This window comes from Beta vulgaris, chromosome 1 (genome assembly GCF_026745355.1).
Source record: "Beta vulgaris subsp. vulgaris cultivar EL10 chromosome 1, EL10.2, whole genome shotgun sequence".
Lineage (NCBI taxonomy): Eukaryota > Viridiplantae > Streptophyta > Magnoliopsida > Caryophyllales > Amaranthaceae > Beta > Beta vulgaris.
The window spans coordinates 16394912-16466991 of record NC_079202.1 but is presented as its reverse complement, the minus strand read 5'-3'; the positions used below and the strand labels follow the sequence as shown (position 1 = coordinate 16466991).

The window sequence follows — 72080 nt, the reverse complement described above, 5'->3', positions numbered from 1 at the left end:
AGCCCAAATCGACTATCAAAACTAAGGGGATTAGAGTAAATAATCGATGAATAATGAGCACATCACTTTTGGCAATACCTACAAGTCACTGGCTTCCCTTCACAATCTTTTCCTGGGTGGTTCTTATTACACTTCTTACAATGGAACACCCTTTTGGGCCTCTCTCCGCCTGATTGATTCCTTGAAGTTTGATCATTGGTCCTAGCCCCAACGTTTCTTCCATCTCTTCTTTCGCTTCCTCCCTTAAACTTTTTCTCATTCCCCTGGTTCGGGTAGTTGACATTCCCTTTCCTTTTTTCTCCTGAAGAGTTTCCCTCTAGTTCCTTCCTCTATACAAGTGGGCAGCTCTCCCATAAACCTCATCAAGGGTGCTAAAGGTGGCTCCTCCGAGCTTTCCTTGCAAAGATAGGGTCAAGCCTTGCTCAAATCTTTGAGCCTTAAGAACCTCAGTGGGTACTACTTCAGGTGCAAATCTCATTAACTCTATGAACTTACTGTAGTATTATGAAATGGACATGGCCCGCATCCTAAGGTTAATGAACTCCATACTTTTCTGCTTTCTTAAGTGGGTAGGGCAAAACTTGGTTCTTAAGGCTTCTTTCAACTCGTTCCACCCAAAATTGCGCTCAGTCATCAAATCATTTTTCCTTTGGCTCCACCAAAGATCTGCTTCCTCCTTCAGATAATACACTGTGTTATTCAGCTTAAGCTCTTCCGGGTAGTTGATGGCATCAAAAAGCTTGTCAAATTCCCTAATCTAGTTTTCAAGACTAGCTGGGTCCTCTTTCCCATTGTAGTAAGGGGATTTTGAAGCAGACATCCTCTTAAATACTTCTCCAAATGCATCTAATTCATTGGACTTCGGGGGTGGGGCGTTTGCAGCTTGAGATAAGGCAGCTGCTAATTCAGTCAACTTTTTCAAAGCATAATTCAATTTGGCACTATTTCCACCCCTATGCCTTTGAGACATCTTCCTGAGTGGAAAACAATAGATCTTAACTAAACGAACATATAATGAACAGATAACAGGTAAACCATCTCATTAATAATAATCAAATTGCATACATGGTTTCTTTATTTGAAAGCAACACAAAAATGATAATAGTAATAATAACCCCATAAAGTTACTATATTAACTTGTCAACTACTGACAATTATTTAAGCCTAACATGAAGATCCTATTTATAATAAATCATAGGTAAGACTCCCTCCCTCCAAATTCTCTTTCATAGGCGGCCGACGACATGGGTGAGTATTCAGGACTCGATAGCACTTCTTTAAGAGGGTTGGATCGTGCCTTTGAAGTGTTATCTTTAGGAGTTGTAGGTGTATATTCTGGACTTGTAGAGCGAACAGATGATGGTATAATATGATGAGATGATGAGGCTTCAGACATAAGCGAATCAGTTATCGGAACTTCTATGGTAGCATTAGATGTAGACTCTAAGTTCCTTTCCCATGTCTTCTCTGCATAGTATAAGTCTCCCACAAATGTCAACATATCAGCTATCTATACCCTTCATGCACGTGTTCATGCTTATTCCACTCATTTTCATTCAATAGTACATCCTCATATTTCCTAAAAAAATTTCATACTTTGGAATTCTAGGTAAGTGAATAAGAGTTAGAAAGAATTTTCCAAGGGTCAGTCCTCATTTCTCTTCTTCCTTGTGAAACTAAGAACTTGGCATAAAGATGAATTCCTTGAATAAAGAATGCTATAGTGTGATAATGCCTCTTAAAATAGGCGGCATCATAGTAAGTATCCCTTAAAATTTAACAAGTAAGCATTTAATTTGCAAATAGTTAACCAAATAAAGTTGCATAACGCAATTTCTTTCTCCTTTTTCCACAAAAGAATATTCCTAAAAATAATAATGCAACTTGATAAAAATCGGCCTACTATTTAGGTACTCAAAAAAAAATCAAAGTCTATCATCTTATTCTACTTATGCACATAAAATGCTAAAACTTTTCTTGCCAAAATTATTTTTACAACCTTTTGTTTTTCCAAATATATTTTATAATGAGTACTTGATTCATGACAAAGAATAGTCGGGCCAATGAATTTCCCAGGAAAGGGTTGGTTACACGCAACGTTGGTGAGAGCCCAGCCTTTCCTTGCCAGAAGCATTGACAACCAACTTATCCAAATCAATCGTTTTTCCTCAAATAATAAAATAGATTTTTATGCATAAATAATATAAATATGAAAAGAATGCGAAACTCTCTAACCTATATGCCCATCCTTAAGTCTACCCATTAATTTTAGATTCCAGTTTCATATCCCTAAGCTTTTAAACTGATACCACTTTGTAACACCCCCAAATTTCTCCACTTTAAAAACTTGTACTTTCGTAAAATACTTGGAGAAACTTAAGGGTATTACCGCCAAATATAAATATATTTTGGCAATACTATAACTTGATACAAAGTATGCAGCGGAAACTTCTAACTTTATTTATAAAATAATATTATTATTCAAAAACCACAATACTAATATGAAAAGTCTAAAGACTACTAAAATAGTGATCTAATTCTAATGATCCCAAAAGGTTCCTCCCATGCATCATGAATCATCATTAGACCTGCAAACTACTCCTCGTAAGGAAAGTAGGGCAAAGCCAAAACAAATAGGAAATACGAGTCAGTTGAAATACTGAGTACAATTATGTGCAAGACTTGTAAACTTGTAAATATATAATTCATATACTTTCATAAACATGCTTTATTTCTCAATTCTAGTGATAACAAAAGATAAGATCAATCCATTATTAAATTCACATTAACACCAAAGAATATATCTCCTTTAATAATTCCACTAAAAGTGGAAAATAATAATATAAGAACTTAACTTAAACCCCTTTCCTTGATCCGCGGATCCTAAGTGTGCACACCCCCAAGCTAGTATACCTTTATGAATACAAAGACATTGGAGTAACCTTAATGCCAACTAGTGGACTTGGAAGAACCCTTCTTGAACAAAGCCAAGGGGTAATTGTAATAAGAATAATGTAGGGGTAAACCTTTCCTTTAATTCAAATAAAGAATTATGATAAACAAACTTAATTATAGGGAATAAAAAAAGATAATTTAAACTTTTAAAACTCAAACTCATGCTAATATTTTTGAGTTACTCAAAGCCACTGATTTGCAAAAGTGGATTCCTTCATAAAAAAAATGGATTATACATGCAAACTGATTTTTTTATTTACTTTTCTAAAACAAACAAAACAATATTTGGTTGGTTTAGCATATCTACGAGTCAACAAAGCAAGAGAAAATACAAGCTTTAATTTTATCTAACCTAAATGATAAGAAGGTTTGATTAAACCAATTGCATATACTAATTCATATAATTTATACTAAAACACACATAACTAATGTATACATAATAATTAAAGATCAAGCCACGTAAACGTACCTTGATAATTCACGAAATAAGAAAATCAACTAGTAAGAGAATGTTCACGAACGAAATCCTCCTATTAATTATAAACTAGTTCTAATCAAAACGATGAACAATATATGAAATCTAAAAGAAAATTATGCTAACTAACTAATTATAGACATGATTCATGCTCAAACAATTAAAACATATTTTTATAAAACTCAAAAAGATCAAAAACTAGGAATTAAAACAACTTTTGAAAAATAGAGTACTTACAAAACCTCCCGCTAAAACTCCTCGGTGAAAAACTAAAACTACTCCAAGAGACCACTCACTTTAGGGAAAACTTTATAAGGAACTCTCAATATTTTTTTGTGAAGAGAAAGTGAAGGATTAGAGGGGTATTTATAGTGTAAACTAGGGTAGAAAAGAGGTAAAACTTTCCTAAATTATTAAAATTAGGGCAAAAGAACTTTAAAAATTTTGCAACATACTACAAAGCTGCCGTGCAGCAGCTGTAGAATGCAGCAAAAATATTTTTTTTTTTGTTTTTTTTTTTGTTTTTTATAAAAACTCTTCCCTTTAAAAATTCTTTCCTAAAATCAATTTTGTTTGATTTTAAAGAGATTGTTAAATCTTACCAAATCAATTAAAATCCCATACTTTCTAACTCAATATAAATCTCATAAAAATCTGATTTTATAAGATTTAACAAAATATTTTAAATATTTAAAGTTTTCGGTTTTATTTAAAAGAAATCGATTTTTTTCAAAACAACACTTAAAAAAATCCGAAAATTACATACTAAAATGTATAATCTAATTTTATTACCCAAAAATGAATTTTGGATTTTATAAAATTATTTATAAAATATTTGTTTAAATAACTAATTAAATAAATAAGATAATGACAAGAGCAACTACTATTAAAAATTACTAAAATAACCTTTAAAATTCAAACTATATCTCCCTCCAAATGATTCCCTCCAATGTGATTTTAAAATAGTTTGAAATGAGTTTTGAAGATAATTTTTTTTTAAAATAATCTCAATAAATGCCTAAAAATACGGGGTATTACATCCTCGCCTCAAGGTTTGGCCACCTCCACTTTGGGGAGTGCTATCACACCTTCCTCCACCACCGACCAAGCAAGGTCAAGGGACACCTTCTCAAGAACAATTCGAACCTGCTTGAGGGTCTGTGCATGACCAACCTCAAAAGCTTCAAGGAAGTATCCTTGAGGAAGATCCTACCCTCCTCGGAGACTTTCCAATTCTCAATGATTAGGTCCTTCCACGCGGTTCCCTTCGAGATGGCCTACTCACCCTCTTGTCGACCCTATCCGCTTGAGTCGTATCCTTCCGGCACTTCTTTAAGGCTTACCACGCCTCTTGCTGGACGAGTCTCGCTGATTGGTAAGAACCTTTATGGCGTCCACGAACTCGACCGTCTTTTGGTCGAAGGACAGTTGGTCCTTCTTGATGGCTACCTTAGCCTCAAAGAGCTTCAGCTCCGCGATCCAGATCTAATAGTTGAGCCGGTGGTTCTCATCCTCGTGACGATAGCCCAACTTCCTCAATGCCTCGATAGTTGAGTCTTCACCTTGAGGACGACGGACCATCGCAACCCTGATCGAAAGGTGTGAGAAAAGACAAACGAGGCAGAAAGAATAAGAAAGTACTCAGGTAAAGAATTGGAAGAAAATGTGAAATACCACACCTCAACGAGGGTCACCTTTAGGGACTCGAGCTCTAAGTTTACCGAGGTCAGACGTCTACTCATCGACCAGAGTCATTAATGAGCAGGAGGCCCTATCGAACCTTTCCGACAAGTCTGCCCTCCAAAGGTTACTAAAGGGAGCAAGAGAGGCTGATGAGGAAGGTTCCTCGACTTTTGACCTCTTTCAAGAGGTCTGTGTTTCTCTCGTCGATGGTAGTGGAAGCAACATAGGGTCCCTCTCGTCGCCTAATTTAATTAGTTGGTACTAGAAATGTTAGAAAAAGTAAACGAAAAGAGTAATAAGAAGTGGGAGTGCCTTTGGCACATGTAACTTGGGATATTCGATCCTCTTCCTTTTTTTCATCCATACCTGGGGTACTCTTAAACTGGGTCCTCGCCAGCTTCCTTCTCTCTGAAAAAAATCAGAATACGGGTTATCCCTGAACTTTTTTGATGTCGAGTGACTTCTTAACCTTTGCTAGCAGAATGAAGGCTACGCACTAACGCTCTCTTATCTATATCACCTCAGGCTTTATCTCCTCCTGTTTAATAGCAACAGGGAGAGAGACCTGGGTTGGGGCCTTGGGGGCCAAAGGAAGCAAAGCAATCCTCTTTGAAGTCCTTGTCAGTCAAAGTGGCCGTCGAGGGGTCTAGTACCCCTAAAGAAGGAGGGGCACCGCTCGAGCTGGTGTTAGCCAGCTGCCGACGTTTGGCCGTTCGAAGGGCCTCCGAAGTTATCAACCTGTGAGACATGGTGGTTCGAGTTTGCAGAAAAGGCAAAAATCTCAGAAAGTACAGAAGGAATGAAAGAATTATGATGAAAAGAAACAAATCCTCTCATACTTATAAGAAAATAGGGAGGCGCAAATTTTGAGGTAGCACTAACACCCCTCATGGGCCTCGGCTAGGGATTGGCCCATTTGGAAGAGTGACTCAGGCCAGAATGATGAAGGTTGTGTATGGGACACGCGGACCAACTCATCAGGAGCCCCCACAATCAAGTAAGGCTCCTCAGATAACTCAAAGGCCATGAAAGCAGTTAGATCGAGTAACAAATATATCGAACAAAAATATATCGTTTTTTCACCAAATACCCATGACAAAAAAATTTATTCACTAGATATCCTAAGTTTTTTCTGAATTCACCATATACCCCTGACTTTCTAAAAAATACATCCAAATGCTCTTAATGACTAACGATAGTTAACTCCGTTAGTCATTAACGCTAATTAGTCCATAAAAACTTTCATGTCCGTCCCTCACCTCCTCACTCTGCTCCCCTTCTCCGCCACTGGACTAGGAACACCATCGTGGTCCTGGCGATATCTAGAGGACCCGTGTCCCTATCGAGAAACAGGCTCCTCAATGACTCTCGCTCCTCTTTCTCTCATGATCCTATGGAGCCAAAATGGTGGCAGCATAAGAGGCTCAAGGACGTCTATACTTCGTCGGGTCTTGTACCCAATAGCAAAGTAAAGCAACCCCAGATACAAAAATAATAATAATAATGGCTAAGAAAATTGTGGGCAAACCTTAGGGGAACAAGGGGCCTTGGCGTCTCCGCTCGCGATCTTATGATGAATCTTTTCTTGCATCAATTGGTTAGCCGCCAACCTCTTATGCATAGTCTCATCGAGTTGTTGACGAGCAATAACTGCTCGAGTATAGAATCAAACATTTGAACATAAAAATAAATATAGAGGTTTCAAAAGACTCCATCGATTAATGGCCCTACCCTTGGGGTAAGTTGGCCAGTCCAACGGCTAAGTGGAAGTGTTCGTCACTGAGGGCCTTCGACTTAGGAAGCCAGTAGGAAGCGACCCTCATATTGTCCCCGTTAACAGCCTTGGCAACAGTTTGGCAGTATATCGCCACCAAGACTTCCTCCTCCGTCATTTGTGGCACCGACCTATTCATAGCCATACTTGGGCCCTTGAGTCGAGGGACAACAGAGAAGTTCCATTGCTTGCCTTGATACAGAGAGAAACTTTGTTTGAAAGGTTTGCTGATTTGATGGCATAGTGTCGACTATCTTATATTGAAGGCGAGCCTGGAAACTATACCAACCTTATCCATGGCTCTTAGAGCACATCACCACCAACTTCATCAAGTTTCTCCATAGCCTCATGGATGGGGTCACGTTCATCATATCGCAGATGGCTAGAAACCCACCATTAAACCTACACTATTAAGCATCAACTTAGAGAGAGCAATGCCATAAGTACGACGACGATAATACGAATAGATTGGGAATCATTGCCCAAGCTCGAAGTAGGCTTTATTAATGGCTATACAACTCGTTGGAGGAGTACAAACAAACTTGCTAGGCTCGGGGCAGTATAACATGTAGGGATGAAGAACCTAATGGATTCTCCGCCAGATATTGTTTGAAAGGTCCTCAAACATAATAATGGGTGATTCCCTTGCCCTTGATCGGTCGATCCTCGCTGCTGGTAGTGGCCTTGAGAGATCTATCCTCGTTGTCATTCTCCATGATACTAACAACATGGTTATCGAGAAGATGATCTAAATAACTCTGATGCAAGTCCAAGGTCCAGAAGAAAATCATATGCATTATATGAGGAATTAGAACTATTAATGTTGATACTTATATTTCTAATAGCCATAATTCGGTCAATTTGGCTCATTTCGTGGACTTTAATAGGTCCATCAATAAGTTCACATTCTCAACTTACGGAAAAAATGGTCAAACACTTAATTTGGACACGTTTTAGGTCCGAATCCAAGTGTTGCATTACATGGGATGTCGATTAAAGGCCCAAGGAGCTGCTGCTTGAAGTTGGACGTGTTTAGCTTCTTTTGTGGGTGTTTTACTTGCTTAACTTGGATGGTGGATTGAAAGTGGTGTGCAACATTGAAGGGCCCAAGTTTTTTTTGGCTTTCAAGTATGGTTGTAAAGAAAGCCCAAGTTATGTTTGGGTTTCTATTTACTTTTGTTTTTGGGCTGTAATAAACCATGAGATTACTCATAAAGTAATTTATGATTAGGCATGTGTGTTTGCTAATGATTATGCTTGTGTTAGACATGTAATTAAGAGTTACTTAGGCTCCTTAGTTGCTGATTGTAACCCTTGTAACAGCCCCTTAAATGAGCTTATCAAGAGGCTTGAATCAAGGAGTTTTGTAACTCCTAAAACTTGTCCAAAGGTGGACGATTTTCAAGGGTTTTTAGGCTTCATTTTGCTTCTCCTATATGTTATATAAGGAGTGCTTATGAGGAGAAGTTCATATTTGAGTTTGAATTTAAAAGTGTTTCTTTGTGAAATTCTTTGAGTGTCTCAAAAACCCCTATTACAACTTGAGTGTGTCTTAGTTGTTTAGGATTGATAGACTAAATTGAGTGTGTCTTGTTTAGTTGTATCAAGATCCTATAGTTCGTTGAGTGTGTCTTGAGAACTATAGTTAAATTTTCAGTTTTCCCTATCCGTTCTAATTCATCAAAAGGAGAAAGATTGTTAAAACCAATTCAACCTAAATTAAGTGAGAAAGTGGGGGCTGCATTTCGATCAAACTCCTAATGGCCCAAGGTCGAACAATGGTGACAGTATAGGAGGAATTATTTATCTCCACCCCCAACGAATATTATTGCCGCTCCATCACTCGAGAATGGAATGACATTAAGTATCCTCGTAGAATCAGCACATCCATGGGCTACGGATACTACGGGTACCCCATTTATTAACACCCCATCAAACAATGGCTCGAGGGGAAAGGGAGGGGGTCTCCGAACCAGACAAGACTTCTCTGATACTTATGAAAGGAGAATCAGGTCTGATATGGTCCATTTATTATTAAAAGAAAGAAGCTAAAGAGACAACATAAGTCATACCTTAAGTAGAAGGCCCTCAAAGTCAACAAATCAGACTAATAAGGCGTACTCGTCGAGTTCTCTGTGGACACACAACGAAAAAATCCTCTCAACAATAGCAGAGCTCTAGAGAAAGGAAATGGGGAACAAGACAAGTGACTTGCCCCCCTCCCCCCTCTATATATAGATGGTTTGGACTCTCCACTCAAACGACAACCCCCTCGCCGGCTCAACGCCTCCCCTTTAGGTCGGGGTCCTTGTCCATTACTACCTTCATTTGGGCCCAGAACCGAAGCCCAATGACCATCCTCGTCCAAGAAAGCCACTTGGCGTCCAGAAGCTACCCCACTCAGCTCACTTAACACCCCTAGTAATATGGACTATATTCCAGCTCAACACCCAAACATATACACCTAGTACAGACACTTCATCCTGATCGAGCGAAGGATACTTCGAGCACTCAATGCCCTTAAAGGCCCTCGAAGTCGATACCCGTAAAAACCCACAGTATCAAACCAAGGGGAAACCCTCGAGTTATTAGTCCATGGACACCTCGAATAGGATCCAATTTCCCCTCGAGGTACAGAGGACTCATTATCCCCTAAACACCTCGAGCAATCATCCCCTTGCAATCCTGGCATCTCGAGAAGGACCCCGATTCCTTAGGGGAAATCGGTATGATCATTCCACATAACACGTAAATCCGGAGTTATCCTCCTTCTCACATCGTGTGTGGGGCTAATGTTTGAGCCCAATATGCCTTTGGGCCCAACAGACATAATATCGACTTAAGTTGAAAGGTTTAATCAATAGATTCGAGATTGCATAAAGCAATAGAGATTCGATGAATCCAACCTTGATGCTAAAGTTTGAAGCTATTGAAGGAACTTAAATATTAGGATGTCTTTAAGTTTAAGTTATTGAAGAAACTTGGAAACACTGGTATGCTCATAAGTTTTTTTATGGAAGCTAAGGAACAATTTTCAAATATGGTAATGGTAAGTTGTTCCTCTAGACAAGGATTTGGTGTCATGGAGTCATGGCATTGATTCTGTACTTTCTTATTATTTTTTACTAGGCAATTGATCGATCTATTTGTTGATTCATGTATTTACTTATTGTACATTTATTTATTAGTTTACCCTAATATCAATATTTTTCTATTTATATTTTGTCTCTAGTATACTCTTTATCACTCTGAAGCAATATTATAATAAAAAATACGTTTACATTGATATTATGCAATCTATATCTTGTCAACATTGCAAATCTAATGAATATATCTCAACATAACGAATTTGAAAGCTCACATTGGCATGAAAAAAGTATAGTACGTATAAATGATGTTATTTCAATGTAATACAATTTTAAGATTCTATTATTCAATAAATTAATATTTTTATATTAAAAATAATTACCAATTTGGTTTATGATGTATGAGCATTCAATGAAAACAACATGTCATTAAAATAATAATAATTAATTAAAAATATATTATATTACTATATAAAATATGTATCTCAATAAATGTAGGATTTAGGGTTTTTATACGTTATACCGTTGTGTATAATTAATTTCTACGTTTTGTCTCGAGCTTTCTAAAATTCCACACATATTTTTCAAAATCTAAGTTTTGACTCTAGTATTAAAATAAAAACATAGAAAAGTAGAAGAAAAACAAAAATCAACTTATAGTATTAGTAATTTCAATTTGAAAAAATTGATAGGAATAATCCCACCTTTGGGCGGTCTTCTCATAAAAGTCCAACCTTTCAGTAATTTGGGAATAATCCCACCTAAGATCTATGTCTTCTCAAATTGGGCCATTTCAACAAGTTACCTGATTGACCAGTAAAAAATTACATGTTGACTCTTATTTATTTTTCAAAAGCAGTTATCAATTCAATAAATAAAATGTTAACCCTCCAAGTCTCCAACCCACCTCCAAAAGCCACCTCCATAAACCACCCAACAAACTACCAACACCTTTCTCTTTCCTTCTCTAACCTTTCCCTCCCTTTATCTCTTCCTCCTCCTCACCACCCATCTATAATCACCAACACCCCTACCACCCACCTGCGAGCACGGAGCACCCACTCCCCTCCCTAGTCCCTACCCCTCTGTGAGCACTTCAACCCTGTCGCCTACGAACATACTGTCCCCTCCCCACTTCCCTGTGAACACCCCCTACGCCCTCTGCCTGAGAGCCTGTGACCCTCCCCTCTCCCGTCTCGTGTCTTTCTTCCCCTCTTCTTCGTGACTTCATTAGTAAAAGCTACTTCAGTTGCAATTCATCATCCATAGCACCAAGATTCTTTCAATCCTTCTATTGTTTGATTCATAATCAAATAGAATCAATTGAAAAACAAAACCCCAAATCCTCTCTATCCACGGTTCTCCTTAACTGCCTCGCATCCCCCCTTCCCATGCCTGATGACCCACCTCTGTCGCCATTTCCTTAGTCGCCGGGAATTGTCTACTCTCATCGGCGCTGCTGACGCACCCTACTCCTCTCTTGCGCATGGTCATTTCTAGTTCCTTATTCTAGTGTTCGTAATATTATAAATTGGTGGGTGCCATCATTGCTGATGTTGTTCGGCTGTTGTTGTTCATGACTTCTCTCCCACGTCTGGTGGTGCTGCCACCGTCCCATAACCATTCTTTGTTGTCATTGATCTCTATCTCTTCTTCTTGCTGATGCCACGCCTCCCATCTTGGGATTTTGAATTGGGGTGGCATGACAGATTGTGCGGAGGTTTCATGGTGGTTGATAGTAGTGCGGTTGTGTGATGTGATGTGGGGTGATGGTGTGGCAGGGGATGGGTTCTGGAGAGGAAGAGGGAGGGGAAGGCTGCTTGTGGTATGGGCAGCACGATGGTGGTTGGAGGGTAGGGGAGGCTTTCGGTGGGTGGAGGTTGCGTGATGGTTGAAGGGGGGGGGAGGGTAGTGCTTTAGTTTTTTTTTGGCTAATCAAATTAGTTCTCAAGTACATAATTAAGGTATTAAATAATTAAATTAGTTTTAATTATATGATTAGAGTATCAAACCTATATTTGCAAGTCACCAACAGGTAATGACCTATTTTTAACAAATATGCCCATATATTGGGCTTATTTTCATATTAAGAAGAATTTAGACCATTTTCAAAAGACTGCATAAAGGTGAAATTATTCTTATCAATTAATCCTTCTAATTTTGGATCTCCTCTAAAAAAAAACTAAAAAGTACGATTTTTTTAAAAAAAATGGAGGAGAATGCGTTGCACTTGCAGAGTTGCACAAAAAGAGGGCCATAGTAGACATTCTTACAGTGATTTGCTAATTGCTAGAAAGAAACAGACGAAAGAAACAGACACTAAGAATCGTCCTAAACGAGAGAATCAATTTGTCGTCATCGAACCCACCCATTTCTCTCTTCTACCAAATACTACTACAAATAAAGCACCCTCCCTCCCTCCGAGATCGCTATTTCAATTCTCCATTTTTCTCTTTCCTCCAAAGCTTCATTTCACTGATTTTTTAGAGAGAGAAACCACTGATTTTTAGAGAGAGAACACCACTGATTTTTAGAGCTTTTTTGGCGCCAAGAAGATGGCGAATCCGCGGCGTCGTCAGCACATCAACAATGGCCGCCAGTTTCGCTTGTGTCTCCCTTCCTTGACCGCCATTTTCGGATTTTTCTTGCTCTGCTTTTTCCTTCTCTCTCTTATCGCTCCGCGTCCTTCTCGCCTCCTTCATCATCGGGACGCCAGCAGCGCCTTTTCGTCTTCTGTAATTTCTCTCTCCTCTCCTTGTTTCCAACTGCAAATGCAATTTGTGTTTCGTTTTTTGTAGGATTTTGAGTGATTTCGTTTTATTGTTTGCTTGTTTAGGAAAATGATGCTTCGATCGGAGTTTCAATCTCTTCTGTTCCGGTTAGGGCATTTATTCATCTTTCCGTTGATTTTTGTGGTTTTTTTTAAGTTCTTGTGATATTTAGGCGTTTCTTGGATCTAATTTTTGTTTTATGTTGTTATCTGATTTGGTTATAGGCCAGTGGAGGTAAATCTAAGTATGATATTTGGAAGTCGAAGGACTCGGAATTCTTCAACGGTTGTAGCAATGCCAGCAGCAAATTCCTCAGTATGAATCTTCTCTTATTATTATTTAATTTACTGTTGGTGAATTCAGTCTCTATAAGTATCTCTTATGTGAAAAGGTATTCGTATATCTTGAAATATCTATTGAAGTAGCCGTAAATAGTAGTTCCGAATTTCCGATTATCAGCTGCGTTGCTGATAAATTCTTGTTTGCTTGCTTCATCTTTTTGATATAAGAGACGCCTATTGATGAACATCTGCATCTTTGATGAAATCTTTTGTGATGGTAAAAGTGCAACTATTTTTGTGTTAATAGCTGTGAGTATGTTTCCAGATTCAGTAATCTCGATGCGCTCATTGACATAGATGTCTAGTGCCTTGTGAGGTGAAAATATATACAAGTAATTGGACATGCTATGTATATACTGCTAAATTTAGTTTTCTTTTTTGGTAGAAGTTTTGTTGCTTGTGTATGCTTGTCTAATCTTAATTTTGTGACATTTCAGAGGATCGAAGACTCATTTTTATTTGTTTGAATCTGTGATTTCTTTCCTATTCTCAGAAGCTGATATCGTCACACGTCGAAATCGTTATTTGATGATCGCAACAAGTGGAGGCTTGAACCAACAGAGAACAGGGGTATTTTTCTTATACTTTGTCTGTATTGAGTGATCTTTTTATTGTGCTTAGTTGATTTCATGTTTAGCCAGATGTTTTAGTTTACGAGCTCGTCTTTTGAAGTTTATTGGCTGCTTTTAGGATTAAGCTCTTTAGTAGTCTCTGCCAGAACTCTGATGTTTGGTGCTCTACTTGTGGCCCTGGTAACCTTGTTCTTTGTTTTGAAGTTTTACTCTGCTTGCTTAAAAACTGCTTCTTGAACTGAAATGGCATCATGGAGTGCATGATTACTGTGCTGACATTTTACTTGATATGCATAATGTCTTGAACCTTTTTCTAGTATTTTGTGAAACATAGCTAGGAGTTATATCAATTATGCTTTTCCACAGATTTAGCATGTACTTCCCCCATTTCACAATAGTTGCAACATTTTTTACTATTGTGTTATTTGCATACTAACGTTGACCAGAATTTTTCTTAACTTGTACTCCCTCCGTCCTCTATTAGTTTACCCGTATTCCTTTTAAGGGTGTCCCTTATTAGTTTACCCCTTTCTTTTTTTGCTGTTTTTGGAATGGGACCACAAACTTTTCATCACACATGTATTCAACTTTAAGTATAAATAATCTTTTCTCTCTCTTTGTATGCCCCACAATACTATTCCTCCTAAAATTCTGTGCAAAAGAAAGGGGTAAACTAATAGAGGACGGAGGGAGTATAATACAAAAAAAACAAATGTTGTTGGATAAACGTCATCTATGTTAATCAATAGATGATTGAAGATACCAATGGTCAAAGTTATGCATAGGCAATCATTAGTATAAGTGTTGCGACCACTGTGAAATGGAGAAAGTACAAATGCACATTAAAGATTTTGCTTTTTGTCTGGGGTAGTTTAATAGGTGTTTAGGGATTTTCCAAAACTCCAGATGTATAGATCAATCTGGATGCAATAAGAATGGACTCTAGAGAACTGAGAAGTCCAAGCTCTGGTATTGTAATTGGGTACTTTAATTCTGTGACATTGTCAATGCATTGTGAATGGCACACTTGTACAGTTGTACTATTGTTAAAATTTTGAAATTATGATTAGGAGCCCTACCTCCACTGCATGTATTGTCATCATCAGTGATTCTTTCAAAAAAAAAAAAAATGTTACTAGTATAGCAGGTAATCAGTTTATGCCATAATCTTATTGTAATAATGCATTGTCCTTCCTCAGCAAACTATTACTCCCCCCTCGTTTGACATGCACAATTTTTGTGGTCAAATTTGTCCGTCTATAATACAATTTGAAGTTTTCTAGATACGAATCTAAATGTATAATTTGTTTTTTTTATTTCTATTTAATCTGTTATAAGAAATATAGGGGTTAGCATAATATTTTGTAAAGGTAGTAGTTTTAATTTTTTTTAAGCAAGGTAGTTATTTATTAGGGTGTGGTGAACTGCCATTTTTTGAGAATTACAATTGATTGACTTTGAGCTACTGGAAATTGATACATGCAACTTTTGCCAGATAATTGATGCTGTTGTTGCAGCTCGCATTCTAAATGCCACCCTTATTGTGCCGAAGTTGGATCAGAGATCTTATTGGAAAGATGCGAGGTTTTTATTTTTATTTTTACTGATGACATATCTTTTATGAATAAACTTCTGGCACATCTACTTCACTTTGCCTAAACGAATGTTGTGTTGATGTGCTGTATATGGTCATGTGCTTGCAGTAATTTTGAGGACATCTTTGACATTGATCGGTTCATGTCCTTCCTATCAAATGATGTGAATATCCTGAAAGAACTCCCAAATGGACCAAAAGTCACAACCATGCGTGTTCCAAGAAAGTGCAATGAAAGATGTTATGAAAAGCGAGTTTTACCTGTGATATTGAAAAGGCATGTAAGTCTTCAATATATTTTGACTTATTTCTAATTAGAACTTACTCAGTTTCTTAGAGCTTGTCATTGTCATACTTTCCTTCTGTAAATAATGGATCTTCAAAAATATTGACATATCGTATGCCTCCACTTTAGGTGTCCATAATAACTTTGTATGCAGATATTATAATTCTACAATCTACACTATCTTTTGCTTTTGATGGTCACAAATAAGTTGATATCCAGCGTATATAGTATACTTTCTAAGCATAAGCTCAGCAAAATAGAGATATATTTGCAATTTGATTGCTGAAACGTTGTTTTCTTCTTGTCTACCTGGCTTATGGAGAACATCATGACTTTGGTGCTAATTCTTGTTCATCTTCGTCAATGGCAGGCAGTCCGGCTTACCAAGTTTGATTATAGGCTTGCAAATCGGCTGGAGACTGATCTTCAAAAGCTAAGATGCAGGGTTAATTACCATGCTTTGAAGTTCACTAGTCCAATACTAGAAATGGGTAAATCGTTGATACAGAGGATGAGGGCCATGAGTAAGCATTACATTGCTCTCCATTTAAGGTAGAGTCACTGTACCCAGGGTATCTTTTTTTTGAACAAATACTGTAACTCTTGTGGTCATGTGATCTTAGAATACCTGGATAACAAGTGACCTTTTTGGTTGAACAGTTCAGAGTGTTTCTTTAAATGGATGGAAATAGTTTTGATCAAATCATGACCCCAACCAACCCAGCACGAAGCCCTGAACTGTACCCAAAACCGGACAAGCATAGATCTGAACTTAGAGTAACATGACTTAAATTCTTTTTACTCGGAATCTAATGTGACTGAAATTGATCTATATTCCACTAGAAACTAATTGATAATAGACCTGAATATCTATCCGAACCAAACTGTAGCGACATTGAGACTGATACATGTTACAGAAGGCATCATTAGGGAATGTGTTGCAATGGGAATGACTCGGCATACAAATATAACTCGAGCCAAACCTGTATAAGCGGCCAATTTACCATCTCTAGACTACGTGACATTTGTGATTTTTGGTTGTAAAGTTTTGGCATAGGTTGGTTTAGGCACGTGGCACAGTGAGGTAGTATCCTAGGCATAACTAGGACAATGTGGCACAACTGAGGCGTGCGAGGCTATGTTACTTCGACACCCTCTTTCACCTTGGGTGTCGCGTGTCTACCCGACACGACACGACGCTCGACACGGCTGGAAGAAGTGTCCGAGTCAAGTATCAAAAAAGTGTCGGAAGAGAAGTGTCGAAATCACCCAATCAGAAGAGAAAAAGAGAATAAAGAAAAGCCCATTGAAATTGCAATGGAGAAATTCAGATCTAGGGCTCGGATAACAAACCCTATATATATAATTGGAAAGAGAGGAGACCGAGCTTAGGAAAATTACCATGGCGATTTTGCTTTTCGATCAATTTCAAACTGGAAGGTAGACTCCATTGTTATCCGATGCGAAGAATGAAATTGACAAAGAGAGGGAGAATTAAGAGAACTGAAGAAGATGAAAGACAGAGATAGGAGGTGAAAGGGTGGAAGGTCAAAACGTGGGAAACGGTTATTAAAAAAAATACTACTAAAACTTGAAATGTTATAAAGAAAAGAAAAACTAATAAAAGCAAAATAAATACTTATTAAATGTACACTTGACTATTGGAAGTTGGAACTAGTGTGTATTGGAACATGACCCTCATTTACTCTTACTTATTAAACCAATATGAAAAATAAATGTCTTCTATTCTGTAGTTATAATAATTTTCAAGGTATAATTTTAAATTCTACCTACTTTTTAACAATTTTTCAACTTTTTTTTTTACAGAAAAAAGGCGTGTGGATTTTTTTTCCGACACTTATACGATACCCGTGTCTATAAAAATGGTCAAGACACTCTTTTGACCGTATCCCTGTATCGGCCATACTTTTGGAGTAGAGTGTCGGATCCTCCGATCCCTACTTGGATACGACACCCGTATCCATGTCGAAGTAACATAGGTGCGAGGTATTGAGGAACAATTACAAGGGCATATCTGCCTCTTTCTTCGGTTGTTCTCCTTCCTTTCTGTTAAAAACCACCATATTCTTTGAGAACAATAGTGTTTGTTTGCAAAAGATGAAGACTAAACAATATACATGGCTCTTTGCAAAATTGTCCATCATGTACTTGCCTTTGCCTCATGCTTTGAAAACCTTTTGCACCTTAAAGTGCCTTGCACTTTACAAAACTTAGGTTCTTATTGACCTAATGTTGCTACATTGGAGTGTTCCAAATATGACATTTTCCCTTCTAGTTTGCGATTTCCACTTTCTTAGATTCTTGGGTCTCCCAACACTCTTGTAGTAGCAAATGCTTTCACGATAACTTGAAACTATCTAAAAGGGGGGAACTTTACACTTTGGAGATGTTCCTCTTTCATAGATAGTTATGCGAAGATTTTTAAAATGGTTTACATGTTAGGCTTATATTTTTAATAATCTTTGATGTAGCATTTAAGATGAATGGCAAAAGCTTAGGGATTTTGACCCCCGATCCTTCCTACATTTTCTCAACTAAAATATTGTAAATGTTTAGGTTCCCTCCATCCCGCAGAATAAAATTCCTAGTTTGGTTTGGCACAAGTTCTATACGTAATTGTTGAGTGTAGATAAAATGAGGTAGGAGTGGATAGAGAGTGAATAACACTTCGTCCATTTCATATTACTCATTACACTTCTCAATTCACGGACTCTAGGCAATTTTTGGAGAAGAAAAAGGTACAGAGTAAAAAGAAAAGGGACCCATGTGAGAGGAGAGAGATAGAGAGAGTTTATTGCCCAAAAAAGAAGTGTAGAAACTTCCCACAATGGAAAGTGTAGCGAGTATTATGAAACGGAGGAAGTAGTTGTTGTGATGGGGAAAGAAAAAACACAATAATTAATATTTTGAATTATTACCTTTGAGTTGGTAAGGAGACAGGAAGGTTACTTTGGAATGTCCGGATAGTATTCCTTCAATCCCTTATCAATTTGCAGATTGTGTTTTCCACATTATATGAGGGTTTGTTTTTTGGTGGCTAAACTGTTGATGGTAGATGTGATTGAAAATAGTAAGTAATATTATATTGAAAAGAGAGAAAGAGTGTAAGTGATTCGAAAAAGTGGGTAATTTAATATTGAGGAGAGAGTAAAAGGAGATTTGGTTGGTGATGGTAGGTAATTTTATATACGAAAGAGAAAAACATATGTGATTGGAGATAGTGGTTGATACCCAAATTGAAGTGTGGAATGGGTGATTGAGAGTAATTAGGATAGAGATGGTGGTAATTGCATGTCCTTTTTAAGTGACAAAATGGTAGAAGTCTTATATTGACAATCTAGGGGATGTTCATTATATATATATATATATATATATATATATATATATATATATATATATATATATATATATATATATATATATATATATATATATATATATATATATATTAAAGAAATCTCCGAATCAAATGATTTATTTCAAATAGTTATTCTTTCCACCTTTGATTCTGAATATAGTAAGTCGTATATTTTCTCCCACATTATAGTTATTTTATACCGTGTACCTCTTCAAAAACAAATTTATAGTTATTTGAAATCATGTTTATCATCATTACCAATGAATCCAACATTAATCAGGAGGAATGATTATAAAAGTATCAAAGTATAAATTTTACGATTAGTTTGAAAGTTTGAGCAGTTGATTGAAGATCGAAATACATAGGAGGACAAGTAAAGGAATCTGCCTTGTCACCAAATTAATCTTCTTCTTGTAAGTAAAAGCTTGGAGCCTTGGACCCTTTTAATGTAACAGATACCTTTGTCCAATAAAGCTTACCATTGTTATTTGATATCCCTTGAACCACATTCTTAAGGTACATGTTACGTACTAATACTTCATTTATGACTGAAACATATTACTTATCAGGCACGCTATCTAACAAGCTGCCACATATTAATATGTTAATTGGCTTGGTGTATGATGTTGCTCCTAGGAAAGTGAAGATATGTACTGACTTAGCTTTATCTTAAACTAGCACTATATGCACGCGACATTATATAAATATTAATAGTAACATCAATAAGTGTTAAAGAACTAACTTAAGAGTGTAATATTTATGGTGAATATCTATGAGCATTATGGTTTTTTATTTGCATTGCTCTAGTGTAAAGAGTAATGTTTTCCAGAAAGGATTATGTCAAGGTAGGATATGTTATTTTGTATTTGTTAGATAATTCAACAACTCTTCTTGTAAACAATGATCTAGGTTATTTATTTATTTATTTTAAAATACATATATTTTACAGTCGTATTCTATGAAGTGTAGTTCAATTTGATTTCATTGGGTAATTAAGGTTTTTAGGCATATTTTGGTGAGTAGTGCGTCAATTAAAAATAAATTATAAATTGATATTATCTAATGATGTATGTTTATCACTTTAATTATTTATTATTCCAATTGATTGTGAGCTCCCCAAAAAAAAAATGACTATCCTCCAAGTTTCTTAATTCTCTTATGGTTTGTTAATACATGTTATTTGAAACTGTTATTGCAACTGTAAGAATTACTGTAGATCTTTCTTTTATAATTGTTTGAAAATCGATTTAGTCATCAGTTTATATTTTTAATTTTGAGTTTCCTCTTTTTACACATGTATATGTGTTTCTTTTTGGCAATGTAGAACTTTCCTTATTACCGATATTTGTAAATGAGGAAAGAATTAAGAAAATCTTTTCTTCCCCGTGACTTATATAAACTCGCACCAGAATTCATATTACAGTTGTAGTGCGTAGAAGATCAAATTAGTAACATGTTTATTACAAATTACTACACTTATTTGAATGTAGTAATCCGTTTGTTAAATGGTGAAAATTCATTTATATCTTGAGAAGATACAATTAGTTGATAATTCTTGGTTGTAGGTAGACGATTTGGAGGGAGAAGTCAAAAGCTCTAAATTTCTCCTTCGTCTTTTCATTGATGCTTCAAACGCTGCTGAAGGAGGATCTGATCCAGCCGAGTCTTAACTTCTAAATAACAGCAACATTCTAATGTGTAATTATTTTGCGTTTCTTGTTTCCAATATGGACATCTATGGTGAAGGGTTTTTTATTTGAAGCATACTAGGTTTAATTCTCTAGAGTTCTGGGACATCAGAATCAGATAACTCTTGGTTTTACCACTTAATATAACGGATTTCTATGCTATAAGGAACCATTTTCGTGCCTTTGTTGCATAGGGAATGTGACTCAGTACGGCAGTAGAGTGGACGAATAGTGTCATTAGCCTCCGGAATGTTCAATAATTTGTCTTTAGCTTGATTTTTGCTGCATAGTCATTATGAGATAGTGCAAAGACTGAAGATGGATGCTTATCGGCTCTCTAAGGCACAAACATCTTCTCACATTGATGTTTTGAGAGCCAACCTTCTATAGTTCTTTCCGCCAAGAACTTGTCAAGCTTGCTTATCTATGTTATCCTAGTGGCGAGAACAATTGTGGCCGAAGTCTCAACATGCCATTTAGAACTTTCGGCAGAAAACATTCTGGAATGGCGGTCAGCTTTTTGTCTTGATGTGTTTGGATTTCATATAACATGTTAAATCTCTCCTGGTTATTTTTATTGGTGAATGATGATAGTAGTTCCCATGAGATAGTTTTGCTTTCAGAAGTTTATGATTTTAATTGTGTAATATACTTGATGGACAATGTGATCAATTATCGAATTCTGCTGCAGGTTTGAACCTGATATGCTTGCATTCTCAGGATGCTACTATGGCGGAGGGGACAAGGAAAGAAAAGAACTGGGGGCTATAAGGAAGAGGTGGAAAACCTTACATGTAAGAGTTCTGGGCTTTCAAATGTGTTGTGTTACTCGTGGCTTAAAAGTGACTTCTACTCCCATATGCAGTTTGACTTTCAATTTGACTGCCCGAAGACAGTAGCCAACTTAGTGTCTTTTGTCAACCTTTGTTACGAGATTCTTATGATATTTATTATAGTTTTTAGGCTGGCTATTCACTGGCATGGTTAAAATGGGAAGTATACATATAGAAGTTCTGTAACAGAACTGATTGCCCAATCCTATGCAGGGAAGCAATCCAGATAAGGCAAGGAGGCAAGGGAGATGCCCACTCACTCCAGAAGAAGTTGGGTTGATGTTGAGGGCTTTAGGTTATGGCAAAGATGTTCATATATATGTTGCATCTGGTGAAGTATATAGGGGAGATGAAACTTTAGCTCCATTGAAGTCACTCTTCCCCAATTTCCATTCCAAGGATACAATAGCCAGCAAAGAAGAGCTAGAATCATTTTCCGGATTTTCTTCTCGCATGGCAGCGCTTGATTTCATTGTTTGTGATGAAAGTGATGTCTTTGTCACCAACAACAACGGAAATATGGCAAAGATGCTGGCAGGACGAAGGTGATTTTCTGTCTTATGGTCATAGTTTTGGTGGAAAATTGAGACATAGCTACTAATATGTTGGCATCTGTTATTTCAGGAGGTATTTTGGTCATAAGCCCACTATTCGTCCCAATGCTAAGAAACTATATAAGCTCTTTCTGAACAAAGGTAACATGACTTGGGAAGAGTTTTCCTCCAAGGCCCATTCTTATCAGAGAGGGTTTATGGGTTTGCCGAATGAGGTAAGACCAGGTAGAGGTGAGTTCCATGAGAATCCAGCTGCATGCATCTGTGAAAATTCCGAGGTTCGGGCATTGAGAGATGCAAATCTTCGGAAATATGGGATGGGGAAGGATCCTGCCAGGAAAGAAGGAGAAGAGACCGACGATCATGACCAATATCATGATCCTGATGATTATATAGATTGGGCAGAACCAGATAGTGATGGGGAGATGCTTCTCCAAGAGAGACAGCCAGCGAATGAGACCATGTTGGATTATGATGGAATGTCAACAGAAGAACCTGAATTAGAAGATATGCTATCAGATTAGACAATTTTGCCCTTCGGAGAGATCCCTCCTTGGCTTCTGGTATAGCACAGATGCTTGAGTCATTGGGAAATGAAGTTGTAAGGTCTAGCCTTCATGTCAGAATTTGTACAAAGTTAAAGCAATCATAAGAAGGCTCACAACTTTAAAAGGCTCATTGAGGATGTGCAAATCGCTGCAATATGTCAGATGCAGAAATCCCTATACAAAACTGGAGACAGTCTCCCTGGTACAAATCTAAAACTGCCCTTCTTGATGGGGTCCAAATTAGATACAGTTGCCTCTTATCACAAGTTTAGATAGATTTGTCTTTGTAGTCGCAAATTCGTCAACTTTTCTTTTTGGACTAATTTTGTCCATTCCGATAACATTGCCATATATAGTTTTAATCTAGTTTAGTTATCAGATAAACTACTTAGCAAACTTAACAAGCATGTCAATTGGCATTTAAAAGTAAGATGCCTTTTTGGCTGACATGACTTATCTTGATAGATAGTCCTCCTCAATGAAGGCATTTCTGGTTTTTGTCGACTACTTTTTCTAGCTTTACTCAAAAATTTGTTTCAGTTCACACTCAGGTTGGGACAATAAATTATAAAATTGTCAAAGCCACTGCAAGTTTCCAATTAGATACATTATTCTTATCCTAGAAAAATGATGTATGAGTACTACAGAAGTACAGAGACATAACTCAAAACTACAATCTTTGTGATCAATGAGGAAAATAAATATTGGAAGTAAAAGATGCTTTAAAAATAAATAAATATTACCTCACAATAGCCCAGGAATTCATTCCCATATAGTATTCATCCTTAATTGATGACATATAAAGCTGATTGTACCCTTTCTGATCTAAGAGGAAATCACTGGAAAAAGAATAATTCAATCATAGAAGAATGATATGCAATTCCATTACAACCAGGGCAGTGAATTTCACCCCTAGGAAAAACAGCGACAGTGAATCACACATCAAACTTATTAGAATCAAATTCTATGCAATTCCGTTACAATCAGGACAACAAATTACACGTATCAGACTAACTAGAATCAAATATATCCCAACTAACTAGGAAAAATGTTTTGCTTCATCATGAGGAAGGTGACAAATCTGAAGCATCGTCAATGGGCGGTGGTGGTGGTGGCGGATTTGGATAAACGCCTGGAGGTCTCTCTTGTGGTTCGATTGAAAGCAGCTGCGTTGAATCTCCCACAACATCCGCCCATCCATAATGAGGATCAGCCCTTTACAAGCAGAACAATTAGTTTTTCAACACAACCAAAAAATAACAGATAAAAATAGAGTTCACATTAAATTGTGATATTCTTTTCTAAAGAGTGCTACATTTTGCTCCCTAAGATACTGACAATCACATTCCTCCTCTCCTTCCCAAATCCCACCCCCTCTTTCTTTATTCTTTTCTCTCACTTCTCTAGCAAGGAACCAAACAAAGGAAAAATAAAGCTAAAAACCTGAATTTTCCACATTCTTATAAAAAAGAACTGTTCAAAGATTTTCGTTAAAACCAACACAACCCAATATGAAATTTTCAAGTGAACACGTTTAGTAAAAAAAGCATGGTCTTACTCGTAGTATGTTTCTTCAACTACCACTATATCCCAGCTCTCTCCTGTTGTGCTCTTGCCATACTTGTGTACCTTGCTGCTGACAAAAGAAGATGCATATTGCATGAAATAGTATCATTAATATAGCCTTGAATGCAGCTTATTATTTTCAACCAAAGTCTTAAGCAAAGAGAAACAACTCAGTTCAAATTACATACCCATTTCCAAAATGCTCTTCTCCCCAAGTCCTAGACCAACCTGCATATAAAAAAAAAAAAAAAATACACTTCAATTGCAACTCACGCAAACATATAAACAGTTCACAATTTTAATACAGAATCAAATGATTGATCACAAGATAGGATAAACAATAATAGACTTGATTAAGACATTAACATAAGCCTATCAATTAAGAAGTCATTTTGTGCACCACGATGATGAGCATTTAACATCAGATGTATCCCTTTAGTTTTTCCATTTACAAGGATCTGAAATCGTGAATGTCAAGGGGAAAATTATGTCACATACGTTCACCACTGGGAGATACATGCCATGTTTCTCCTTGGCGTGAACCAATGCCAGCGAAAAATTTCTCCTCCCACTTGTCTCCCCATTTAGTTCCAAGTTCTGTCTCGGCCCACTTATCCGTCCTGCGAAAGGAATAAGGATACATTATTCTTGTTCATACTTGACAGCAAAGTTCCAAAGCAGACAAGTTAAACATGAACAGGCAACAAACATGCCCTCCCAACATGATAGGAAAATCTATTAAGATCACCAGCTCTTATTTTGTAGATTAAGGATCAAGAAATTGTTCCATACTCCCCGCTATTCACAGCTAGCTAATTGAATTTACCCAGTTTAATTAGATGCACCCATTAATTATTTTGCAAGAATACCAATTACCACAGAGCAGTACAAGGTGACAGGGACCAACGTCCTTAGATCTAGTGACTGATGAATAAAAAAGCAAGCAGCTTAAAGTGTAAGCGAATTTCTGTTTTACATATGCTATTGTGGGTTGATACAACATCTACTAATCAGAAACCCATTAGCAGGTATTATGATTCATCTACATGTAAAAATAACATCTTAGATGCTTATGTTTTATGGTGTACCATAGAGAGCATTTGCAACGACAATTTCCCCCAGAAAACAAAATGTGTTTCTTATTTCTTTGTTATGCTTCCAGGAAAACAGTTTCCCCTTTCAGACAAGAAAAAAAATAGCAAAGATTAGTTGTAACCATTTTAAGACAGATCCTCTTCCATCGTAATGCTCTCCCCACTTTTCCCACCATGACTGTTCATTCAACCGGCCATATTTGTGTGCCCCTTTCTCTGTCCAGCCTTTAGCATCATATTTCTCCCACCTGAAGGCAATCCATAGATAAGAAGCTTAATGATTGTAACCATAACTAATCATAACTAGACATCTCTTGGCAATTTTTCTTACCATTTTTCATACCATCCAGCATTTTCAGAGCCAGATTTAGCCTGTTTCTGAGCACTCCTCTCTATCCGAGCTATATTACTGCATAAAAGAAGATAGCATCACTCCCTATTCAACAAGCAAATAATCATATAAAAACTCAAGAAAGACATTGAAAATGGTCAAATTTAAGATGTGCTAAGACTCCAATTTGTAGGCAAACCAGGAAGAAATTTCCCACCTCCACTCATCTTGGTGCAGCATTTCTTGCCATGTTTCCCACCATGAATCTCCCTCAGCATTCCTTCCAGATTTCTCAACACCTGTTATATACGCCAAAATGAGAGAACCCAAATGAAGGTTTAGATTCCCAAGCTAGATGGCGCAAAGGACTCAGACATAGGACAAATCCAGATGTAAAGACCAGTATAAACTATAAAGACGACCTTATTCCAGAGAAAAAGGGTAACTACGGACTCAAAATCACACATCAACTGGAAGAGAGTGTCTGAGAATTATGCACACAAACACAGACAAACTACAAGTCTGCAACCAGCATTGAGCAGAACCCATATTAACAAGACAGAGAGTAATCACACCATGTACAGACAAGGATACAGGTGACAGCATCAAAAGCCTAGATGTACTGTTACCTAACCAATCTATAGCAAGCAAATACTACAAACAAGGTTTTAATATGCATGCGGTTGTGATCATGATCATAGTAATGTACGTGCATTATAGGAACACGCTTAACTGCGGTACAGGATCACAATTTACTCAACCTGATTTCTAAGAAAACCACACGTCATATTGACTTTTCATCAGCCCATGTCGGCCTTGTATCAGCCATATCAGCTCTGCACCAGCAATTTGCATGGCCCATATCATCAGATGCTTACCAATCTTTTAAGTTCAACGAGCTGAAAAGCCAATTCTTGGCTGACATGTTGTGTTATAAAACAACATATACACCTTGATTATAACTGGTAGACAGGTTGCAGGAAAATAGTGCAAATCTGCTCCATTATTTACTTCCTGTTTCTCTTAACAAATTCTTGAATTCAAATCATTGCCAACAAATTTAAATACTATTATCTGTAAATTATTTTCTAGTTCTCTAAAACACACTACACTAGGACTCGCCCGCTATATTTATAAGGTTTTGGCGAGAAAAGATAGTCCAATTACATGGTGTAGGAATTAATTTAGTGTGGAAGTCCAGAAAGCCAGCAAGTGTAATAATCCTCAAAACAACTAGGACTTAAAATTGACATGGGGGAGGAAGAAAACAGGATATGCTGCTTTTCCCACCCACTAGAGATGCTTTAATTGGCCATCCACAATCTCTATAGATATTTAGGAGCAGTGTCAGTAGTACTATTAACTGGTTAAATTCTGCCCACATGAATCTAGACCTCCTAAAACCTATGAAAAACAGATCCAAGCTAGGATATTCTGGTGTTTAGTTGCTCAGATTTATAAGCACAAACTCAGCACCTAGTTTACATTCAATTCAGTATGTCTTGCTGTTGCAACAGAATAAAGACCTAAAAGCAATTTAAAACAGGACAAATCAAGTAGTAGCATATAAAACAAAATAGAATTATATGATTATAAATTCCAATAAGAGATGATTTTTGCTCTTCCCAAACCACCCAATCCATTCGAGTTGTGGACAGCAAATTCTCAGTCAGACTCGCTACATATACCAGACTTGCAGGTACGTAAATATCAGCAAGATGACTTATGAATGAAAAGGAAAAGAGAGCACATGATTTTAAAGGGTGAAATGTGTACCTAGCTCTTTATATCCAGTCCAGTCACTTTTCTCCCACCACTGCCAATGAGATCAACAAATCCATTAAAAGCATCCACTTAGGAGATGCTAGTGAGGTTTTAAAATAATGATAAGCTTACAAGTCTCTTATTGGCTTCATAGCTACCGACATTAACCATCAGGATCTTCACCAATTAAAACATACTCCCTCCATCCCTGAATTTTCTTCATACTTTCCTTTTATGTTTTCTAATGTTAGTGGGACACAATACAGATAATAATGTCTCTTTTCATCCAACACTTTTCCTTAATTTTATTTTACTCTCAGTATTCACTTCCAAATACTTTTTTCTACTTCTATTATTACTGTTCATCTTTGTGTCAAACCCGCGTGTGAACATAATTAGGGGACAGAAGGAGTATTTGGCAAATCAAGTTCTTCATTCACAAAATTAGAAGTGCTATATTAGCAATTAGCTTCTAAAGGATCCAATGACACAAAACAATAGTCTATACCGTTTCTTTCCATTCAGAAGTGCCATCTTGGGACTGACCACCCATCCTTGTCCATCGACATCTATACCCATTTTCCCCAAGCTCGTCACCACTTTCACGGTACCAGGTACTTCCATCTTCATTGATGCCGGCTTCATTCAAGTTTTCATTTACCAAGTTGATGCCCCAATCTTTCTCATTTGCGATACCAGTGTCTAGGATTGAAACAGAAAACAATACATGTTGAGAACAATTATGAATTACTTTGGCATGCAATATTATCTAATTCCCAAATATATTAACCCCATTCCAGCCTACATAAATTAGTTCTGGAACCATCTTAATTTTTTTTATCAGTACTAAGGTATACACCAACAGATACCTCTCTTGGGCGGTGTGTCACGAGATTGTGGACCAGGGTTACGTGGAGTGCAACGGGGTTTAGAATGAAAGCGAACTCTGCAATGAAAGGTAGGACCATTAGGAACTTGGAGCGGCTCTTAATTGTAATTAATTTGTTGCTTTTGTTAGATATGATTTCTAACTAAACGGTGAAAAAATCATTCATATTTAAACAGGGGGATAGTACACAACGAGAAGGAAGCTTTTTGAGGAAGGGGGACATATAAACTAACATAACAATTATGCTCAAGAAGCAGAGTATCATCTTCTCTGCCATCTCTGTCATAACTAAACAATTATTATCCTGGTTCTTGGAAGATATTATCACCACTCTTAGTTATCCAAAACCTTAACTTTTATTTCCCCCACCGGAATATGTCACAAAAATTGACCGAGTCATGCTGATGTTGAGCAAAATTTGTCTATCTATAATAGATGAACTGAGAGTTTAGACAGTGCCACCATACGTATGTCATGTCATAAAAATAACATAGGAATAAAAAATAAAGAGTTTAATAATGATTAAGATAGACATATGATGTTAATCATAAGAGAAAAGTAAAATTTGACTATCAATAAGCTACATGAGAATCTGATAGTAAGTCATGTCATGAGAACTTTTGCTACATGTTTCAATTTAATTATTATAATATTTATACAATTGAAAAGAGCTCGAAATATCCTGTAATATAAGATCGATATCACATGCTTATACATATTTTTTCTTATAGTTTGAGTTATTATTAGATTTGCAGATATAAGATATTATAGTATGACACTATGACGGTAGTCTTATAAGAAAAACATGAATTGCATTAGGAATATGATCATATTACTATAAAACAGTTGTGATTTTCTGAATTTCTCTATATCATATTATTACATATATATGTACTTCAAAAATACTAAAAATTATGAGTAACAATAATGTCAGGCATGTATCTTTTAGCACCAAAAGATATACTTTTGGATAAATAACTCACTGCCTACAAACTTAACAGCTTCAGATTATTACTGCTGATACAGAACACATTATGACATATCTGGATTACCAACTCATTTCCCACTAACTTAACAGATTTAGAGTGCTAACCTGATGACACTTATACAACTATACAGGTATCAAACATGCAACAATTGTAAGAACTCTGCATAATAATCCAACTTTTTTTTCTTAGATTCATTGTCGATATTCCACAGGGAAGGCAACAATCATTTACGAAAATTTCCAGCTTTCGATATAAGTTATTGAACGTGCCACTTAACTTCAGTTTCTTCTTCGGATCAGATTTTGGCGAAAAAATCATGTCATCGACATCTAATAATTTCTCACCAGCAGTCCCTACTCCCTACCATAGGAAGGAATAGGATCCTCATAATATAACACTAGGTGATGGTTTGTTTCTTTTTCTTGTCCAAACAATTAAACTAACTCTGTACTCTCACACACTGGTTCATCACTCACCAAGTACATATTCCCAAACTAATCACATTTGATTAAATCGCAAGGGACAATAAAAAACCTCGCATTATTGACGAATTCTGATGCTGCTCGCTTCTGAATGAGCAGAACCAGCTTAAATTCGCTTTCGCAACACACCATCTCAATTTTCTACAAACAAAAATTGATGCAATTGAAACACTCCAGCTTTGATTACCACACTTGAGCACTCAGTAATAAAAAATCAGAAACCATACCCTTCCCAAGACCATCTCCTTAACTGTAGTATCATGAAACTTGAGTTAGCTCAACTTCCCTATCAAGACTACGACATCCGCATGAGTCCAAAAACCAAAACATATCCTATTCGGCACTCCATTTCAGCGAGCAAATAAACACAATTTTCGCAGATATATGAGCTCATCTCATTCTCCAGATAAACAAATCAATACTCCATAAATATAAAAGTTACTGTATCTCGCAGCAATTCGTCCAATGTAATTCAAAAACTAAACTCAAAACGAATAATTCATCCAATAGAATGGATAATTATTTTTAAAATAAAATTATTGCATCTTACAGGTGACAAATAAAAAGCGAAAACGCGGGAGAAGCAACGAAGTAAAGTCACAATCAAAAGATACAACAAAAAAAAAGTAGAAATTAATTTGAGAATATTCCAAACTTTAAAATCCAGCGAAACACAAAAGAAGGTTGATTACAACAAACAAAAATTCACAAAAAAGAAAAAACAAAGGAATAAAATTGAGGAGACTTACGTAGGAGAAGTAAAAGGCAAAGAAGGCAAAGCTTGACTACGAACTCTACGAGCTATACTTGAATCCTTCTTCGGATCAAACCGCCGCCATTGTTCGCGCCTTTTCTTCGGAACGACTGAGTCTGAAGAGCAGCAGCAGCCGCCTAATCGTTGTACTCTCTCTCCTACTTTTTCATCTTCACCGTTGCCGATGCCGGAGAAAAACCTCCGGTGACGCCGAAGTTCACCAGTTGCGGAGAGCTCGAAGCTCCGGCAATGGAGTCGAAGGAACGAAACGTCGTCGTGTAGACTTTGAAGCTTGATACTTAAAAATGGCGTCGTAAATCCACCGGCGGAACTTGCCGCCATTAATGTCGAATTTACTTCTCTGTTTGATTATCTCTCTCGTATAGCTGATTGAAATTCCATTTGAATCAAAGAAAGAAAAACAGATTAAAATCAAAATTATTGAGTTGATAGTATAAATCAAAATTCCATTAACGTTTTAGAACAATGTCGATCTTCAGAAACCCTAAGTTTGAAAAGTGAGAGAGAGAAATGGTGAAGTTAACTAGTTTTGGAGTAGAAAATGAGCTAAGAGAGAAGGAGAGGAAGAGAGAGTGTGAATAAGTGTTAAGAAGGGTTTAAATAGAAAAGAGAAGAGCGAATATAAGGAGAATAAAAAGGGGAGCAAAAACAGAGAAAATAAAGGAGAGGCAGCCTCTGCGTTTCGAGACATTCTATTGAGTCACATTTCACGCCGCTGACAGAAAAAGAGAGAGAGAGGCATATAGCCTATAAGTGGTAAATGACGATATCGGTGGTTCTTCTACGAGTGAGACTGTGAGGCAATATTTCACCAAATACCCTCGATAAATCAAAAAATTCATAATATACCCTCAATGTTTCAGAAATGCACCGTATACCCTTGAGTTTTCGAAAACGTGCACCAGATACCCTTTTGCCTAACTGCCGTTAACCCACAGTTAGCTTTATTTACAATTTTGCCATCATTAACCCTAATCCTAATTAAACTTAACCTAATCTAACCCTAATCCTACCCCTAAACCCCAGCAGCTCCCCCCTCCCCCACTCCCGCAGCCGCCATCCCCCACGCACCCCGCCACTACCCGCACAACAATAATCCCTCGCCACCCACGCGCATCTCTCTCTCTGATCAAATTGCGCGAAAATCAACAAGGGTGGGCAGAAAGAGTACGAAAACCGCAGGGTGGGGGAAGGGTGCGAAAACCGACGAGAGCAGGGGGAATGGGTTCGAAAACTGACGGGGTGGGGGAAAGGGTGGAAAACCGACGGGAGTAGGAATGAGTTCGAAAACCGACGGGAGCAGGGGAATGGGTTCGAAAACCGACGGTGGTGGGGAAATGGTGCGAAAACTGACGGGGTGGGAGAAGGGTGCGAAATCCTACAGGGGTGGGGGGAAAGGGTGTGAAAGCTGCGTGGGGTGAGGGAGGGGTGGATGGTTGCGGGATGGGTGAGGGGGCAGCTGTGGGTTACGGGGGGTGGCGGTAGTGGGTGGGTAGAGGGGTGGCGGCTGCAGGAGAGGGGTGGCGGCTGCAGGGTGGAGGGGTGGTGGCTGGGTAGGTTAGGGTTTAGGGTGAGGGTTTAGGTTTAAGGGTTAGATTAGGGTTAGCGTTAGATTAGAATTAGGATTTAGGATTAATAATGGCAAAATCGAAAATAAAGCTAACGGAGAAATAACGGACGTTAAAAAAAGGGTATTTGGTGCGCAAAAATGAAATGTCAGGGGTATATGGTGAATTGTTGAAACATTGAGGGTATATTGTGAATTTTTTGATTTGTCAGGGGTATTTGGTGAAATAACCGTATTTTTAATTCCTCAGCACTGTTATTTTTCATTGAAGTTGTTTGTTTGAATTGGTTAAAAAAAAGTAAAAAGAATGTTTTAAATATGTTAATATATATTCTGTTTCGCGTAAAAACTTGTATTATGCGGGATGGATCGAGATTAGGGTTAATGAGGGCCAGATGCTCGAAGATTGTTGGGAGACCTGCACAGGACGAGAGTTAGATTACCAGGGGTAGATTCGGGATCGCCCCTCCAACAATCAAGTCGGTTGATGTGTATTAATTGGGATCTGTGAAGTAGTTTGTCGAGAAGTTATTACCTCAATAAATGGGGCCCCCATATTTATAGGTGTTGAAATGTGTGTAGAATGTCTCTGTCATGCTGGCACAAGGATTTAAGATGGGTAGGTCCCACTGGAGGACTGCCACGCTGGCGGGAAGCTTTGGATCATATAGTGGCCCACTGGAGATTATTGGGCCCAAACATATTCAAAACTTAATTAAATATGTTAATATATATTCAAAACATTAAGTTTTCGTTACTTGAGGATTTTTTTCAAAAGATTAGCTTATAAATTCATTTTTTTGGAAAAACTATCTAAAAAAAAAAAGTGTTGTGAAAAATTACCGAATAAATTATGTTTTGTTGTAAAAGATTACTTTGCCACTGGAGTCGGGAAGTTGACTAAGGGTATGTTCTCCCCATCTTATTTTCAGTTTAATTCACTTCAGTTCACTTCAGCTGTGGACAATACTTTCACTCTCACATATCACTATTCATTTCAGTTCAGTCAGTTCAATTCAATTCAATTCAGTTCAGTTCAATTCGGTTCATTTCAGTTCAATTCAATTCAGCTATTTTATGTCGTATAAAACAGGTCCTAAGATCTTTAGCGCTGACCAGGTCATGTAGTTACACGTGTGTTTTGATAAACCCTTAATTTTAACCTTTTTATTCCTTATTATTAAGAGATATATGGTCAAAGTTATATAAATTGATATTAAAGTTGTGCATAAGTCATGCCGATACGGCCTAATACTATACTTTGGCTCGGCTTGTTACGAACTCTCTAATATGCCAACCCTACACGAGAAGCCTGATGCTAGGTTGTAGATCGCTCATTAACTCCAATTTCAATTTTTAGCTTCAGTATCGCACGAGAACCATGGGTTGGCCCGCCTCTTAATACACTTTTTTTTTCAAAAAAAAAAGGCTCGTCGGAAAGACAAAATTTAATTTAGGACATTACGTGGATCTTTTCGTGCTTGGGCCCCTCTTTTGAAATAAAATGTGTGCCTTTATTGAATGACTTAACCACATTTTTATTTCCTATTGTTAACTAGATGATCAATACTCTTCTATCTTTAAGTAATTACTACATATATATTCAATATATTTTTTAGTAAAGTAAAATGTAAGGAGAAAAAAATGCATGAGTGAATATTAATTCTACTTAATATATTTAAGCAATTACGCTAATATAAAAAAAAACCTACGTTTATTATTACTTAAGCAATTATTGTTCATCTTATTTAACCCAAACCAATATAATTAAATATATGTCATATACATGTCGGATCATTTGGTTCAAATCGAGTTAATTAAATTCGAGTTGATAATGTCTGGGTTAAATCGATCGATCACTTGAGATATCAAGTCAAGTTGATTTGTGGTTGATTTCGATTATGTTTGGCTTACATTTTCGAGTTTGTGTTGAATTCATATCATCATTTCGGATTTAAATTGAGTGTAAATTCAGATCATTTATACAAATATATTAAAAGGAATTTCTGATAAAGTATAGCTTACCACGTGGAACTCCCTTATTCAATAGAAACTTTTATTAGGCCCGGACTATGCTCCAACTAAGAAAAAATTTCATTCATTAATATTGTACTTTAAAATGATAACACTAAATACAATTTGGTTTGGTGGTTAAAACTTTAGTGTATGAACTTGAGATCACGGATTTAAAACCTATACCATGTAATTTCTAAGTCTTTTATTGGCACAATTCCTTCTTAAATTGTGCTATCTATTTACTTTACATAAATATATACTAGTCTTCTATGCACGCGATGCTTACGCAAATTGTTTGGGTCTATTCTTAATAAATTTCATTAAAATATAATTATGGAAGTGTGATTTATAATGATTGTTATACAAACTATTGTAATCTATAAAAATTTTAGAAATTGAGATAAACATTTAGATGTGAAGTTTTGTAGTCAAAGTAAATTTGTAATTTTTTTTATTGAGTAACCATTTTTCTCATTATGTCAAGTTACTTTGTTCATGCTTATTTAGTTTATTATTAGAATTTTGACCCATCTTTAAATTAGGAAAAGATATAATTATACAAAATTGAATATCCAATTAGCTATATATAGTTAGCTAAGGACAAAAAAGATATTTTATTGATGGACACCAATACACCATAACGCCCCCTTGACTTATATAATAGAAATAACTTGGAGCATAAATATATATGTATAACAAACTAATTTAAGATAAACATATGCTTAAAACATAAAAGAATCATCCATACTAATATATTAAAAGGCGTGCGTAAACGTGGAACGGTGCCATGTGGCGCTCTCCCTAGGAAGTTTTAGTTCATGTAATCCATGTACAATAAAAAAATTAGAAATTGCATAGTATATTTGATCCCATGACCTCAAGTTCATGTACTAAAGTTTTAAACACTAGACCAAGTTTTTATTTGATGTTATCATATCAAAGTACAATATTAATAAATGAAAATTTTTCTTACCCGGGGCATAGCCCGGGCCTAATAACTAATTCACACTAAAAACTCGGAAGAGCTATACACTAGTTTGGTTCGAATCTCTGGATTTAGATCAACATTACCAGGATCAGTTAGGGTTCAAGTTGCTTGTCTAATTTCTATAGTGAAAGAAATAGAGTGGACTGTGGAGTCAGAGGTTTTAGAATCCCAACAGAGATTATAAAACCAAACACGTGAGCATTGTGTGGAACTGGAACCCTACTCCCACGGTCCCACCTTGCAACTTGGCCCACGCATATGCTCAATTAGCTCCTTGTTGTATATCTTTAGCCACTCCTCCTTTACCACGTGTCCCCACGTAATAGGTCTCTTGCGAGGTAATTTTTGTTTGACCTGTTGGCGCACCTCTATCTAAGTAATCTAGGGTAGATGTATCAAATTAAAGATAAGCTACTAATAAATCACAGTAAAATTGATCATTTCAATATCAATATCAAAGTAACTCTCTTGATACTAACGTTTATTTTTGTACCAACTTGATTGTGTTTAGGTACTAGCTTGCATATTATTTTGGTAAATCTAACCATCAAAATTACCAAAATATATTTGATAGAGACGACTAGTCGTCTAAAAGACTCCAACAATGAGTTTCCAATTTTCTCATACCATATAGTAGAGTAGGAAAAGTGAAGCTGTAAAGCAATAATTTGTTTGGATATCCAAAACTTTACCATATGAGGCTATATATGCTCGTAATTTCATAATCTAAAGAGAGAAGAAAATATCAAATAGGTTAAGCTAGTACCAAATGGAGTTAAGCTGATATCAAGTTATAATTTTGCTCGTTGATACCAAATAGAGCTAAGTTGGTAATAATATCATAACTTACCAAGGACCTTTGGGTCTAATGATATGACTTTCTATCTTCCACATGGGAGATCAAGATTCAAATTTTGGTAGAAGCAAAAATTTTAATATTGGGGGGAGGGAGGCTTGGGGCTTTTTTGGCATATGGGAGAGTGACACTGTGCGAGGGCAACGTAGAGGAAAATTTTCTTACCACGTGGTTCTAGAAAGGAGGCCCCAAAAAATATATTATAAATTGGTACGAACTTAACTCTTACCGAATTTGAACTTGGTATTCCTTAACTTAAAATCTTAGTACCAAAGTCTAACTTTATACCTACTTGACTCTATTTGTAACCAATTTGACTTTATTTTGATATTAACTTAACCTTCTAATGCTTAAAATTAAAAACATGCCCGTGTTGGAGTTTTTGGAATCTACAGGCAACTCCAACAGTTAGACGTTTAGACAAGCTCCATGTACAAGTAGCGAAATGTGTACGAGCTATAGTACATCTTTCTATTGGGTGAATAATTACTTAAAGATATGACATTAACAAATAATTTACATTAATGAGTTGTATTGATTAATGTCTATGTCTAATGAGTTATTTACCCATAGGATATACTAACGTTTTCTCGATCAGTTAATACTTAATCGTTGATTTTCCTTTGTAAATTTTAACTCCGGTGAATTTATTTATGAAAGATTATAGTCTCACACTTAAATATTGTGCTTCTCTATACCTTATTGGAGGGTATTGGAGTATTGGACTTCGGTAGTAGCCAACTAGCAGGTAAGTGGATACGAAAGCCAAGTAAACTTCCACAGTTCCCCGCAATACAAGTATACAACATACCACCTCCGTATTTTTTTTAGTTGTATCTACTATCTAGGGATGACAACGGACCTAACCTAAACCGGATTATGCATAATCCGACTCCGACCTTACCAGATGTCGGATTTTAAATCCAAGTCCGACTCGAAAAATCTGACTCCGACTTAAAATCCACACCTGGCTACGAATCCGACTCGACTTAAATTCTGCACGTCCGACTTAAAATCCGGACATCCGACTCCGATCCCGATCTGACTTATTTTTCCGTCCATGTTGTATAATAGAAAAATCTTCTATAAACAATAATCTAATCAGTACAATTAATCTAATAATCATATGGAAATCTTATATAGTACAAATAATCTAAATATTACTTTTATTTTTAACAATCATTTCTTCCATGTGAAAATCTTGTACTCCCTCCGTCCCAAAATATAGTTCCCATTTCCCTTTTTTCACGGTAATTTATGCAAGTAGAATCTTAAAGGGATAACAAAGATTTTTTGTTTATTTAAATAAATGTTGTATGGGAAAAGATGATTTTAGGAGAGAAAACGGAGAATAATTAGTGAAAGAGCATTAAATTGTAACATTTTGGTTGAATAAACAAAGAAAAAAAACAAAATTCAAGAAGCAAATAAATGATGGGACACGGTTTTTCTAGACAAATTACGAAAAAATGTGGAACTAAATATGAAAATGGGAACTATATTTTGGGACACCCAAAATGGAAATGGGAACTATATTTTGGGACGAAGGGAGTATAATACAATTAACTGAAAATAGTCCGGTTATACGTAAATAATACATTAGCATAAATAAGAAAAAAAGATTAATTGACTTAAAGTCAAAGTCGGATTCGGATGTCAGATTATTTTATGAGATCCGACCCCGACCATCCTACGACTCAGAGTCGGACTTTTTAAACGCAGTCGGATTGAGATTATTTTTTGTCGGAGTTGGCTCGGACTGGATTGCCATTCCTAGTTGTACCATTTGCCTTTTTGGATTTATTCAACAACCAACTTTGTTAATCTATCTCTCACCATTATATAAGAAAAAAACATAGTCGAGTAGGATCTTGTTAGATTCGTATCAATGCAATAAATCCAAATATCAAATTTTTATAATTTTTACTTGCACTCAATAATAGATATTAACGTCCAAAGAACCGTCTCGACAAATGTGAAAAAGCAAATGGTGCAACTAAAAAAATACAGAGGTAGTAATTAATAATTAATCAATTTTTCACCAAATATTTTCGAGTAATGTTTTTCCATCAGATGCCCAACCTTTTAAATTTCGCAAATTGTTGGATGTAACTGTTACACCATACTTTATGGTATTATAACCCAGAAACCAACGTTTCTTTTATAAGAAGAACTCCAATGACATGAAATAAATGACATATTGACATGAGCTTCATGTCATTATTTTGTTAGTCCATGTCATTCTTGTTGTAGTCTATGTCATTATACATGTTACACAATAAATTATGTTTTAACTTGTTAAACATAAGATGCACTCTTTAAATTTATCATATATCCTTTAATTTCTTGAAAACTCACCCTATACCCCTTCATTTCTTGAATATTCACCATACGATCGTTAGCTTTTTTGGTCATTATCCCTAATTTTGTTAGAAAACCTTGATTAACCTCTATAGAACCCATTTAATTACCTTGATTGATAACTAGGGAAATACCTTATTCTACGACCCTTTTTCTTTCTCTTCCTCCATAATTATCTTTCCTTTGTTTCCCCTCAAAAAAAAAAAAAAAAACTTTCCTTTGTTTTGGCAATAGGTGGTATTTTAGCGGTGGTCTACTAGGGTAAATGATTCATGTAAGGATTGGTTAGGCTTTGGTAAAGGATCTGAATTATGATTATTGATTTAAAATGTTAACATTCATTAGTCATTAAAGATATATGACAAATTTTTAAAAAGTTGAAGATATATGATGAATTTGGAAAGCTAAAAGGCATTTGATGGAAAAAAATTACTCCAAGGTATTTTGGTGAAATATTCAAATATTTATTTACTTCATTTGTTTTTACTTTACCTATATTTTGCTCTAAAAGACTCCTGCCATTCCTATTTCTTCTCAATTTAGGGGAAGTAGATGTCTCATTATGTCAATCAAACATTTCATGGCCAATTTCTAGAAAGTCAAGAGGAGAAGTAACTTGTGGTAGACAAATTATTAGAATAGGTGATCTAATTTTAATGTAATATAAGACAAACTCAAGCCTACATATATATTCTCCTAACAAGCTTATTTCATCTTACTTTATCTCAACATTATCTCTATACATCTCACACCAACCTCGCCGTCCCTTCTCGTCTCCTTCCGTTGTTTTCCTTTAAATCTCGAAGTACATTAGATAATTTTAGAAAATAACCTGACAGTCTTACTGAATGGATCAAATTAGTCACTAAATAAACTCAAAAATGTGATTATTGTATGGATTAAAATGGTCATTTAGATTAAACTGGTCACTAAAGAAAGTAAACTTGTCACCATATTCAGATTGTGATCCGTTCTCTTCTTAATATTGAAGTCGAGCCATTACCTAATTTATTTTTAAGTTAAAGGTAAAGAGTCCCTTACAAGACCTACAACTTATCATAACATATAATTCACCCTCAAAAGTTAATTTTCACATGAACCAAACTATGTTACATGAACTTAAATAAAACTTCAAACATTTGTCTCATGTTAGTGAGAGGACGAATGTTTTTTTTTCAGTAACAATAACAACAACAACAATGAAACTAAAAAAACTTTATTTAAATAATAACTATTCATTTGGATCAGCAATATAATTGAAATTTTTCTCCGGATATTGCAAAAGCAAATTAAAAATATTTTTCGATTTGCCTCAAAGTATAAATTAATTTCTAGCATACAGTCCATGTAGGCCTGGGTGCGAGAAATTATTTTTTATTTCTTTTAAGCAAAATTGCTATTTTAATTAGCGGTTTATTAAGGCAAACCACAACTTTAACTAGCGGTTTAGTTGCTGTTTAGCTCACGAACAATATTTTTGTATAAGGCATTAAGTGATACCTTTACAGCTAGCAAGTAACCCATACATGATGAGAGAAATAAACCACAAAAGATGAAGGAAGAAACACATCAAACTAATGGAGAGAATTATTGAAAACAAAAAAAAGAAAAGAAAAATAAGAATAATTAAACTACTATAAACCACCTCTAAACTTCATTGGCGACCAACTCTAACGGGGCTTGGAGGTGTCGGTGGAAGCGAAAAGGGGAGTGAGGGCTTAGGAGAAGCCTAGCGAAAAGGGGAGTGAGTGAGGGCTTAGGAGAAGCCTAATCCAAGTCACCGACGAGCAAAAGGACTAGCTTTTGTAGAACAAGATAGAGAAGAGCGAAAATGCTAAGGCAGGTTAGAGGTAATTCTGCTTAGATTCTAAAATTGACACAATGGTTTACATTTAAATCTAACATTTTTCTTCTTTTATGGCCCAACGTTTTTTTTTAAGTTATAGAAGTGCATAGTAAAGATATTAACACAAAAGAGTAGGAATGTCAATGAGTCAGACTTAGATTGAATTATGCATAATCTGTTTCCAACCGTACAAAAAATCGGTTTCAAAATTTGACTTCAACTCTGATATTTGACTTCGAAAATTCGAATCCCGCCCGAATTAAAATCCTCATATCTTACTCTTCCTTCCACCCCATCCGAACTTTTTTCCACCTCATTTTTTTAAATAGAAAAGTCTTAGAAATTACTAAAAATCTAATCATTTTTATGTTTTTAACAATCATTTTGTAATAGAGAGATCTTATATAATACAATTGCCTTAAAGTTGAAGTAAGAGTAGAAATACATAACACATTAAGATTAATTGCCTTAAAGTCAAAGTTAGATCCGGATATCACATTTTTTAGGAGATCCTCCTTCGATTCAAAGTAGAACTTTATAAATAGAGTCAAATTCAAATTTTTTTTAGAGTCCGTTTCGATTTTTTCCTTCGAATGGGAGTGAACCAGAATTGATTCCGGACAGAATTGCGATCGCTATAGAGGCATGAACTGCACCTCAAACAAGATCAAAAATTTCGAAGGCATAAGTAAGTCAACATTAAACACAAGTCACAAACTCAAAATAGAGACAGGAGAGGAGAAAAAGGTTCTAGTCCTCCCATAAGTCTGAATCTGATTGTGCATAAAATCTACAATGTTATCCAAATCCAACTCTCACTAATACCACCAATTTCTCAAGTGTGTACAATGTATATACCCATGAGAGGCAATTACGTGTCAGCTGCTGATGCTTTTGATGACATGGCAAGTGGATAGACTAAAATTTGCAAAAGTGGCGTCTGACGTGCTAAAGGAAAACCTTCAGGACGAACATGGTGAGAATAGCTGCCACGTGTCAGGAGAAAATACGAAAGATTCAGAAAAACATGAACATCTGTTGTCAAACTAGGAAACCAAATTTGTTGATTCTGGCTACTTATTATTATTTTGGGTTTGGATAAGCTTCAAAGACAACTCAACTGTCAATTTTTCTCCATCCACATTCTTTTTCTTTGAATGTTACATGACCCTTATTTGTTATTTATTTTGATAAATATTTTTTTTTATTTCTATTTTTCATGTATCAATACGACAATACCCACATTTTTTTTGGGTGGTGGGTGGGGAGGAATCAATATCCTGTAGCTATATAGGTAAAGTTTATCCATATAATTTTTTTTTTTTGACATCGAGAAATTTTGCATTAATTGAAAACTGAAGTACAAACTATTGCTAATACAACGAAACGAAAACAACTAACACTAACAAGAACTACATGAACTCGAACATACTTTTGAAAGAAAACACTAACTACTATGTGTTCAGTCCGAACGAAGTTTATCTTGAGCGATGGCGGGTGAGGTTGGATATGAGAAGATATATATCGAGCTGCAAAATCCTGACGATCTTCATGGAGAGATTGCCGTACATCAGCTAGTAGCTCCCAACGTCTACTATTTACGAACTTTAGTGACTTCTGACCCTGCTGCGAGGGTATCTGGAGTTCAATCACACTAGACTAAAACTCAAATGACTTGGAGGTCTTGACGTGCCCCAAAACAAGTTGGGGTGCCTCCCACGAGATGCGTTTTTGAGGTGTGATGACATCTGAAGCCATCACGAGAATTTGGAGCGAGTTAAGATTGAAAAATATCGCTCCACTGGCGGATGCTAAGATCCCAACTGACAATCCCGAACCCATAAGATCGACGCACAACATATCTGAAAAGAGAGCCTCCTCTCATCATTTTAACCAATACCTGAACTCCTAAAGTGGCGAAAACCTCATGCCTAACTCCAGGATTATTGGCTCTACCTACTAGGTTGCCAAGATCTTCCTTCATCATAGGAAACCAAGAGCCTTGAACTTCCCACTGATCACCACTAAAGAACACCCGAGCACTACCATTCACCAAAAAGCTAGGGCTATCGGATTTGAAGATAAAACATGAAAATAACAAAACCAAACATCACTAGGTTCATAACACCGAACCCTAAACTTGAAGATTCAACCAAACGCGGCGAGGGGAAGACCCAAACGATAAAACTGAACAAACACTTACCGAATAACATACCGGGGGGGGGGGGGAGCTGACACACGAAACACGGGGAGGGGGGAAGGGGGAGCCCAACGACTTAACTGAACAGGGAGTAGGGGAAGGGAATCCCGATAAACACGAAGGGGAAGAAACTGACTTGCTGGCAACGAGCCACGGTACAGGATCCCGCAAGCAGCGGCGACGTGGTACCGACAGACACGAACACGGGGAAGGGGCTGAGAAACCTAATCTAAGTGCTTAAGCAAGGGAGGGGGAAACACGAACCACAGATCGAGGATACGTTGCGAAACCGGGGAGGGAGAAATGAAGAGGGATGCACAGAGGAGGGGAGGGGGAGTGAACGATGGTGGATAAAGTGACGCGAAACGGGGGATGCGAAACGGGGGACGCGAAGTGGGTGCCGAGGAGGGAAACTGACGCTGACAATAACCTAAACTAAAAGCAGGTGGCTCGCCGGCGACCGGAGTGCGGCGCGACACTCAGACCGGCCACCGGCGAGCCTCTACGGCGCGGTGAAGTTTTGGAGTTTTTAGGTTAGGGTTTTGGGAAAGTCCAGAGAGAAGGAGGAGTTTTTATTGAATATATATATTCCATATAAAAGCTTTAAAGGTTCAAGAAAGTGTTAATTGCTTACTTGGTTTTAACCTACTACGAAATATAGTGATTATACGTAATTATCAATGATAAAAATTCAAGATTAGATACTCTTTTTTTATTAATTTTTGTAAATATTAATACAAATTGCACTCATTTCATTTTTTTTTTTGTTTTTTAAGTTATCTGTTATTAATACTTATGATAAGCTAAAACATAATTAAGCTCTTGTTTTTGAAAAATAAGTGAAACTTATAAGGGTGTAAATAGAGTCAGATTCTAGTATGATACAAACGACACGTTAGAATTGGTCATGTCTATTTGGGTTTCGATTTTAACCTATATCTAGGTAAGTTTGAATGTTGGATTAAAATTAGAATAAGAGGTTATGTCGTGAAGTCAACATTTGTATTTTTCCAGCTTTCAAGTTTGGAATTAGACGGACTATATTCTATACTTGGGTTACTTGGGTAATGTTTATACTTGGGTAATGTTTGGAACTTTGGATGCAGGATTTAACTAATTCTTTGTAGATAATCACGCCATTATCATGACATTATTAAACATGGAACAATTTATAGATTTTCATTCACTTTATCTGATTGTAAAGGTTAGACTCGGTTGTCATCAATTGATACAACGTTAGTTCAGCATTATTCCGTCTTGAGTTCGAAACCCCATAAAGTTTTTCTTTAAAAAAAAAAAAAGTTCAGCGTTATTCAAAGAAAATATATATATTTATCAATCTTCTTAGATCTGAACAAGAAAAGATCAAAAGTATTGAAAATATGAGTGCGTGATAAAATTGGCATATGCATGGTTGAGAAAACTTGTATGTTTTTTTTTTTTTCCTTCTTTCTGACATCAGCGAAAACTTGTATGGTTTTTCTTGATTTTAAGATGTTTGACAAGTCTGTGGACTCCACTAAGACCCAACGAATCTTTTGCTCGCACAGAAGCAAAATTTTCGCTTCAAACATTTAAACGGATTTTCTCCTTTTTAACTTGTCTTTGCCAACACAATTTCCACGTAATGGGAATGAGAGAAACGAGCTGTGTCATTGTGTGGTAGGGATTGCGGCTTTTTGCAACACTTGGACCAGATAATTCAAGGGGGAAACCTAAGTTGGGAAAATATTGATCTCCAGGTGGAAACTAGAAAGTGAACAATCCACTACACCCAAGTGAAACTCAGATATAGTTTTTGGGTTGCTTATCCGTTTATCATGATATATTATAGGGCCTCGACTTACATGGTAGATATTATGATTTTTTCCACTAAGTACTACGAGTTTTCAAAAACTTCACCTGGTATTTTTCAAAATACACGAGGTATCCCTAAATTTAATAGTAATTCACGTGGTACCCTCAAATGCCCTTAATGACGAACAATGTTAACCGCGGTTAGTCATTAACCCAAATTTTCTGTTTCATACTCTAATTAACCCTATAATGCTAACCCTAATCCTAAACCCTACCTCTATCCCTAACCCCCTCCACCACCCTACCACCCCACTCTCCCACCACCCCTGCCGTCCCCCTACCTTTATACCATATTTTTTAGGTAAAATGGGCCATTTTACCTACAACCTATTACACAAGTTACTATTCTCACCTCTTTTTCCTCTCCTCTCACCCCTTTTTCTCTCCTCTTCTATCCTTTTCTGATTTCAGCAACCACCCTACAAAGCACCAACACCTACTCACAATTTACCCGGCCACCATCAAAACAACCCCCATCGTCCCAAAAAAAATTGCACCACTGTCACCCACTTTCTTGAACTGGGCTGGGGTGGAGGGCATTGCGAGGGGGGGGGGGGGGTTGTGTCGAGGAAGCATGCGCGGTGGGGATTGCGCGCGGAGGTAATTATCCATTATTAGACAATTATAAATATTGATATTTTGAAAATGTACGTGGAGTTAAATTCAGCAATATTATATATACTACTATTGAGTGCTACAAAATGTAGAAAATATGGTCAAAATAGAGTTTTTACATTGTGAAAATTTATTAATGGAGCATATAAAACTAAGCAATACAAATATAATAACTTTATAATAACATTGTGTCTATGTTGTAAACTTGTAACTTTGAGATAAAGAGAATTAAAACCCCGATCTCACTTTTTATATAAGTATTACAACCTATTGAAGCAGGTTTATCACTAAACCGCCACTATAAATCCAATTCTTATAGATATTTCGACCTATTGTAGTTATGGGGTAGACTAGTCAATAAGTACTATGACTTCATAAAAGAACAAAAGTAGTATAAGTTCATTAGTGACTTATTTGCGGTTGTTATACTTAGAATCCGCTGTAGAAAGTTCCTCAACAAATCTAAAATATGATTGTTGGAGCGACAATTCTTAGGTAGAACTGAAAATAAAGCCTCATCACTATTATTGCGACTATTTAGTAGAACCGCTACAAATTGGACGCTCCAATACAGATACAATATAGTAGTGAATATTTCTCAATTACTTATAATTTTTTTCATATCCCAATTTGTTCTTTTTTGTAATTATTAAAAAGCATTACAATTATTCATTTGAAAACTTTATTACTCATTCAAAAAAATTCATTGTTTATTTACATGTTTCCCATGTTTCAACTTTACCTACTTTGTCATAAATTCAGTAAGCTTAAAAAACAATTAGACTATTAATTGGGAAAGAAAATGGAAGGAGAACGATCGAAAACTCTCTCTAGTGAAGAAAAATGATATTTTTCAAAGATCAATTAAAAAATTTAAGGGCCACTTAGAAGGAAATTCTCCCCAAGATCATGAATTGGAACCTACTCGTCCGGATTAGAAGGGTTTGGGAGACCAGCAATCAAACTTATTTCTTATAGTCAGGCTGCGAAAGGATATGGAAACCATTAATCCTTTATTTGAAGATTTATCAATTGATAATGACATGATTTTCGAAGACGAACCGAACCCAAATTCCATAGAGGATGAAGATGATTGCCCTATTATTCAACTGCCAAAAACGGAGAACAGAAGAATAAGAAGTTCTTGTAAGAATGCAATCATCGTCCAACTATTTGATAGATGGTTGAGCTACGAAGTCTAGATGAGAAGGTCGGGATTGAAATGGAGTCTAAAAAGGAAAAATTGCTTTAACAGATGTTCGATATGCTTATAATATTGTGCAGTTTAATGATTTAGATTATTATGAGTATGTCATAACTCAAGGTCCATGTAGTCCCGTCTCACTAACGGTACAAACGGTTCAATGGAATAGGTCCCCAAAAATTTGGGGACGCAAATTTGGTTGGAAAATGCAAGGAAAAAAGAAAACAAATTATGTGAGAATTTTCGTAGAGGCGCATACTCATCCGTGAAGAAATATTGAGACTTTCCATTTTCTTCAAATCTTCATTCCACAATTGTATCTCCTCTTCTTAAATCAAAATCCCCAAAAAAACCATGATATTGTTAACTTCCCATATTAAATTTAATAACTACTCTCTTTATTCAAGAAAATCATCTCATTTCCAATCTTGATTTAGCCAAAAAAAAAAGTTCAATTTCATTACTCCTTCCATATTTTCAATTCTCCTTAAGAATAAAGGTACCAAAGATGAAGATTTATGACAGGAAGAATTATTTTTCTATTTATTCACGATTGAGATTCAACTCCTCTCAACTCATAACCAAGAAATTGATTTCTTTTATCATCCAAAAAAAAAAAAAGATTCACAGGTTGGTTTACATATTACACTACGGGAAGAACTCAAGAACAAAGTCTTCAATTTTGATTGTGGGAGGTAATACAGAGTTCAAAAATCAAGAATTGGTGGGTTAATTTGTTATCAAATTCTTCAATTTTAAGGTAATTTCACTTTCTTTTATGCCATTTTTCTAGTAATTTGAAATTATAATTTGTAATATGTAATTCTTATAATTTTGATTTTCTGCAATTCTGCCTATCTACCTATTTGATTTCCGATTTTGTGATTTTTTTTTTTTTTTTTTTTTTGCAATTTTACCTAATTGATTTTTCTGCAATTCTCTAATTCATACAATTTTGCGTAATTTATTTTTCTATAATTCTCTAATTTATACAATTTTGCCTAATTCAATTGATGCAATTCTGCCTAATTTAGTTTATGTAATCTAAAACACTGTAAAAATCTCCATCTAATATGAAATACTTTCTTGGTTTTTTGTTGCGAGAATGAGCAGACAATCTCCGACTAGATTTTTTTTTCTTGTTCCAAAGAATGAGATTGCATTAACGAAGACTTGGTGGACGATTTTGCTACAAAGAATGCTAGAAGGATGGCTTTGTTTAAATATAAGATCCTACTAGAATTTTTTTAGTTTTGGTTTATTTATCAAATTGTAAGGAAAGATTTATGACAAATAATAATAATATAAAAACAAATATAGTTTCTTCTTTATAATTTTTTGTAAGGGATCCATTGTTATGAATAGCACCTGGCTTCCATATTTCAGGAGACGACCCTGGGTCTATGGATGATAAGGAGAGTTATCTTACCATTAGAAAATGAATTCCTAACTTTATTTCGGATGAATAACCGATTAAAAGCCTTATAGCCTGGGTTCGTATACCACACTTTTCTGTGGAATACTTTGATAAACAAGTCTTATTTTAAAATTGGATCGAAAATAGAGAAAGTGATCAAGATTTATTGATCGAAATACTAAGTACATGGATCGAGGTCAGTACGTAAGGTTCTATATTGAATTTGATCTATTGAAGGCTCTGTTGTCCAAGTTCAAATTGAATGGGAGAATATGGAAGATTCAATATGAAGGTATTCAAATGATTTGTTTCAAAAATGTGGTCATCTGGGCCATAAAGTTGAAAATTGTACAATCTTTAACTCCTCTACTCAGGTAGAAGAGGTCGAATGTTAAAAAAGTTAGTAACTAGACCAAGGTGTTGAGGAAAATCCATAGGTTGTGTTAGTTCGTCCAGAAGTTGAGTCCAAGTATGGAGAATTGATGCTTGTCCAGAAACAAAGTAGGCGAAGTGTTAACAAAGTACCGTATGGAGGCAATCGAATTGGTAACAATTAGAAAACCTCTGGAGAAGGTAATTGATAAGTAATATTTATATATAATTTTTAGGTGCATTTAGGTTTCATTTTAGAGCATTTAAATTCATTATTAGGTTCATTATTGCATCATATTATTAAGTTATGTTATTTCACTCCTCTTCGGTATCTTTTCTTGTTTTTGATGAATTTCAGGTATTGAAAAAGTACTTGGAACATGATTAGCTAAACTTGAGGATTCTGAGTATTTATAAGGAAGTTACAATGATTACGACGTTTGGATATGTCATAGTACGAGTTTGAGCGAAAACAAAGTGGAACATCATTAGAAGAAATGTGAAAAAAGAGTTACGTATACTCTTCTGATTACAACTTTGGATTTGCTTCCTATAATCGAATCATTACAGAATATTTGGAAACTAGACTTGAAGAATTTTCCAATGATAGGTGGCACGCCCCGAACAGACTTCTAATCAGGGAGTTATGCCTTTCGGAAGATTGCACTGTTTATACAGGAATCTGCTACCGTACGCGCGGATCACTAATCCGCCCATTTAATGATTTATTTGAGTTTTTCCTTATCTTGTAAATTACTTTACTAGTATTAGTAGGTTATTGAATACTAGCTTTTTCTGCACGCTATGGGTTGAAAAGTGTGTTTGAAACGTACTTTATGGAATCCTTTTAGCTCATTTTGATCCTCTTTCTCCCCTTTCTTCCCTCTTTATTCTCCCTTTCCCCTTCTATTTCATTCACTTGATCATACTTGATCATAGTGATATTTTGCTAGATTTTTAGTCATTTTTGACCAATTTCTAGTACATTTGCTTTCACCTTGTTTTGCCATGTTCTTGATATAGGTGAAACTACTAAGATGGCAACGATTGGTAAAGTTGGAAAAGGTAGCAATGAAAACAAAGCACACATTGATAAATGGTGCGCTTGCACCATTCCTCATGTCCGCTCGCACAAAGGAGCACATTGCACAATGAAATCTTAAACGGAGAACTTCAAATGGACATAACTTTCAAACCATAAATCGGATGAAGGTAATTCTAGTTGGAGGTGAAAGCTCGTTTCGATATCTTTCTAACGACTGGTCATAAGCTTGATTTGGATATAAAACGAAGAAGTTATGCTCGTTTTAAGTTGAACCGTCCAGTTTGAGGTAGAAGGGTTAGGTGCGCCCGCACCTGCTTTTGGTGCGCCCGCACCTCATCTTGGTGCGCCCGCACCAGTCGTTTCCAGAAAATGGAGCTCGTGGCTTCATTAAACGAGATTTTGTTTTATTTCGAAGACTTACGCTTTATTCTAGCTTTTTACACAACATTCTAGTGTTTTGTATTAGAGAGAAAACACTTTAGTTTTTATTGGTAATTGAGATTAGTGATCATAGTTTGTGATTCCATTGATAGAAGGTACTTCTCGTTCATCTTAATTCAAAGTTTCAGTTTTTAATTCATTCTTTTGGTGTTCGTTATGGTTCTTAGATTATTTTAGATCTTCATTCTCTTAGTTTCATAATTGCAATTTCCATTAGTTTAATCATTATTTAATCATGTTTAGCCTTAGATTAGTCATAGATTCATTGTTTAATTGCTTTAACTCCATGATTAGTGAATAGTTCCATAATCTAGGGTTAGGGTGAAAGTATGAATTAGGGTTTTAAATATGATGTTGATGTGATTGTGATGTTTAGAGAAGTTTATGCATTGATCTTGGTGTTTTGAGACCTTAGGATAGATATTGATCACATTTATGCTTTGGTATTTTGATTTCAAATGTTCTTAATCGAAATTTGAACTCTTTTATCATCCCCAAGAATCAACTTAATTTCTATGCCAAGATATTGGATGGAAATTAAGGGGATCCTTCACTAGGGGTTTTCCAAACTTATTGAATCTCTTAATCATGAACTAAAGACCATTCGAGAGAGGATTTAGTTGATTGATTAAGTGATTACTCTTGAGGACTATTCGAGAGAGGACTCAAGTAATTTAGAGGGAAACTAAACCTTGCATAATCACTCCGTACATCACAATCGCATTAGCATTCCTTGGCTATTCTTATTCATACTAGTAACCTTAACTCTAGTGTCTTTTATCTGATATTTAAACTCGTGTTATTTTCTTGTTCTTGTTATTAGTTAGTCTTAATTGATACCAAAACTCTTTCAAACCCCCAAATACCCTTCAATTAGGTAGTCTAGACTTGATAGATTTAATCAATCCCTATTTCCCTGTGGATCGACCCTTGACTTGCCCTTCTATTCCTTAGTAATTGCTTGTTAGGACTATAAATATTGTTTGGAAAGAGGTTCTTAGTGCCTTAACGACACACTAAAAACCTCTTATCAAAATGGCGCCGTTGCGGGGAAATATGCTATTGATTGAAGTTTTCTTAAGTTTGAAATTGTTTAATTGATTTTTTTTTACTTTTCTTTATTGGTTTTTTTTCTTGTCTTTATTTTATGTGGTAAGTGCTAGGGGTGTTCATAAAAAACCGAAACCGAAATACCGTACCGAAATACCGAAAAACCGGTCTAAATGGGTGGTTATCGTACCGACAAAAAAAAGTTTGAACGGTACGGTTACCGAACCGAAAAAATTAGCGGTTAACGGTACTGTTACGGTTATGATTTTTGAGTAAACGGTTAACCGAAATACCGAAATCTTTTTTTCTCTATTTAGTTGTTGTGAAATATTTTCAAACAATTATATTAATTCTAATATTTGTTGCTATGTTACAACAATTAGAGGAAGTATGTAATTATTTACAAACTCTAGTACTAATATAAACACTGTAATTAGGAAATGAAGTGAATTCTTAGTGTTAGTTATGTTTTCCAATTGATTTATTATCCACTTTATAATACATTTTATATTAGAGTATATATAATATTAAAATATATGCACAAAAAATTGAAAATATATATGTACATTAAGTAAACATAATAGTATAACTTAAACAACGGTTAATGGTTAACCAAAAAACAGTACCGAAAAAACGGTTAACCGCTTAGGCGGTAACCGGTTTAAACGGTTACGGTTTGCAGAAAGAGCGTACCGAAACTTCCGGTTACCGAACCGAAATATTGTTTCGGGACGGTTAACCACCCATGAACACCCCTAGTAAGTGCTGTTTATATGAGTCTAGGGTTTTGTACATATTATTTTTTTTTAAGAGAATTCCAAAAAATGACGAATTTTTTTTCTCCTCAATATGAGGATGAACCATTTTGGAATTATTATCAGAGATTTGAGAACACTCTTCTAATTAAGTATAGACTTGAGATTTGGGAGATGTGTGAGGTGATATATGATGGTTTGAATATGCATACAAGAGAAATTGTGGAGTCTATGTTTAATGGTGAATTTCGATTCCAACACTTTGATGAAGCATGGAGTTTCTTTGGGTGGTTGTCTAGAGATACTTATGAGTGGGACCATGGAAATACCACTTTCTCAAATTTAGAAGATGTCTCTAGCTGTGAACGCCATGTTTATTCTGAAATTCTTAATTCACTTGAAGAAAATATGGCATTGTTAAAGAGATGTGATTCTATGATGGACAACATTGTCGAATCTAGCAAAATATCAATTGAAAATTGGGTCAAATTATCAATAATCAAAATCACTCTTGTATGACCATAACTAATGAAGATGATGAGTGGGATATGGATGAGAATCCCATAGTAGAGGAATCATTTGTTGAGAAAGCTTACACTATAAAGTCTAATGATGTTGAAAAAGTAGTTGATGAGACTTTTGTTTCTACTCGTTCTCTTCATATTCCTTTTTTAAGGAAAATCGACTTAGTTCCTTCCTTTCCCATCTTATTCCCTCGCCTCAAAGTTTCACCATTGGAAGAGCCTTTGACCTCGTTAAACCTTCACAAGACCCAAATGAAAGTCATCGAGGATAGGACTGGGCATAAAATTTGCAAGGATCATCAAAAGGAGAACTCATTGTTTTCTTCTTTTTATTTGAATCTTAATGTTTGTTCTTCATACTTTCCAGGATTCTCTTGGAAATTTCATTATTTCCGGCACTCATTACTTGGTAAGCATATAGACGCATTGAAATTTGTGCATGCTCTTTATCTATATCATACCTATTTGATCCATTGTGAAATGTGTGCTAATGCTTATGACAAACTATTGAGATCTTTGTCAAATTATTTAGTGATAAGGTCTAGCTAATTATCCTAAAAGAGCTCTTTTTGCCAGGTATGTTGAGACCCTTCTCCTATCTTACTTGGTTAGAATTTTTTCATGTTTTTTTGCCCTTACCTCATCCCTTACTTTCTCTTTGCTTGTACACTCCGAGGACGGAGTTTGTATTAAGCTTGGGGGAGTTAGTTAGCATGTGTTCTCTCCATCTCAACATTTTTTTCTCCCCTTTGCATTTAGGTTCTTTTTAGTGCTTTTGCATGTTAGGTTTGCATAAAAAAAAAAAAACAATTTTTTTTTTCCTGCATTTAGGATAGCTTGGTTGCATGCATGATTTGTGGCTAAAAGTGTTCATAACTTGATTGGAAGACCTTCCCTACATTAGACTTGATGGTTTTGGAAGCCCTGTTGTGACTTTAAGTGACTCTTGAGAACGATAACTTTTGGTAGAGTCTCTTTGAAATTAGGCGAGTTGGATGAATGGATTGCCTTGCCCCTTGTGCGAGAATCCCGAAGGAGGGCCAAGAACCTCGTAAGACTCATTCCCAACCCTCACCATTGATCGCCTAACTTGTGACTTGCATTTTAGCTCCCCAAGATTGCATAAGATCGAGCCTTTAGAAGAATGATTTAGGGCGTTTCTTTTTGCTAGAAATAGGAGCTACAAAGCCAAAAGCTTGTATACCGGCATAATTATCCGCTTCTCAACCCATCTGAGCCTTTCTATCCTATTTTTGCTTAACCACTCATAATAAGTCATGGCCAAACTTTCCCCAAAGTGGAGTGCATGTCTAGTTTGTGTTGAGTTGAGTTGTTTTGATATTGAGTCTTGGTTGAAAGTTAGTTAATATGCAAGTATTTGCAAAAGCTAACAAAAATTTCAAAAGAAATAAAAGAAAGAAAGCTCTTAGTGTTTCATTTGAATTTCTATTGAAAGAAAAGAAAGAAAGAGCAATTTGATGAGAAGAATGAAAAATATTCAAAAAGTGAAAGAGTTCAAAAGGTGAAAGAGTCAAAGTGGAAATCAAGGTTATGTGTGAGTTCTTGAATTGAGATTGGTGTTAGGACTAGCTTGGGGGAGTATTTACCCCTAGTTTGTACTCCACTTACCCTTTTTGCACCACATTCCTAAACTATCATCCACACCCTTAACCTAGCCCCGTTACAACCTTAACAAAGTCCCTTTTGACTTCTAGATTGGACTTGGTCGATTTAGTAGTGGCGGGCGAGATTTTGTGCAAGTCATGATAAGGGTCATCAAAATTGGTAGAGGCGAGCAATTATGGTTGAGCATCCCTAGGGAGGAGTCAAACTTGGGTCTTGGAAGTGGAGAAGAGTGAGAAATCACTCTTGGAAAGCCTTCTTTCAAAAAGACTCGGTTGATCGGTGGATTGAGCTCTTAGAGTCACTCTTGTGCTTCCTAATCATCATCCCTCTTGTGTTTGGTTGGTCTCCTAAATCTTGCTATGAACTCATTTAGCTTGCATGTCATGTTTGTAACCTTGCATTTAGAGCATATAGGTTAGTTTGTTGCATGTTTCCCTTTTCTTTTTATTCTCTTTTTCTTCTTCTTTCCTTCATTCTCACTCTTGGTTTACTTGAGGACAAGCAAAACGCTAAGCTTGGGGGAGTTTGATAAGTGTGTTTCAACGTACTTTATGGACTCCTTTTAGCTCATTTTGATCCTCTTTCTCCCCTTTCTTCCCTCTTTATTCTCCCTTTCCCCTTCTATTTCATTCACTTGATCATACTTGATCATAGTGATATTTTGCTAGATTTTTAGTCATTTTTGACCGAATTTCTAGTACATTTGCTTTCACCTTGTTTTGCCATGTTCTTGATATAGGTGAAACTACTAAGATGGCTACGATTTGTAAAGTTGGAAAAGGTAGCAATGAAAACAAAGCACACATTGATAAATGGTGCGCTTGCACCATTCCCATGTCCGCTCGCACAAAGGAGCACATTGCACAATGAAATCTTGAACGGAGAATTCAAATGGACATAACTTTCAAACCATAAATCGGATGAAGGTAATTCATAGTTGGAGGTGAAAGCTCGTTTCGATATTTTCCAACGACTGGTCATAAGCTTGATTTGGATATAAAACGAAGAAGTTATGCTCGTTTTAAGTTGAACCGTCCAGTTTGAGGTAGAAGGGTTAGGTGCGCCCGCACCTGCTTTTGGTGCGCCCGCACCTCATCTTGGTGCGCCCGCACCTCATCTTGGTGCGCCCGCACCAGTCGTTTCCGGAAAATGGAGCTCGTGGCTTCATTAAACGAGATTTTGTTTTATTTCGAAGACTTACGCTTTTTTCTAGCTTTTTACACAACATTCTAGGGTTTTGTATTAGAGAGAAAACACTTTAGTTTTCATTGGTAATTGAGATTAGTGATCATAGTTTGTGATTCCATTGATATTAAGGTACTTCTGTTCATCTTAATTCAAAGTTTCAGTTTTTAATTCATTCTTTGGTGTTCGTTATGTTCTTAGATTATTTTAGATCTTCATTCTCTTAGTTTCATAATTGCATTTCATTAGTTTAATCATTATTTAATCATGTTTAGCCTTAGATTAGTCATAGATTCATTGTTTAATTATTTAACTCCATGATTAGTGAGTAGTTCCATAATCTAGGGTTAGGGTGAAAGTATGAATTAGGGTTTTAAATATGATGTTGATGTGATTGTGATGTTTAGAGAAGTTTATGCATTGATCTTGGTGTTTTGAGACCTTAGGATAGATATTGATCACATTTATGCTTTGGTATTTTGATTTCAAATGTTCTAAATCGAATTTGAACTCTTTTATCATCCCCAAGAATCAACTTAATTTCTATGCCAAGATATTGGATGGAAATTAAGGGGATCATTCACTAGGGGTTTTCCAAACTTATTGAATCTCTTAATCAATTAACTAAAGACCATTCTAGAGAGGATTTAGTTATTGATTAAGTGATTACTCTTGAGGACTATTCGAGAGAGGACTCAAGTAATTTAGAGGGAAACTAAACCTTGCATAATCATCTCCGTACATCACAATCGCATTAGCATTCCTTGGCTATTCTTATTCATACTAGTAACCATAACTCTAGTGTCTTTTATCTGATATTTAAACTCGTGTTATTTTCTTGTTCTTGTTATTAGTTAGTCTTAATTGATACCAAAACTCTTTCAAACCCCCAAATACCCTTCAATTAGGTAGTCTAGACTTGATAGATTTTAATCAATCCCTATTTCCCTGTGGATCGACCCTTGACTTGCCCTTTCTATTCCCTTAGTAATTGCTTGTTAGGACTATAAATATTGTTTGGAAAGCGGTTCTTAGTGCCTTAACGACACACTAAAAACCTCTTATCATGGGTGCGGTTATATATTAAGCATAATTATTGCTCGGTATTAAAAGAAATGAAAAATAAAATTATGAAAGTACATATCTACGTCCACTTTCATTTGTTGAGTGAGTAATAAGTATTTAAATACTTGAGGGGATTTAAATACTTACAAATAGTATTTAAAAACATTTTAAAGTAACTATAAGTGATGAAATTGCATATCCAAGTAATGAAGAAACTGATTTTTTTTAAAGTTTGTATTTATGATTAATTTGGTATATGAGTTGTCTTTATAATGAGAATGCATATTTTTATATAGTCCGTGGTATTAATTTTTGGTAAGTTCTAAATTACGAAATTTTTAGTCAATTGGATCTAAATTTAATTTGATTGAATATTTTTTATTGGCAAGTTTATGTGATTGACAATTATATGAGTTTATAATTTTTTGGTAAGTTTATGTGTGTAATGGTTTTATGTTATAGAGGGGCGAATATGTAAATTCAAAGGGGACATTATTGCTCTCCCCTTGGCTTATATAATAGAGATGATAAATTATCCTAATCGACACATAAGATAATTATAAAAGGCAAAAAAATAAAAGGATGAGATTGTCCCTTTTTTTTGGGTATGTTTATTTATGCTAATGTATGTCCTTTGAAATTGTGATTGCAATCGAAAGTTTAGATAGAAAGAAACTTTGTAAGTTCTTATTTTTAATTGTTTGAAATTGCTTTAGTTAGATTAGTTTAATTTTCAATCAAAAATATATCTTTTCAAGCATATTTTTTTGGAAAATATTTTATGTGTACATTAGATCTTATTATAAGTTAGACAATCTTAAGTCTCCTTATTAGTTATTCCACATACATATAGATCAAGAAGGAATTTAATATTTTATAATTAGCATTTTTTTGATAAGTGAAGGGTGGAAAAGTAATCTTACAGGAGGACACCGTAGCTCACCCCTTGGCTTATATAATAGAGATTATTTAGATTAGGAATAAATTTTTTTTCTCCCTCCTCTCCTTTCACACGTTATTTTATTTTTGCGGTTTATTATTGTTTTGCTCTTCCCCTTTCTCTCTAGTTTTTTTAGTAAACCCTAGTTTTCTTGTTCTTGATTTTTCATGAATTATATTTTTTACTTTTTTTTTCATTGATTTCTTTAGTTATGTTTTCCTTTGTAGTTTTAATTTTCTCAGGTTCTCCTGAGGTTTGACGTAATTCTCAAATTACCCTCACATTTGGGAAATTTCTCATATACCCCCGAACTTTGTGTTTGGGCTCAAAATACCCTTGTTATACACCGAAATTCAAGTGCATTAATTTCCTAAGGTATCCTTGAAACTTAAACTTTGAACTTTAAAATTCAATAAGGGTATTTTGAGAATTAAGCCAAACCTCAAGGGTACCTCAGGAAATTTCCTTTTTACTATTTATTTTATGATTGAGTAGTTTTTTTTCTAGGGTTTGGGAATCCATGTTTATATGATATGAATCTTAATTCATGTTTATTGATGGTTTGATTAGTCATTTATATTTCTTATTGATTAGTGTTTTTAATGTTAATCTTGCAACTTGATCAATTGTCTGATTAAACTTGCTAATAAAAAGTCATATGAGAAATAGTACTTCTTAGAGGCTTACCTACAATTAGGAAATCTTATTATGTTAGCGACCATACTGCATATGTTGATTTGAGAGTGTTAAGACCCGATTGTAGGATTAAATTGTGCTCTAGATATCTGATTAATTGAAGTATTGATGATATTTTGATAGATTATAGTTATGAGCATGGTGAACCATTACCCTAAATCCTCTTAGATCGACTTTCATATTTTATTAGCTTAGAACCTTAATTATAATATTTATGATCTTGTTTAGTTTCTCCATGTATTAGAAGCTAGATTAAAATGACTATATCTTTGTGGATTGGACCCTACTTACTCTACTACAGTTTTAGAAGGTTTGATAGGAATTATTTTTTACTGATGTACAACCTATCAGTAATGGTAATAGTATCGCCCATACAAAAGCAAAATTTGGTAAAAAAAGACCAAGGGGCTAAATTAAAGTAAGCACAATCAAGTGGAGGATATAGGTTCAAAATTTTGAACCAGGGTGATAACATGGTGATTCATGAGGTAGAAGTTCAGGTAAAAAAAACTAGGGAAATACCGAGAATAGTGGTGGAACATGAGGAGGAATCAACAAGCTACCCGTATGGCTGAAATCAAGAAAAAAGATATATCTTTGGAAGATGTCATAGAGACTCAAGAACAATTGGTGGAAAATCTAAATGAAAGTTAAAAATTGAGAATTTCAACTGGTTTACGTGAAAATTTCTTTATCTAAGAAAAGTTTCCTCCTCAACTGGTTTGCGTGAAAAAGTTAATTTAGATAGAATTTGCGTGAAAATTCTTAATCTAAGGAAAATTTATAGTTCTATCCAAATTAAGAGTCACAATGAGAAAGGGGAATCTGAATTCAACTAGTTTTGGAAACCGAATCCCTCTTTACTTGAATAATAAACTCCCAATAATTAAAAACCCTTAAGATCAAGAAGGGGAATTTAGAAAAATCACAGTCAAGTAACTCCAGTGGTAAGGAAAATTTTCGTGTGCAATTGGTAAGAGAGAGTTTTAGTCCCTTTGTGATATCATCTCAACAAGATATTGTGAATTTGGGAGATTCGAGTTTCAAGGAGCATGAATCCGTCTCAAGTCCCAATCACACTGGAATAGAAAGTTCCCCCCATCAATAAGAGTGTTTGTGAGGAATCGGGAGGAGGGCCATCTTTGATAGTGGTACATCCAACAGCCAACAAAGCGAGGATAGAGATAAAATCATACCTGCCACCAGAGAACAATTCAATGTTCTTGATGATGGAGCCTACCATATATTAGGGACGGTCCAATGAGGGCCCTGAGGGAGGCATTCATGTTTCTAATGCCCGATTCTTCTTTGAGTATCTATGAAAGTTTCCCTCTTTTTCGTTATTTTAATATGTCAATCAAGATCTTAGCGTGGAATGTTCAAGGAGTTGGCAATACGGTGCCTATCATTAAAGAACTAATTAGGATTAACAACGTAACTCTACTGTTTTGGTTCTTATGGAAACTCATTTGAGTGGTGACCAGGCCACTAAGATTTGTGAAAAAAATCAACTTCTTTCAGAAGGAATTTGGATGATTTGGAGATTTTAGGTGGTGACTATATCGACATATGGTTCTAACTCCAACACCTTACTATTGAAATAAAAAAACTTGGGAGATGATCCTTGGCTATTCTCTGCTATTTATGCTAGTCCGGATTACATAGCTAGAAGAGAATTGTGGAGAAAATTGGAGAACATCAAAAAGAGATATAGTGGTTCATGGCTGCCGCATGTGATATTAATGATATAATGTATTTAAGTGAAAGAAATGGTAATGGTGATTCTGAGATGAAGAGAAGATGCATATAGAGTTTTCTAATTTGATTGATAATAACAATTGCTTGACCTAGGATGTTCGGATCCAGCTCATATGTGTTTTAGTGGGAATAGTCCCTCTACTTTCAAATCTGCAAGACTGGATATACAGGTCTTGTTAATGATGCGTGGAAGTTAAAATTTGAAGAAGGGGCTATGAGAAATTTGACTAAGTCTTTATCAGACCATTGTCCAATCATTGTTAGCACAATAGGTTTGCTCCACTCCCCTCATCTCTTATACAGTTTAGATTTCAAGCAACGTGGTTGAATCACGAAAAATTTCATGATTTTGTTCGCATGAACTGGGTTTCATCTGCTCCCATTATCCTGTTCCTCAAAAGCTTTGCTGACAAGATTCAAAGATGGAATAAAGAGGAGTTTCATAATATTTTGAAAAGAAAATCTGAACTGTAGCATCCAAGCCATTTTATTAAAAGGAAGACATACCCATTGGATTAAGTTGGAGGCAAACCTTAGGAAATAAATAGAATAAGTCACTAGTGGAAAAAACCTTATATGTCACTTTGTACCAGATGCGGTTTTGTAAAACCGCATTCGAAAATGAACAAAAAAAATAGGAGGGAAATTTGGCAAACAAAATCTGATTGCGGTCCTTAAAAAACCGCATCAGATTGTTAAATCTGATGCGGTTTTTAATGAACCTGATGCGGTTCATTGGAACGCATTCGAAAATCGTTCCAGCAACCCATGAAAATGCGCGGCCCAAATGAAGCATTCATTAAACATAAAGCACGGCCCAAATTCTCTCTCTCCTCTATTCATTTCATCACTCCTCAAACCCTAACTCTCTCCTCACATGCAGCCCCCATTCTCCTCCCTCTCTCTCTCTCTCTCTTCGTCCTAGCCACTCCCTCAAACCCTAACTCCCTCACAGATCAAATTCTCACTCACCTCTCTCCCTCCTCTCTACTCTTCCCTCACAAAACGAATGAATCGCGAAGAAATTAGAATGAATTAAGAGCGAAAAACGAATGAATCGCAATTAAGAAGATCGAAAAGAAGGGTGAAAATGGAGAACAAGTCAGAGAGCGAATATCAAAGATCGAAATGAAGAACAATGACGAGTGAAACGAAGAATCGAAGATACACAAGATCTGGTATTTTTTTTCGTTTATTTTGGATTTTGTTTTTAGATATGGTTTTGGTTTAGGTTTTTATTTCGTTTTTCGTTAATCCATTTTTGTTTCGTTTTTTTTTAAGCCTCATTGATTTTTTTTGTTCGATTCTTAATTTTCATTTTATGGGTAGTGTTTTTTAGTTCTGCGTTTTATAATTTTCGTTTTTTTCGTATCTTAATTTTTATTCTAATTTTCGTTTTTCGTTCCTCGGTTTACTAATTTTAATTTTTAGATCTAATTCTCGATTTCGTTTCAGTTATTTCGTATAATTACTGGCTAATTGCAATTATTTTGTTTCATATATTGCAATTTTCGTATAATTAGTATATTGCGATTTTTGTATAATGAGATTTTAGATCTAATTTTCGTTTCTTTTCGTTTTCATATATAAATTATCATTATTGTCGATTATTTTAGGATTTAGTTCTTAATTTTCCTATAGTCTCAATTTCTAGATTTGTAATATTTTGTACATATATTAAATTCTTATTTTTGTATGTTTCTGTAATTTTCTTTGGTTATATCATAATGTTACTTCTATAAATTTGTTTAGTTTCTATGTATAAATTCTTATTTATATGTATATTGTATAATTTATATTTCTATATAATTTATTATTGTTGTATATATATGTTTGGTTTGGTATATTTGGTTTGGTATATTGCGCCAAAAAAGCGCCAAAAATTGAGGATTAGTGCAGACCTGCAGCTTGCAGGTCTGCATTTTTTTTATACATCATTTTACCAAATTCTGATGCGGTTCTAATGTAAAACCGCATCAGATTGTTCCCATTATCTGATGTGATTTTCCCCATGAACCAGATCAGATTATGGTTTAGTGATTGCGAGATACCAGTTGCACTTTGAAATATGAAACCATACAAAGCCCCCGACCTAGGTGGCTTTCAACCTATTTTTTTACAAGGAATTTTGGGACATTATTGTTAAGCCTAATGTGGTTCAATTGGTTTGAGATGTGCTAAATGGTAGGGATTTTCCCAAAGGATTGAATGATGCGTTTCTAGTCCATATCCCTAAAACTGATGTTCCAAGTAGACCAAAGCATTTTCGTCCAAGGACTATGAAATATAGTCTATAAAATTGTGACTAAAGTGATAGTTAATAGGATCAATCCTATTGTTCCTTCAATTATCTCCCCAACTCGATGTAGCTTTGTTCCTAAAAGACATATCACAGACAATGTAATCATTGTACAAGAAATGTTGCATACTATGAGTAACAAACAAAGGAAGGTGGGGTTAATGGCCGTGAAAATAGATTTTCAAAAAGCATATGATAGATTGCGATGGAGCTTATTCGAGATTCCTTAAAGGAACATAAGTTACCACAACTTATGGTGGAGGTGGTAATGAATTGCATCATTTCAGCCAAGCTTCAGATCTTATTGAACGGAGAGCCCATGGAGGCCTTTAGTCCATCTCTGGGGATTCATTAAGGAGATCCACTCTCTCCTTACTTGTATGTGATTTGTATGAAGAGGTTATCCATCATCATTGATAGAGAAGTTTATCTTGGTTCTTGGAAACCGACACATGCTAGTCGCAATGGTCCTTCCATATCGAACTTAGCATTCGCAGATGACCTTATTCTTTTTTGTGAAGCTTCGGTGCAGCAGGCGAGAATAATGCATAATTGTCTTCAACAATTTTGTGATGCCTCAGGAGTAAAGTAAATGTGGAAAACTTCTGTATCTACTTTTCCCCGAATACAAACTTAGATGTGCAAGATGAAGTAAGCGAGTGCTTGAGAATGGAAAGTACAGAAGATTTTGGTAAATATTTAGGGGTTCCTACAATCAATGGTAGGTCGTCTAAAAGGTATTACCAGTACCTTGTGGATAGAATTGATGTAAGCTTGCAGGGTGGAAGACAAAAATTGTAACACCCCCAGGTCATGTGTAGGCGCTCACTAGAAGATATTGTCCTCTTTGGGCCTTTTTTCGCAAAGATTTACGTTGGTGCAGAACCCAAGTCCTACCCAAAAGGCCTCTAAATGTGCCTAAGATCTTGGCTATTACACATCAAAAGTTGAGGAAAACGAAGCCTTCTTTATATAGAGGTAAACACCTAGACCTAGTAGAGGCCTTTTAGGTAGGATTTCAGTTACGCACCAAAGCAAATCCTTGCGGACAAGAGCCTAAAGACGACAATATATACTAGTGGGCTCCTGCACACATAGGGGTGTTACAAATGGTATCAAAGCTAGGGCCTATTCCGGTGTCATGTAGTGCCTACGGGGACGCAAACTCCTTTAAGGAAAGATGCCTAAGATCTTGGCTATCACACATCGGAAGTTGAGGAGAACAAAACCTTCTTTATATGGAGGTAGAAACCTCAACCTAGTAGAGGCCTTTTAGGTAGGACTTCAGTTATGCACCAAAGCAAATCCTTGCAGACAAGAGCCCAAAGAGGACAATATCTACTAGTGGGCTCCTGCACACCTAGGGGTGTTACAAATGGTATCAGAGCTAGGGCCTACTCCGGTGTCCTGTAGTGCCTGCGGGGACGCAGACTCCTTTAAGGAAAGGTGCCTAAGATCTTATCTATCACACATCGGAAGTTGAGGAGAATAAAACCTTCTTTATATGGAGGTAGACACCTCAACCTAGTAGATACTTTTTAAGTAGAACTTCGATTTTGCACCAAAGCAAATTCTTGCAGGCAAAGGCCCAAAGAGGACAATATCAACTAGTGAGCTCCTGCACACCTAGGGGTGTTACAAAAACTCTTTCGATCGCAGGTCATTATACCTTAATAGGGGTGTCCACCAAGCTTTCGAGATCGACACGTAACGAAATTGATAGAAAAATCTAGAAGTTTCTTGTACGGTGATGGGGAAGGAAAGAGAAAAGTTCATTTAGTGTCTTGGGATAATATCTCGAAACTGAGAGAGGGAGGGTTAGGCTTGAGATTTATGCGTCAAGCTAATTCGACCTTTCTTGACAAGTTGGGTTGGAGGGTGTTAACTGAGCCTATGGCCTTGTGACCACGTGTTTTGAGGGCTAAGTATTGCGATAATTGATGTGATTTGGACATGTTCAAAGCAAGAGAAAACGCCTCAAATGTTCGGAGAGGCAATATAAGTAGTACTGATGTGGTTAGTAAAGGGATTAACACCACAGTTGAAAATGGCAACAAAACTTTTGTCTGGCATTATAAGTGGGCTACGGAAGAGCCACCGAGTGATTTGGCCACGATGGAACCCCCTATTCACATTTAAGATGTTACGGTGAAAGAAATGTGGGATCCGAGCTTACGACGGAAGTTAGATGTGTTTGGAAATTTTTTGCCTCTGAATGTGTTGTGTCGAATTGCTGCTCATGATCTCATTAAGGATGAGGATGCAGTGGATGAAATCTACCGGAGTGGTTCCCCTTCGGGAGGTTTTACCATGAGTTCAACAATCAAGATTATTCGAATGACAACAAAGAATATGGGAAGAATTAAGTGGAAGAAGATATGGAGCATTCGAGTGCCACAAAGAATGTGGTTCTTCATTTGGCTTGCTTTTCAAGACCATATCATGACCAACTGAAATAGATTTATCCGTAGATTAACAGATGATCCTAGATGTTATGTTTTTTCAGGAAGTAGAGGAACATACTCTTCATATTGTGAGAGATTGCCTAGTTGCGTGAAATCTTTGGTGTAAATTGGGGATTCAAGATAAGTGAATGACTTGGGATGGAATGTTTCAAGGGAGAATTGGGTAATGCAGAATATAGTTGATGGAGGTCCGAGAGGAGGAATGTGGCCTTGCATGTTTGGTGTTACTTGTTAGTGGTTATGGAAGTGGCGCAACGAAAGTAGCTTCAACAATTCCATGCAGGTGCCATCTGAACTTGTTAGTTTTAAATTTGCGAGATGAAGCAAGTCAAAGTTGCTATGAGTATAAATACAGGTATGATGGATAAGAAACACCCTGAGAGAGTGGAACATTTTCTTAGATGGCAACTTCCGGGTATGGGGTGGGTGAAGTTGAACACAGATGGGGGCCTTGAAGGGTAACCCTGAGAGAGTTGAACATTTTGTGCTTGATGTGTTATTTGTTCTAGTTAGTAGTGTAGTTGTGTATTTTGTTTTGTTTTGTGTCTTTTGCTCCTAGTTTCTCCTAGGTTTGTCTTCTTTGTTTCGGCTTCGTAGGACTTGGGAGGCGTTGCTTGGCCTTGTATAGGGCCGCTCAAGAGCTGTGTGTGATGTGTTATTTGTTCTAGTTAGTAGTGTAGCTGTGTATTTTGTTTTGTTCTGTGTCTTTTGCTTCTAGTTTCTCCTAGATTTATCTTCTTTGTTTCGGCTTCTAAGCTGTACTTGGGTTAATTTATTGTGCACACGAAAAAAAAGCAACTTCCTTCGTTAAATTGCTCATTTCAAAACTACATTATGCATTCCATTATATAGTACGTTACATTATCACTCATTTACTTATTTTCTACATGTGCGACTTATGCATAGTAGTTTCAGTTTACATTAGAAGTTATTAATAAAATACAACAAATAATTTTATTTTGAATTGTGAACAAATAAATTTTTGTATTCAGTCCATCCAGTTTTTATGTTAAAATGATGACATCTATGTTAGGGGAAAAAAATCTTAAACAACCCTCTATTATGCCTCATTATGCAATTCTCAGTTGTTGATCCAAAATATGGTTTATCTAGTTCTTAACTTAAAAGGATCTTGAGTCAATAAAAATTAGCTAAATGGTATGGGTGATATTGACCCATATTGGATATGGGCAAATACTTTCTCGGTTGCTACTTCACTCTGTTATAGTATTTTGGTTTAGAAAAGTCATGAAAAACATCCCTAGTCATTGTTGTTCAATTGATGTAATTTCCCTCGTGTACACCTAAAGTTAGATGTACCGAGAATCATTTTTTTTTTATAAAAAAAAGACCTAGATCTATCTACCTCAATATACCTATAGTTCCTCATAACAGTTGATGTTTACTTTAGCTAGTAAAATCTTGAACTGTATTTTAAAAATTGTGGATGCATTAATTTTGGCCTAGTGGTAGCTAAGGCCTTGTGCAGGATGAGCAACTGCTAAGGCTCCCATAATATAAGGCGCAATTATATTAGTTATCCGGTTAAAGTAAAAAAAAATAAACACATCTAGTTACATATTGTTCATTTCAAATTTATCAAGTGTAATGTTGGATGATAAATTTCATCAGGCTTAATACAAGCTGCCGACATAAGAGAATTTGACCATATACAAGTTTGATAGGGTTCTATCCTAAAAACCAATTGGCAATAGGTGAAATATCCCATCAATCTACGTGTTAGTATTCTCTCTCTTTATTCAATGTAGGACAATTATTTTTCTAAATTACGTGGGTTATATTCTTAATATTGGATGGAGATTCAAGTAAGATAATTTCTATCTGATTTAATGTTTCCTCTCATTCTATCTGATGTTCTGTCTCGTCTCTTCCTGTTCTCCAAAAAAAAAAGCAATTAATGACTCTTACACTCTTCCTATTAACCAAATAATTTTTAATCCTTATAATTTAATTTAACACAAGGCCCTAATTATACAAGACGGCCCTGTTCCGGCCTTTGAAAACTATCCAGCGCCGATGTCATCAAGAAAGAGTACAAACCCAATATTAATTCGTAAATTGACAATAAAGGCCTAAGACAGAAAAGAAACCACTTCAGTGGCCCATAAAATATCATTATGCAGAAAAGAATAAGAAACAGCACTCAGATCACCTGATCAATTAAGCCAACTACAAAGTCTTCTAAAAGCAACAAAAAGCCAACTATAAACTAACTCAAAGTACAATTACATTATCTTCTTTCTCCAGAGAAGGCATATATGATAATGTATCTTTGGCCACAACGCAAAGCAGCCGCACATTTGATGTTAGGATTGTAAATCTACCGGTAAACACCCCCTCCCCCTTCCAGCAAGATAAAAAAAAATGTGCAAAAATCCAGGAAATCTTGAGATTGAAATATCCAAAGAAGCCTCAAGATACAGTTATTAACTCACATCTTGGGTGGGAGCAACGGAATGGACTGGTGAAAGAATGTCAATTTACAGTCTTTGGTTGTATACAAGAAGCTTCACATTCCAAATTCACAGAGTACAATGCTTCATCCTCATTCCAATTCCTCAACACATTCAATGCATCTCCTACTGAATTGCCTCAATAGGTTCTGATGCACATGGAGGAATTTCCTGCAAACAAAGACATAACAACACCAAGTTTATGACTTGCTTACACAGTTTATAAATAAACAGGAAACATAGAGCTGCTCCAGACTCCAGTTAAGAGACCATATAAGATTCCGACCAAGCAAAAAGAAAACGAGTGTAAATGTAAACTTACAAGTTTGAATAATACAATAAATCTTCACTTTCTGGGAAGATGAGGTTTTACTGATTCTACTACCACCTGTTTGATAACAGAAACAGGAAGTCAAGATCAAATTATAATGGTTTCTTTATAGCAAATGATTGAGCCATGCTGGGGTTACAATTATTAAGTGAAAGCCTAGATTTTGCCAGAAGATTTACTTGCTCCCATCCGGAAGAGACAGAGCGAGCGAAAAGTAGACTACATTCAGCTCTCCCAAAGGGGAACTCTATTCTAAGGCCTCTTCCCTGGTTACTTGAGAGCAAGCGCACTTACCCTCCCATCATAGGACAACGACGCAAAAACCCAAGGCTCCCTAGAACTCCAAGCAAGGCCTGAAATACGATTTCAGGTTAATATAAGTTACTTTTAGAAAAGAATAGAAAGAACTACAAAGCTGATATCTCATAATTACCATAAACACTGTCTTCATAATCACTGTAAGAGTACAGTAAAGGGTCTACACGCTTGGTTGGGGACTCCAACAAACTGCAAGAAAAATCAAATATATGTAAACTAAAACTACACAAGTAAAAATAAAAAGAGCACCACAAAATGATTAACATACCTTTCAGGTGTGACTTCCTCGCTGCTTTGAGAAGGAGCTAGCCACAGGTTCACAGATGAGTCCGTTCCGGCACTCTGCATAAGTAGTAGCTATCTCAGCATTCTTAAAAGTCGCAACCTTGTATTTCTACTCCACCAATGAAAATGATAGTAAAGTTTTTAATAAGAGAGTCTTCGGGGGGGGTGATTCAATCACAAATAAGAATTCCAAGCTCATTCTTCAGATATAAAGCCTTCACTGTGCAAGAATGGAGAACTGATTCATTGTCATAATGCTTTGAGCTCAAACTTTTGCCCATGATATGTGAGCCTACTTACTACAGGTATGAATTATGCAAGAATGAGTAAAGCCATGGCATTACAGGAATAAAGTCTACGGCATTTAAGTAACATTTTATAATTCATATAGAAAGGAAAGAGAGAGAACCAAGATTAGATCGTCGTACTCTGGATTAGACCTGACTGTCCATGTCCTGTAAGCAATAGCACATGAATGTGTGTTAAGAGGTGCACTTGCCGGATACCTTTTAAAAGCTGCCGTTCATGCAGTCAAAACAGAGAAAAAAAGAGGAGCCAATGCCATGAAAACCATTCCAGGACCAACAGGAAAATGACAGCAATGATCCAGTATTACAAAATTTGCTGTTCATAAAGCCTGAAAATTCTAGACCATGAGATCTTCAGCCAAAATATGCAAGCCAAGCATATTAAACAACCAATGCCTTGGGAACCACGTGTCCATATAGTCGGTGAACCTACTTGTACGTATTCATAGGCAACCTGATGTGATAGTCTGGAGGAAGTTAAAGCCTGGACTTCCTAGAAGGGATAAGTCAAAACACCTCTAGGAAGTTACAGCAGTTCTAGCGACAACAGATTTTCGATAATAGTGGAAACACTTAAGTTTTTCTCATCAGATCCAGACAAGTCAAACGTCAAATAGAGTTGATTTCTAATTTGAACGGAAGCTCTTTCCATTGTACTTGATATGCCTAAATTCCAGATATGCAATAGTAACCATCCACGAATAGTAACTCGAAGAAGAATACCAGCAAGCATTTCTGAGCATCTTTTCCCCTTCTTTAAAAGGTCTTATTAACTAGACAATTACATATTATGCAGTACCATATTTAACGGCAAGGGATAATAGCAGCAGGCTATCTAACATATAGGGCCCAGCTATAGTAGTCTTATCAGTGATTTGATCAGCAAATCTGAAAAAAATTTAAGTGCAGGAAACTCATAACTTATTAGCGAATTATTCAAGAATTCATCTCATATTCTATGATCAAAGCAATCATTGCTGATAATTGCAAGCAACGCCTAATTTACGCAAGACATCCATGTTATGAACTAGCGTGGGGGAGCGGCCATTGTAGGGAAGTGCATTTTGTACTAGCTTGAGGAGGAATTCCAAGAGCGTTACTTAGAGATGAGAGGGAAAGAGAGAATCACAACTCTATATATAGTGGGGAATAAGGAGTGAGAAGATCATAAAAGAAAATTTGAGAGTTCCTTTAGTTGTTAGCTTGGGAGAGTGTCAAGTCACTCAAATACTCGGCAATATATCTTTCACTTGAGTTGTATTTCCAGATTATCAATCAAAAATCCGTTTACTTTCTTAATTATCCTCTTTAATCTGCCTCAGATATGGCAGTTCATAGTAATTCATGATTTATGTACACAGCTTATGTATGAAAATGGTAGACAACTGATTCCTCAATTTAACAACAAAAAATATTTATTAGTGAAAGAAAAATGAGGGCTTCACCCATACAGGCCCCACTCTAGTTTATTTTATTATACAATCACATGGTAAACGTGAAGTGCATAGCTATTTGAAATACATACTGAAGAAAAGAAAGCCTGCATTATTGTAGTGCACTTTACCAGTGTGCATGGCCAGGAAGCTCAGTAATGGGAGCCTTTAACATCCTAAGATCCCAAATACGTATTCCAGACTCATCCTCCGCAGTGACCTACATTGATCATTTACAAAATCATTATGTCTCATAGACTTGCTATAGACATAAGCACCAAAATCAACAAGGTATCTTGTTTGGCATCTAAATTAGTTAAGCAACTTTCAGCCACCAGCACTGATACGTCAATAGCATTGGCATTTGGCATTGGTTGCAAAATGGTGTCTGAAGGTTCTAAATTTAAACTATCTGTCAGGGCTCCATTATCACCACGTACACTTCTCAATGTACTATCAGCTTCAAACAGTATCAAATCAAGTGTTACTCTCTAATTTCATATATATTATAGAAAGGCCATTCTTCAGCCATTGGCTCTTATAGTCTTATGCCCAACTGGCACGAGTGGCCAGCAATCACCTATCAACCACCAGATATCAATATTTCTAAAGTCTAAACCTGTATTTCTAAAATATACTCCCTTCGCCCCTTAATTATCTTTATTTTGTGCTAAGTCCACATTATAGGTTGGGACAAAAGGTGGTTATATATCTGAATAGCAAAAATTTAAAAGTGGATAGAGAAGAAAATATAGTAAGCAAGTGTGCGTATTTAGACAGAAAAAGATTGATGTGATAGAGAAATAGTAGTAGGAGAAAAATTGGACCCACATCACATGGTGGCAATTTTTACAAAGACAAGAAAACTTTGAGACATCCCAAAAAGGTAATTTGTTAGGATTGAGGCAGCATTCCATATTTTATGAGGGACACTAGCCCTCCTTCACACCTTAAAATAATATTTGTGGAAAAAACTGGACAGAAACTACTATAAGCACCAAAATATAAGCATTTGCAATACATAATACAGCTATGAGGTTCATCTGCAAGCAAAGCTAAACAAGTGACTTACCAGAATATTGCTTTTTTTGGCATCAAAATCTACATTGCGGGTGTGCACTTGTTCAATTGAGTTGGTCATTCTGCAGTAATTAGAAAATTTTAGACCAGCACGGAAACAAAATTGTTACATGAGACCAAATGTCCAGATAGACAATATATTCATATAGCAGAAGCTGTCAATGTTCAAACATGAACAGAATAAACAAATTTTTTTATTTAAAAGCAAGCCCTTGCAAGGCATAGTAACAATGAAACATGTCATATAGTGAAGACACGGACAATTTTCCTTAATCTGAGAGAAACAAATTAATTTAGGAACATATCAAAAATTAACAGTAAAATGAACAGAGCATACTTCATTGTTCGTAGGTCCCAGAGCTGGATTGCTGATTCACTAGTCAATGCAACAGCATTCACATCATGAGGGTCCCATGCTCCACCAGATAGGGAATGAAGCATGCCAGCTGATTCCTGTGATTGTACCTGGAAAATGCAGGAATGGCTGAATAAAAGAAATTTATTCAAAACCAGGTTCATGAGATAAAGCAAATCAGAAAGATGACTCAAAATTGATAAACACCATTAGCAGCGAAATGGACCTTGCAAAAATTTCAGACCAACCTGCACCATCATTTGTAGGTTAACAAGGAGGTGAAATTGAAGCAAAAAACAAAAACCGGTGATGCAAAGATAAAAGTATGGGAGACTTTCAGCAGTTCAACCTTTACCCAGCTCCTATATCCATAGGTACAAGTCAAACACACAAGCAGTTTCTATCCCCTAATGCATAGTTTCCTACAACAAGAACTCGACAATTACAATACACAGTATGGATCCAACGTGGGCAAGATCTGTGGTGGTCTAGGTGTAAGTAGCCCTTAAGTCTAACTCGCACATATGGAGATAATCTTTCCAAGGACCATAAAAACATATAAAGAACAGTGAAGATGATAAGTGGATAACCAAACTACTTCTATAGGGAAGAAGGGCCAATAAGAATATAGAATACTACTATACAAATTACAGAAACCAATATCAGTACAATGATACCAGATAGTATCTTCAACATAGAGAGGAAAAAACTGTAATAGTAGCAGTTAGACTTTGTATTGATGTTTAAATCAAAGTTAGGCTCTAAAGCTAAGCCAGCTACTATTTTACATCTGTACAGGGAATCAGAGGGATTTTTATCTGATCACACAGAGATAAAGTAAGGACTAAAAGGAGGATAAGGCTGAACTGTGATGATGAATATGATCACAGCAATTAGTTACAACATTTAACTGGGGATATACAAGTTAATCAGATGCCAGTATGAATCTATGATAGCCAAAGTTGCTGACCAGAGCAATACTAATAGATGAACTCTCGGAGTTGCATGAACACATATGGAGCACCTTTTGACCAGCAGCTGCTCCATTACCATACAGTTGTGATACCATCACCAAGTGAATTAGTATGCACCATCTCAAGCTTTATAAAGAAAAATCTTCCACTAGATTGCTAACTCATTTGAGGTCCTTATTTATCACTTGCCTAGTACATGGCCTTATCACAAATAGATCAATAGCAGTTTTCTAAATTCACCAATTTCTTCTATTCTGTTCAAACTTTGATTACATTTGGTATTCATCATGGTTGATGCTTTATCATCTGAACGAATGATGTCAAAATAAAAGCATAAATTCAGAAGTCCAGAAAATTTTGTTAACCAGCTTGTTTGATTGAAATCTTCTCATTTTCTCGTAGCCAACAGGCATTCTAAAAGTCCCAAGACCTCAAATCCATTTTTTTGAGCAGAAGTGTGAATCACATTACATAATTGATTGCTGGCTGTGATAATGAAAGATGACATAAGAGACAGACATGGGGGGGGGGGGTATTATAATATTATCTGACATGTATCAACAGATTAAAATGAGTATGCAGCAAGCACAAATGCACAAGTCAAAGGCACATAGATCATCAGAATGCTGCAGAAGCAGGAGTACTGAAACTTCACCTTATGGAGTAATTCAACAAATTCAAGGGATGACCTCAAACAGACAAATTATGATTGTTGTTTAAGAAACTGAAATTTCAACATAAAAGAGATTCAACAATTAGTCGTGTCATTTATCCAGGCACTGCATTTATGAGATTGGGATCCAGTGAAACTGCCATGGCTATTCTTTTAAAATCCAGATGCCACGCACTTAAAGTAGGGTGTACCATAATTATTTCAGGGGGATCCATGGTTTATGCTTTTGCAAAAACTTAAATCAAAAATCCATGCTTTTAAAATTCTTTTCA

At 36.0% G+C, this 72080-nt stretch overlaps 3 protein-coding genes across 7 annotated transcripts in view; 1 reads left to right on the top strand and 2 right to left on the bottom strand.

The window, feature by feature from the left end:
- The first annotated feature begins 12249 nt into the window (after positions 1–12249).
- Positions 12250–23046, top strand: LOC104905875 (hypothetical protein). 2 transcript variants are annotated; one of them, XM_048645942.2, is made up of 11 exons: positions 12250–12708; positions 12810–12851; positions 12969–13059; positions 13579–13655; positions 15153–15241; positions 15361–15532; positions 15908–16089; positions 17365–17544; positions 21296–21398; positions 21651–21982; positions 22062–23046. In XM_048645942.2, exons 1-11 carry the CDS (start codon positions 12529–12531, stop codon positions 22513–22515), a joined length of 1902 nt encoding a protein of 633 aa, XP_048501899.1. In that variant the 5' UTR covers positions 12250–12528; the 3' UTR covers positions 22516–23046. The 2 variants fall into 2 exon arrangements, with proteins under 2 accessions (XP_048501899.1, XP_010692819.1); XM_010694517.4 differs by lacking the exon at positions 17365–17544 and having other exon boundaries at positions 12252–12708.
- A 333-nt stretch (positions 23047–23379) lies between these two features.
- LOC104905876 (protein EARLY STARVATION 1, chloroplastic) lies at positions 23380–31157 on the bottom strand. Of its 2 annotated transcripts, none has more exons than XM_010694518.4 (11): positions 30404–31157; positions 28164–28240; positions 27803–27996; positions 27307–27346; positions 25748–25829; positions 25531–25608; positions 25322–25447; positions 24604–24725; positions 24294–24333; positions 24098–24175; positions 23380–23754 (listed from the first exon to the last, which is right to left on the bottom strand). In XM_010694518.4, the coding sequence occupies exons 1-11, from the start codon at positions 30748–30750 to the stop codon at positions 23601–23603; spliced, it is 1338 nt and encodes a 445-aa protein (XP_010692820.1). In that variant the 5' UTR covers positions 30751–31157; the 3' UTR covers positions 23380–23600. The 2 variants fall into 2 exon arrangements, with proteins under 2 accessions (XP_010692820.1, XP_010692821.1); XM_010694519.4 differs by having other exon boundaries at positions 24098–24172; positions 30404–31155.
- A 34521-nt stretch (positions 31158–65678) lies between these two features.
- Positions 65679–72080, bottom strand: part of LOC104905877 (WD repeat-containing protein DWA2) — a 12116-nt gene continuing 5714 nt past the window's right edge. Inside the window, exons 6-14 of one of the 3 annotated variants that reach the window (XR_791814.4) lie at positions 70144–70271; positions 69799–69868; positions 68858–68946; positions 67395–67440; positions 66969–67042; positions 66816–66889; positions 66562–66735; positions 66374–66439; positions 65679–66222 (exon numbers count right to left, since the gene is read on the bottom strand). Coding sequence is in view for 2 of the 3 variants with exons in the window: in XM_010694520.4 (XP_010692822.1) it covers positions 66398–66439; positions 66677–66735; positions 66816–66889; positions 66969–67042; positions 67395–67440; positions 68858–68946; positions 69799–69868; positions 70144–70271 (582 nt within the window). In the remaining variant the exon portion in view is untranslated. The remainder of the gene's footprint in view (positions 66223–66373; positions 66440–66561; positions 66736–66815; positions 66890–66968; positions 67043–67394; positions 67441–68857; positions 68947–69798; positions 69869–70143; positions 70272–72080) is intronic. The other 2 variants (XM_010694520.4, XM_048645963.2) reach the window with 2 other exon arrangements.

Bases quoted from the DNA above. Each gene is read 5' to 3' on its own strand.
- LOC104905875 (XM_048645942.2), top strand. From the start codon at position 12,529: ATGGCGAATCCGCGGCGTCGTCAGCACATCAACAATGGCCGCCAGTTT. The intron at 13,060-13,578 runs GTATGAATCTTC...TCCTATTCTCAG, and splicing joins TGCCAGCAGCAAATTCCTCA to AAGCTGATATCGTCACACGT. The intron at 15,242-15,360 runs GTTTTTATTTTT...ATGTGCTTGCAG, and splicing joins TCTTATTGGAAAGATGCGAG to TAATTTTGAGGACATCTTTG.
- LOC104905876 (XM_010694518.4), bottom strand. From the start codon at position 30,750: ATGGCGGCAAGTTCCGCCGGTGGATTTACGACGCCATTTTTAAGTATC. The intron at 27,997-28,163 runs GTATCTGTTGGT...TTTCAATCCTAG, and splicing joins TGACACACCGCCCAAGAGAG to ACACTGGTATCGCAAATGAG. The intron at 23,755-24,097 runs GTAAGACCATGC...CTGCTTGTAAAG, and splicing joins GTTGAAGAAACATACTACGA to GGCTGATCCTCATTATGGAT.